At 32.8% G+C, this 68753-nt stretch overlaps 3 protein-coding genes across 6 annotated transcripts; 1 reads left to right on the forward strand and 2 right to left on the reverse strand.

Annotated features, from left to right (window-relative positions):
- Positions 1 to 1334: 1334 nt before the first annotated feature.
- LOC100806255 (uncharacterized) lies at positions 1335 to 3709 on the forward strand. 4 transcript variants are annotated; one of them, XR_001386330.3, is made up of 5 exons: positions 1459 to 2046; positions 2124 to 2168; positions 2266 to 2363; positions 3287 to 3403; positions 3503 to 3709. XR_001386330.3 is itself a non-coding variant. In XM_014771243.3 (4 exons), the coding sequence occupies exons 1-4, from the start codon at positions 1669 to 1671 to the stop codon at positions 3300 to 3302; spliced, it is 537 nt and encodes a 178-aa protein (XP_014626729.1). In that variant the 5' UTR covers positions 1460 to 1668; the 3' UTR covers positions 3303 to 3709. The 4 variants fall into 4 exon arrangements, 1 of the variants encoding a protein (XP_014626729.1); XR_001386331.3 differs by having other exon boundaries at positions 2129 to 2168; XR_001386329.3 differs by having other exon boundaries at positions 1335 to 2046; positions 2124 to 2363.
- Positions 3710 to 23555: 19846 nt separating this feature from the next.
- On the reverse strand, positions 23556 to 28908 carry LOC100804648 (protein argonaute 18). The gene is made up of 8 exons (XM_006602475.4): positions 28620 to 28908; positions 25741 to 25821; positions 25386 to 25474; positions 25224 to 25298; positions 24957 to 25054; positions 24699 to 24839; positions 24531 to 24593; positions 23556 to 24140 (listed from the first exon to the last, which is right to left on the reverse strand). Exons 1-8 carry the CDS (start codon positions 28740 to 28742, stop codon positions 23845 to 23847), a joined length of 966 nt encoding a protein of 321 aa, XP_006602538.1. The 5' UTR covers positions 28743 to 28908; the 3' UTR covers positions 23556 to 23844.
- Positions 28909 to 39999: 11091 nt separating this feature from the next.
- On the reverse strand, positions 40000 to 44885 carry LOC100806785 (F-box/kelch-repeat protein At3g24760). The gene is made up of 2 exons (XM_003552100.4): positions 43561 to 44885; positions 40000 to 40312 (listed from the first exon to the last, which is right to left on the reverse strand). Exon 1 carries the CDS (start codon positions 44728 to 44730, stop codon positions 43561 to 43563), a length of 1170 nt encoding a protein of 389 aa, XP_003552148.1. The 5' UTR covers positions 44731 to 44885; the 3' UTR covers positions 40000 to 40312.
- Positions 44886 to 68753: the final 23868 nt, after the last annotated feature.

A 68753-nucleotide genomic window follows, 5' to 3' on the forward strand; every position in this document is an offset into this window, starting at 1 on the left:
AAATACATATCAAATATGGGAAACTAAGTTTCCCAACCTATGATTCTCGGAAAATAAAAAAAAAATCTCCTACCAAATGCCCCCTAATCTAAACCTAATTTTCGTCCTTTACAAAATCAAAAATCTAAACCTAATCAAGTGGACTTTTTGTTAATTAATGTGATTTATATTAATTCTGTACTTTATCTATAAAAAAAATTGTACTAAGTAATTAACTTCTTTTTTTCTTTGGACATATACTAACCTTAGGTGGTAACTGATTGCTGAGATGATTCATAGGGCTGATAACACTTGAGTGATAAAATTATTTACCCAAAAGTCATACTAGAATCGCAAACATTTAATGAGTCTAATAAAAATTATTTATATAAATTTGCAAGTGATTATTGCAGTGTTAGAATTAATTTATGTGGCTGTAAAAAAAAAAAAAGAATTAATTGATGTGAACGTCTTCTTCATACTACACTTACCTAACTTCAATCAAGCACCTCTAAAAGAAAACTTCAATCAAGCAATTCAAATGTCTAATATAATATGATACTTGAATACTCAAAATTTGGAAAAAAATATATTTAAATTAGTCTGTCACAATTTTATTTTTCTAGTTAATTAACTAAATGTAAGTTCAATGAGAGATGCGCCTGTTAGGAAATAAAACTTTTTAAACCCAACAATATTTCTTAATCCTTTCAACTTCGATCAATAATGTTTTCAAAAAGAATTCGATCAATAAATTATTAGCCTCGATAACTTTTAAAATAAAAACAAAAAACACACTTATCACATTGGCTTTGGTTTAAATTTGACTATGTTGTTCGGTATAAGTCGTATCGCATGTGATATTATAAGAAAAATAAAATTTACTAATGAAACAAATTCAATGTTAAACTAATATAAATTTCATCATCAAAATATTTAGAGATGAAATATAATTAGTGATAAAATTGACAATGATAAATTTTAATCAAATTATTTTTTCCTTTCACAAATCATTCTAAAAGTTAAATTTTTATGCAGGTTAGTGTAAAAACCTCACATAGTAGATTAATTAAAAATCATTTTTGATATAATTAATTGTTATAAAAGTTAATAAACTTTGTATTTCTTTGACTTAGTTTTTTTAGCTTAAAAGCTACTTATAAGTAAAAGTTGGGCCAAACAATTATTAATAAAAATTCATTAAAAAAATAGCTTTTTGTGAACAAATTATTAAAATAAGCTATTTGTGGACTATTTGAAGTTGACTCATTAAATGTCTAATCAAGTTTAATTTTTTAATTAAATAAAAAAGATCCAAGTTTTATAAGCTCAATATTGATAGCTCTATAGAATGTAGAAAAGCACAATAAGAAGGTTGCACTACTACAAAAATAAGATTTAGCATCGTTTACTTAACATCGGTGTCAAAACCGATGTTAAAAAATATGCAGTGGTATTTTTATAAATAAAATGCCCGCACACAAAACCCCTACTCCACTCCTTTAGAACCAACATACCTCCCAGTCCTTTCATTTCCTCAAACCCTAGAGTCATCACTCTCCTCGACGACATCTCCTTTCCCATCCTCTTCGACAATTCCTTTCATGCCTTCCACCTCCTTCACTGGCGGCTATCGTGCGTTCGTATGGAGCGGTGAAGGCGCTGGTGGCAGCACTAGAGAAACAGACAATGATGGCAAAGGAGAACACGGTGTGCGCATTGGTTCGGTTATCGAAAAACAAGGAGGAAGATAAGGTGATGATAGGGAGGGTGGGAGCGATTCTGCATCTACTGAAGCTTCTAGAAGGAGGGGGATTGCACGGGAAGAAGAACTCGGTGACTGTGCGGTACGCGCTATGTTCGACGACGAAGGAGAATAAGGTGAAGGCGGTGAGCACGGGGGTTATGAGGGCACTGGTGGAGCTGATGGTGGACTTGGGGTTGAGTATGGAGGACCTGGGGTTGAGTATGGTGTACTTGGTGAGCGTGGTGGTGGCGGTGGCGGAGGCGAAAGGGATTTATGATTTCCAACTACAAGCCCTTGTTGCCGAAGTTCGTGATCTTAGGGTAACAATCTTCGTCTCCAATACCAACCGCTAATTCTCCAAAATCATTTCCTCTTCCACTAACCTTCACACTTTCAGGACAGAGAGCACTCTGCCACCGAGCAACACCACCTTCTAGTCCAGGTTTTCGACTCCCTTCAATTAGGTCAAGTTTCTTCGTCGCGTAGCGTAGTGCTTTTTGTATTTTCTTGTTGGTTTAGTTTGCCACGTTTGAGAGTAGAAGCTGAAGCGGAACGATGAAGAGTGCGGCAAAAGGATACAAGAATTGCAGGACGAGTTGGCTTCTGCAAAAGAGGACACCAGAAACTGGAGAGAAAGGTTTGGGGGAATTTAATGTTTGTGCAATTGTTGAAGGGTTTTTTTCTGCATAAAAAGATGGAAAATTTAATTGAATTGTGTTTGTAAATTGTAATACGAGTGATTTATCTTGAGAATGATAATGTGCTGCTTGAGAACAAGCAGAAAGAGTTGAAGGGAACGCTGAATAATTTACTTCAATCTAGGCAAAACTTTGTGAATGCTTATGAGGTTATTGTGTGTGATTGGCACTTTTATTATCTGATATTTATGTTACTACATAAACCATGGTAACTTTCAAGTTAAGGAGTACTAGTGAGTAATGCAATATCTTCCCACAACATTTTGCTACTAATGCATAAAATTTCATGCAAACATTTTCCTACTGATGACAGCTTGATGCCCCTTGTGTTTTGAATTTTTATGATGGAGGGATTTATGATTTGCTGTTATATTGTTGTCTGTTGCACCGATTCCTTAGTTTGCTTGTAAATTGTAATATACAATGATGTGTTTCGAAAACTTCCTCATTGATATTTACCGCATGTTTGGATTCCAAGCTTTACGTGTGTCCAAGCAGAAGCTACTCACAATAGTTTCTGCGTTTTTATCAGAATATGACTCAGTTTTATTCATGTACACATGTTTCAACCATGCTATTTGCATGTAGCTTCTCTCGTTGAGTTGTTATTTTGTTTTAATTTACATGTCTTTACTTTTACCCTTGGCACACACTTGCAAATGCCCAAATTTGGCATGCAAAACATACTGGTTTGAATTTATTTTGTTAGTCAGAAAAGAAGAATGGAAAAGTGGTATAAGGTGTATTCTATTGATGAGCTGTTAGAAGAATGTTAATGATGTCATTCTTTAGTAGTTTTCTTTTGTTACTTCCTCTCTTCCTATTGCTAATGTAGATTTTGATATTATATGTGCACTTGTAGGTTGTGCTGGACTTAGATGAAACACTGGTATGTGCATTTGAGACATCAAGTTTGCCAGCTGCTCTATGGACTCAAGCAATCGAAGGTGGTTTGAATTGTTTACAGCTGGTCTTAAAGGTTTGTCCCAAAATACTAAGCAGCTGCACTTGTGCATATTCATCTTTTGGGAATTATGTTCAACATTTCTGAATGACATATGCCTGTAAATTCTCACAGGCTATGCTAGATCCCTTGCTAACAGAATAGATGTGGAAAATCGAATCATTCTACGACTTTATCGACCCTCAACAATTAGCACCTAAGTGAATCTACCTTGTTTCAAATCCAGTATTCTATTTTATGTAATTAATCTTTTTTGTTTACATCATGGCTAGTAGCCAGCCAACTATATGTGAATTAATATTATAGTTCATTTTATTTTAATTATGGTTCTTTATTCCTTGTTTTTCTGGTACCAGCCTATGTTTTCATAGTCTATGCCTATCTTTTCTATAAGTTGGAGGGTCGATCATTGAATCTTTAGAAAACTGATAAACCACCCACAAAAATTGATATTTGGTGCAAATTTGTTGCATTCATATAATAATGATGGACACTTTTGGACCGAATGAGCTTATGAGCATCTACTAAATTTGACTGCAATGTGTTGCATAGCTAAATGGATGAAAGTTTTGTGCTGTTATAGAAGAACTGTGCAGCACTTATTCTCTTTAATTGTTTCTAAATTTTTTTCTTTTTTTTCTTTTCCAACTATATATCTATGTTTATGATATTATTCTATCATTTATACTAGATAGTTGGTAAATAGCTGAATTTATTGTCAACCTTTTTTTGAGAAATAATTTTAGTCAATTTTTGATCAAATTAAGCTTTGGGAATTATTTTTAAAAGAAGAAGTTTCTACATGTACCTTGTATCAATTAAACCATTCAACTGAAATAATGATGCACACAAAAGGAAGAGATGTGATGCATATATAATAATACAAATATATAATTTTTTTTTTGTTTATTTCTCTCATGCGATAAATGATATGCAAATAAGATATAAATTAAACATATTATAATAAACTCATTTATATCAAACTTAAATTTACAATATTATTTTAATTCAAATTTACATTTGTAAATTTTAATCTAAACATGTACTAACTGAAATATTTCCCTCTTAAATTTAAGGCATGTTTGAATGTTCAAGTGCCTTCATAATTATGTTTGCAAATGAATTAGGACTATTATTTCTGCCTTTATCGGTTGGATTTGTCTCATAACAAACGCTGCAATACCTCTAACTGCTATTCAAACATGCGTTTAATCTTGGATCTTGCATCCACGTTGCCATGTGCACATATTCTCTCTACGTGTATAATAAAACTTTACCATGTCCACAATTGTATTAATTCATACCTAATAGAATACAAAAAATTTTGTATTAAATTGTTCAATTTGAAGATTATTATTATTATTATTATGTTTTGGGATTTTTTTTTCTTTTCAATTGGATACAAGTTCAAGGATCCAATTGAAACAAAAAAAGTTTAGAGCTTGCAAAAGTGAGAATACCGGCCTATAGAGTTGAGAATATCGGCCTACAAAGGTTGGTGATTTTTAATTAGGTCCTTGAATTTTTTTTCATTTTTAAATAAGGCTCTGAACTATTTTATTTTTTTCTAACTATGTCCCTGAACTTATATTTATTTTTTAATTAGGTCCAACATAGACCTAATTAAAAAATACATACAAGTTTAGGGGACTTAATAAAAAAATTTGGTAAATCTTTAAGTATCTGTAGAGTAATTAAATCTTTTATTTTCCTTTTTATAGATTGTTGTCATTTTCTCATTATGCATATGTAAACACTAGATTTTCCCTATCATTCCATTTAAAACCAAATTCATGTATCTTTGGACATGTTGATTTAAGACAAGGTGAGAGAACAATCACTTGCTCATATAGTTAATTAGTAAGATATGCTTTAGTTTTCAACTATATATTAACTATTCAATTTGGAACCTGCAGGCTTATTTTAATGCACCCAGGGGAAAGGAACCACTGGCTTTGGACATGGTAAGTATGGGTAAGGGCCAAACCGGTAAACTAGTAGAAAATAATTATAAAATCTAGTTTTTACTTATTTTGTGATAAGATATATATGTGAGTAAGTTGAAAATGAGTAATATTTATATTTTATAGTTTGATAACTATCATTTAAATTTGTTTCTAGATTAATATTATGAGATTGTAAGTAACGTGATATTGTAATGAAAATAATATTTTAAATAATTTTAATTTAAAATTAATATATTTTCTATAAATTGGTTTTGGTTGGTTCACAATGTAAAAACAGATAAAATATTAATTTTTTTACAAAAAACAACATCGGTTGGTCTAAAATCGATGTAAAAAGTTTCCTTACAACATCGATTTTGACAAAATAAATGTTGTTAAAGCACTTTCTACATCGGTTTTGTCCAAAACTGAAGTCGTCAACACATTCAACATCGGTTCTACCAAAAATCGATGTTGCAGAAATACTTTTTATATCGATTTTTTCAAAACCGATGTAGAAAGTGCTTCAAAATACACAATTCAACATCGAATTTTTTTAGAACCGATGTTGTTATGCACCTTACAACATCGGTTTTGACTAAAACCGATATTTTTTTTACAATTTTTATGTTTTTTTTATATTTCTTACTAAAAATCGATATCGTGTAGTATATGTTAACATCGGTTTTTTGAAAACCGATGTTAACATTGATAATGTTAACGTCGGTGGCTTCAACATCGGTTAAAAATTGATGTTGAAAGTAAAAAACAATTGATGTTAAAAGTTTATTTTTAGTAGTGTTGAATTGTGTTTTTTAAAACTTTAGTTAAAATGTGTATCGTCTTATAAAACAAGTTTAACAGATGCAAGGATATAACATATTGAAGGAACAAAAACTTTGTTTTATCAAAACCTTTTTGAAAACCAATGTGTTAAGTCAAAAGGCATATATGTCTTAAGATGAATTAAGACCCTTAATTATTTTTATTAGAGCAAATGATACAAAAGTTAAAAGTTGTATCTTATGTGATATCAAACTATGTCTCATACATTTGTGTTAGTGTTATCAAACGATAGAAGTGTCATGGCATGATCTGATACAACATTAAATCGATGACATCTAAGAATTCATTTATTCCTCTACGTCTGAGACTCATTTTGCATAGACATTCTCCTAGGATCTGTTGAATCCTATGAAGAATAAATGAAGTTCAAGATCTAGAAGTTGCCAAACATCATCAAAAGACATGCATTGTTGGTGACAGACCTACTTTGGCTTAAAGCAAGTGGTTTTCTACTAAAGTGATCAATATGAAAGCTAACAAGAGTGGTTTTCCTGCTGATGTGTCATTATTTTCTCCTATTTCTTAACCCTTTTTGTCACCATTTTAATTACTGATTAGCCTTAATTGTCAAATTAATTATGCAGTTTTATCATTTGGGCCTACTTGACTAATTTTGTGTTTTTAATTTAATTTCAGGAGAATTATAAGCAATTGGGCTTGGATCCGAAATTGGGCTGACCGGCTTGGACTTGAAGAGAGCAGACAGTTTTATTTTATTTCGTCCAGTTTTATTTTATTTCGTTTTTGGGCTTGGACTTAAAACAGATTTGTAAGCTTTGGGGTTGAGGACCTATATAATAGCACCATGGTTTTAGTAGAAGGGGACGGTGAACATAGGAGAGAAAATTTTAGGGTTTTGCATTTTTTCAGTTTTGTGTTACTGTTCACGCGCACTGTTCACATAGCAATCAAAATTCATTTTCTGCTTCAAATTGCAATTTCGTTTTCTGCTTCTGCCCTTGAATTCGTTTTCGTTGTTGTTGATTAATGGAAGGCTGAGTCTCCAGTGTTGTTTTCTCTTGAGGATCAAGCACAGCTCTCTTTGAGGTTTTGTTATTACTATTGAATTCTGATCAGTTTTTCCCTTTCACCAATTGCTCTGTATTTGTTGGTATTAATCCATGCATGCTTAATGGTTGATTAATTGTCTCTGTGCTTAATTTACGTTCATGCTTAATGATCAGTTTCGTTCATGCTTAATGAACATGTGGGAGGGATTAATTGGTGTATGTGTTGCTTAATCACATAATGACAGCCTTATGTTAATTTTCGCTTAGTCAATTAATTTTGGGTTGGATTAAGTGATTGAACTGATTAGGGATAAATTCTCATAACCTAGGATAAGAGACTTGTTGTTGAATCAAGGGGAAACAACATGTTTTAATTTTGTTACTTTCTTATTCAAGTTTGCTTGCTATTTAAATTACAAAAACAAACAACCCCCCCCCCCCGCCTTCGTTACTGTTTGATTAACATATGTTATGAATGTTTGGTTGATCATTGCTCACTGAGAGACGACCTAGGATCACTTCCTAGATACTTCATTTTTAATGTTTGTTTGATTCGAGTACGGCCTCGATCACCTGCATGAAGGAGTATGTTGTTAGGACTTTTGGCAAGTGCATCAATTGTTGTTGTAGGTTTCACATTTATAAAATAGTTCGTCTCTATAGGAACTTGAGTTTACTTAATTCATTCGGGTTAAGGTAATCTCAGTTTAATAGTTATGTACAAATTTAATCGAATGTCATTGGTTTTAGTTTGATTAACTAAAGACAACTTAAAGTAAAAGAAAAGTAAAAATAACGGATTTACAGAAATAACGGAAATACAAAAAATACAAAAATAACAGAATTTAGTGCGTTGAAAATACATAAATTATGGAAATAATAATAACGACTTTAAATTAATTCAAGAAAACAAAGGATTGGATTTCATCGTCCATACCCTTAGTATCCTAATAACATTAACATGTATAAATCGTTTTTTAACATTACTGATGCACACATAGTTATCCTAAGTTGATTCCTCGCACTTGAAACCTAAGAATATTTACTAAATATCGATCCCTCGCATATGCAATAAATATCCCATCATTACAATTATAGTCTGGTGCTTTTTGCAATCAAAACATTATGCTATATTCCTAGCAACATAACGTCAAGAGTAAAATCATTCGGTTCAAACTCTAAGATTACTTTCTAGTCTCACTTAAAATCCAATTTCATGACACTAGTGATCAAATAGAATCAAGCATTATGAGTAGAATGAAATTACCAATATATAATATCAAAAGGGATACATAAGGGTACAAAGATTATATTCAATCCTTTAGAAAAACTAACCGATCATTGTGCAGAGCACAAAACTAATAAGTGAAATGACAAAGGAAGTGATCCAAAGTCACAACTCTTCAGTGCCTCAGCTCCACTTTTTCTCTTCTTCTTCTTCTTCTACGTTTTTCTCTCAGCTTTTAGGTTGTTGGATCTGGTTTTCCTCTTCCCCTGCATTGTTATTTATAGAAAAAGCCATTTAGTGCAGGGGAAACTCGCCCAGGCGAGCTGCTTGCTTAAGGCTGAAGTTTTCTCTTAGCCTAAGTGATCTAGATGATAGCCTGGGTGAATTTAGGATCAAAAATCTTCGTGAAATGACCATTTTACCCTTCCTTTTAGCTTTGTTTCTAGATCTAACAAACAACCATCAAAACCTACAAAATTATGGATGAATCTTTCATATTTAAGCAATAATATTAGTAAATGTACAATATATAGTTACAACTAGTTTTAAGGGTAGTTTATAAGAAAACTATTACAATTAAAGGATAAGTGCTAACAATTTAATCCCAAAAATAACTTAAATTTGGCACTTATCATATGTGCATTGAATGCAAACATTAAATGTTCCAACGATCACAATCTTCAAACGCGAGCTCAAGTGAAGAAATCTATCCATTTAAAGACAATAAACACTTGTTGAAGAAGGCCTATATATACCAGAAGCTTTGAAGACATGGATACAAACTTACAGGCTCTCATTCAAATTCTTTCTGTAAAAAGATTTTTTTATATTTCTATATGGTTCTAAAAAGCTCTCAAAACACCTTGAACACCTTAAGAGAAAAAACTAAAGTGTTGAGATTGTATATTCGTCTGTAAGACAATTAAGAGTTAGTCATAGTGTAAACTATCAATAAATTTGTTTGATATGTATAGAGGCAACATATTGTGACAACACTAGTGCAACCAATTTATCTAAAAATTCCACACAACATTCAAAGGTAAAACATATTGAGATAAGATGTCGTTTCATTCATGATTATGTGCAAAAAAAGTGTTTTTGACATAAAGTTTGTAGACACAAATCACCAATGGGTTGATATCTTCACTAAGCCTTTGTCTGGAGATCCCTTCGTCTGTATTAGGGAACATTTAAATATAGTTGGTCCATCAAATTAATTATACAACTTTATTATTCTCATACCATTGTATCGTCTTATATATTTTCATTAACCTATTTGGACTATTAGACGCTCAGGTGTATAGACAGAATGGGAAATGTGTTCTCAAAGATTGTAGCTGAAAGGTTTTTCTTAAAAGACGTGTTTCGCCCTTTTTGCCATGATTGAAAAATTTTTCTAAAAATTTACTAATGGGATTTGAATTGTTACTGTTCATTTCTATCTTTGTGTTTCCAAAAAAAATAAAAGGCAAAGGCGGGCACTCAAGAGACTCTTTCCAAACTTTGAACTCTCAAAACTCTATATTTATGCTTGTGTCTGAGATATCAAATTTCAAAAATCTCATATTTTCATTCAAAAAGTTGCAATCTTTGTGAACAATGGCACCCAAGAGGAATGAAGTTTTTGTGATTCCAGGAATTAACAACGTAGAGGATGTTAAATGCACTTTCCCATAAGAGTTCTTCATCCCTGGACAATGGGTGAACTTTCAAAGCCTAGAAGAAAAGGGGTTTCCAATCAGAGGGCCCTTTGATCGTTTTGGATGGACACCATTCCTTGAAAAGTTCAGCTCTTGGCATGATGGCATGTATGCTTTGTTATGGGGAATTGCATGACAAGATGGAGCCACCATCAGAGGCATCATTCAAAGAAAGGAGGTTATCATCTTTCTTGCCACCATAGTTGTTGCGTTTGGGTGTGCAAAATAAGGCATGGTGTTTGAAAAGGACTAGGAGAAAGAGACTACTTAGAAAACTATAAATATTATGCTTTATGGTGGTCCATGCTCAATAACAAATGATAAACCTACATTGATCAGATTTTTTAGGACAACAAACCTAACCTATATGTGCAAGCTTACTCATAACCTTCTGTTCAACATAGTGATGCACAGACTTGGGTCACGAGGCTATGTCAGTGGCAAGGATAGATTATGCATGTATAAGGTTATGGTGGGAGAGAAGGTGAATCTGCCTGAAGTCATCTTCTATTACTGGGTGCAAGAATTCAAAGACAAATTCAACCCTAAAGTGAAGAAGAACCTTATTCTTTTTGGGATCTTATTCACTCAGATAATGAGGAACATTGGAGTGGATGTGTCAACTATGGAACCATCTACTGGAACCTCATAGCTTAAAGGGGTAACCTTCATGAAGATGGAAATTGCTAATAATTTCTATGATATGCTCAAAAGCATATTAAGAAGAAAGTCAAGAAGGAGCCCAAGGACGAACCACAATTTATGGTTGATCAGACAATGAGCACTCAGGATCAACATGTTGACCTTGAGTTTGGATCTACATCTTAACAAATGCAAGGGGATCAAGCCCAACCTAAATCCAAACCCAAACTACCCACAAAAATAAAGACCCCTCACCATCTAAACCCAAACCAATAGACCAACCCAAAAAGCCAAAGAAATAACTGCCTTTAGACCCTAAACCATCAGACCCTATAGCAACCCTAAATATGAGCTCTAGACTCTAAGTTTGAACCTGAATCTCGACCTACAACCAAATGGCCAACCATTAAAATCAAACATCCCCAACCCCAACCTACATCTTTCTAACCACCCAAATCACAAGAATCTATATCTTAGATTCCTATATCCCCCAAACCTCTACCAACCTCACCCCTAAAGGACCAAGAATCTGATGTTGTGATACTTGAGACCCATACACCTCAAACTTCACCTTCTCTAGCACTTCCACCTCAATCACCACCTCCTTCACCCCTCATACCCAACCTAAATTCGCTCTCTCTACCATCAATGGAAAGGAAGTTGCAACATTTGCTAAGGCTAAAAATAAGTCTCTGGTCAAAGCACATAAGAGGGCTAAGTTGGATTAGACTCTAGAAAGGAAAAAGGCTTTAGAGTTGGAAGAAGGTGTTCTTACATCTGTTAAAGCTCTATCAGCTGAAGAGCACAAGAAGTTGGATGAAGATGTATTTGAAAGGGAGCCAAAGTTAGCAGAAAACATCATCTCAGGGGAACTTTATGATGAATCGGATTTTAATCACCTTTTTATAAATATTTCTAGACCTATTGCATGAATTTATGATATATTTGTTGGCAAAACTCACAGTTTACTGTTAGTTATATTAGATAGGTGACCAAGGAGTGTTTTAAGGAAAAAAAGACTCAAAACAGGCAAAAGATGAAAAACCACAACTATGATGAATTTTGTATGCATGGTAATTTTGTAAGCACTTAATATTGAGAGTTATCTTTAGGGAAAGAGTGCAAGGATAAGATCGTTTGTCAAAGATAATTGATAAAAACTAATTAAGGAAAGATTACAATTATAAGATCACCTTCCATAATTAAACCTAATATAGAATATTATAAATAGGGATTGAGGGTCTTACTTTCTTTAGTCTTTTTTTCTTTTTGCATTTTGAGAGTTTCGAAGAGCAAGAGCGATCACCATTGGAAAGGTTACTCGCCTGGATTCCAACCCTCTTGGTATGTTTACATTTCTTTATAAGATTTCTAGTTTATTCATGGTTGTGACTGGCTAGTCTCCCTAGTCTTACCTCGAACCCTTTTTTTGATTTTAATAAGATTCTTGATGTATTCCAGTTAATTGATTCTCTTCTTTACTTTTAATTTCTATTTGGAAATGGTCGTTCTAATACTTAATTGATTGCATAGTACTGATCATCTGCATGTAATTGGTAAATCTAGCAAGAGACTATTTTATATCAAATTACATGGCCAAACTAGTTGGATAATCTCCGGTAGGTTGATTAGCAAACTGATTAATCACCCTTGTCATCATTCTTTATCCTTTAGTTTAAATTAATATGTCAATCATCAATTGATTATTAAGGCAAAGAACATTATTAGACCACCATCAATGGCTAATAATTGACTTTGGGAAACCGACAATTAACAATCGTAAGAATCTTGTTAGAATTAGGATGGGGGATTGATATGCGCAAAATCATAATCCCTAGATATTCACTATATCTTATCTTTACACTTATCTTGCTTCTTTTTATTTCTTTCCTGCAATAGATAATTGAAAAATCAATCATATGCTTACAAGCATTGATTATTCCCCTACATGTAATTTAGTCCCTAATGGAAGTTGTTGTTCTTAGATAACTGCTCATAGCAATTGTTCATGCCCCCGACAGAATTAACTTCATATAGCTCTGGCCAACTCACCACTAATTGTGCAATCACTTGGAGCATGTACATAGCCACGTTTGTCACAAGAAGGATATGGAGGTGAGGTAATAAAGACATGAGATTTTGCCTTCATGAATGTCTCTATCTTCCCAGAGAGTGCCTAAATTTGTTGCCCCAGTTCAAAATGAGACTCGGCTGAGTCCACTTGGTTGATTAACCTCTTCATGATTCTCCTTTCCCCAGAATTGTTGTAGGGATTGAAGCACATGTCTTCAATGATCTTTATGGTATCAGCGAGGGGTTTAAGCGTAAGATTTCCCCCCACAAGCAATGTCAAGGCTAGTCCTATTGTGAGAGGATAATCCCCAATAGAATATATGCACTATCCTCTGTTGGCTAAATCCATGATGTGGGCAACTCATGTAATCTTTCCCAAGCTTCTAACAAGTTCTCTTGCTTATTTTGAATGAAGTTTCCAATGTCCCTTCGAAGCTTATTAGTCTTCATCACAGAGAAGTACCTCCAAAGGAAGGCACTGGAACATTAGGTCTAATTGGTGATAGTGTTCTCAGGAAATGCTCCAAGCCACTCCCATGCTTTCCCATTTAGAAAAAAGGGAAAAACAACCATCCTAATGTACTCCTTGTTGACTTGGAGTTTTTTGATAGTGTCGCACAACCTCAAGAACCTCTTTAAGTGCATTATGAGGTCCTCATTGAAAGCTTTGTTGAACTAGTTGCTTTCAATCATTTGGAGGAACCCATGTTTGAAGTCAAATATCACCTCCTTAGGTAGAGTTAGCAGTTGAATATTGTTGTTTTTATCCAATTGAGGAGTGAGATAATCCATGAGAGTTTGCACTAGAGCATTCCTTACACGTTCTTCTCCTGACATTACTATCAAACACAAGAAAAAAAATCAAAACACAATTGTCAAAGAAAAGTAAATAAGCCAAAAAAATGTAGTAAAAAGAAAAGAAAGAAAATAAATATAAACACTATGAAAAATTACTTTGTTAAACAAAACTAATTACTTGGGAAGTCCACAAGTCCCCGACAACAATGCCAGAAACTTGATGCATAAAATATGTATGCACAAGGGCAAGTGTACCTATGCAGTAATACTGATGACTAAAAGTCCAAATATTGAACTCATAGGACCAGTTGTGTTCCCAAATAAATATTTTTGCTAACGAATTAATTGAGGAAAGAATTAAAATTGTGATTGAATTGTCAATTATCTATTGTGAGAAAGAAACCAAACAAGCAAGATAAGTGTAAAGATAAGATAAAGTGAATATCCAGGGATTATGATTTCACAAGTATCGATCTCCCCAATCCTAATTCTTACAAAATTCTTATGATTATCAATTTACAAGATTCTTACAATTATTAATTGTTGGTTTCTCAAAGCCAAATATTAGTTATTGACGGTGGTCTAGTAATGCATTTTGCCTTAAACAATACTCAATTGATGGTTGACATATTAATTTAAACCAAAGGATGAAGATTGATGACAAGGGTGGTTAATCAGTTTCCTAATCAGCCTATTGAAGATTATCCAACCATTTTAGCCATGCAGTTTCGCATAAAACATTTTCTTCCTAGAATTATCAATTACATGTAGATGATCACTACTATTCAATCGATTAAGTATTAGAATGATCGTTTCCAAATAAAAATTAAAGTAAAGAATATAATTAATTAGTTGGAATAAATTGAGAATCTTATTAAAATCAGAAAAGGAGTTCGAGGTAGGTCACGCCATAATCCCCAAGCTAGGGAGGGAGACTAGCCACTAATAGCCATGAATAAACTAGAAATGCCATAAAGAATCGTAAGCATACCAAGAGGGTTGGAATCCGAGCAAGGAACCTTCTCAATGGTGATCTTCATGCTTCATTGGGGCTAAGGACTCGTTCTTGCTCTTCAAAACTCTCAAAACGCAAAAAGAATAAAAGACTAAAGAAAGAGAGACCCTCAATCCATATGTATAATATTTTTAAGTAGGTTTAATTCTGGCGGGTGATCTTATCCTTGTAATTTTTTCTTAATTAGTATTTATCAATTATCTTTGATAAGCAATCTTATCCTTGTATTAATTCCCTAAAGATAACTTTCAAGCTTAAGTGCAAAAAAAAAAAAAAAATCCACGTGCATACAAAATAATCACGCATATAAAATTCATCATAGTTGTGATTCTTTAGCTTTTGCCTATTTTAAGTCTGTTTTTCCTTAAAACACTCCCTGATCACCTGTTAAACATAACTAACAATAAATTGTGAGTTCTGCTAACAAAATATATCACAAATGAATGTAATAGGCCTAGAACTACACATAAAAAGGTGATCAAAATTTGGTTCATCACTTATGCTTATATGTCTTCATTATTTTTGTCGTGATACATTTTATTTTGTATACAAAATACATCCTCTTGATGTGAATATTATTTATGAATAAAATGAGAAGTTTTCAATATTTATGAAAAGACTTTATCTTAAAGTCTTATGATTCATGTGTTATATCTGTCATATTTTTTACTCTTTACTCTGCATCTAATAGGACTGATTGACTCTTATTGATATATCTTATAAGTTTGTCTTCAACTTTTAAATTTGCATTTGTTTGGCATCATAAAAAAAAAGGGAGATTGTTAAGTCTAAGTTCATTTATGTCTTAAGACGAATTAGAACCCTTAATTATTTTGATTAGATGCAAATAAATATAAAGGTTAAAAGTTATACCTTATGCAATATCAGACCATGCCTCATACATTTGCATCTGTGTTATCAGACGATAAAGAAGTCATGTCATGATCTAATACAGCATTAAATCAATGGCATCTAAGAATTCATTTATTCCTCTGTGTCTGAGATTTGTTTTGCAAATACATTCTCCTAGGATCTATCGAATTTTATGGAGAATAAATGAAGTTCAAGATCTAGAAGTTGTCAAACATCATCAAAAGACGCACGCTGCTGGTGACAGACCTGCTCTGACTTAAAGCAAGTGGTTTTCTGTTGTAGTGATCAACACGAAAGTTCACTAGAGTATGTGCATTTAATGCAAGCATTAAATGCTCCAATGACCACAATCTTTAGACACGAGCTCAAGTGAAGAAATTTATTCATTTATAAACAACAGACACTTGTTGAAGAAAGCCTATATATACTAGAATCTTTGAAGACATGGATACGAACTTACACGCTCTCATTCAAATTCTTTATGCAAAAAGCTTTCTATATATTTTTGTATAGTTCTAAAAAGCTCTCAAAACACCTTGAAAGAAAAGACTAAAGTGATAGCGTTGTATATCCTTCTATAAGACAATTAAGAGTTAATCATTGTGCAAGCTGTCAACAAATTTGTTTGATTTGTATAGAGCTAGCAACGACATGATAAGACAAAGATTACTAGGTTGAAACAAGCTTGGTGTATAGCTTGTGTTGTAGAGCCAAAAGTGGTAGTTACTAATACTTGTAACTTGTTGAAGTTAGTGGAATTTGGTGGTTTTTCAAGAATTGAATGTAGTCTCAGTGATAGAGATGTTTTGATGAAAATGTCATTTATCTTACAAAGTTTTTCTTTAGACAATAACTTTGATTTCTTAGAAAAAAGCTTAAAAATTTCTAAAATCACAATTCAACCCTCATTCGTGTGATATTTTTCTTTACACAACTTATAAAAAAGAAACAATTCATGATTAGATAAAACACTAAAGCAGAAGACACAGGGGATTTTTATACTAATTTGTCTCCATTGCTGAGATTTCGTCCAGTTCTTGGCTAACCTATCAAGTTTCACTATAATTGATACAAGTTTTAAATATTATTTTTCAAGCCACTTATGGTTCAAACCCCAAGTAGTTTTCTAATTGTCTCTTTAAGCAAACTCCAAATACTATTTGAAACGAAGCCTTTTAAGGCTTCCACAAATCTCACAAATTTGATATAGGTAAGAGCTCATTGACTATATCGTCTTACAAACAGATTGCAAACATTAAGGCTAAGTCTTATGCTCCAGGATATACAGATGATTTGAGAGTCGGGTTTCTAACTTTGAGAAAATTACAAAAACATTTTAATACAATAGCATCTATTTCGCATGTGTGACTTCTATAACTTGTAAATTTTAAATCTTCGGGTATTTATAGGTAGTTTCAAAGGATGATCGCTGTGACTAGTGAAGTTTTTGTCTACCTCTATTGTTGAAAATGGTCGTTGAAGCATTTAATGCAACATTTAATACAAGTCATCAACTTGACACGTTGATGTGATAGAAAAACTTTTTGCTTATCTTGCCAAAATCACACTACATATCTTGTGCCATTCAACATTTATGCTTTTGAGTACTTGAGTATTCTGCTAATTTGTTGTTTGCTTTTGGCATGCCTTTTGATGGAGTTGGTAGCCTTTTTGTTGACTCTTTTTACTTTCATACTTTTTGAAAGATTCTATGAAAAATATAACATTTATTATCTATAAAGAGGATCAAAACATTTGAGTATTAAGTATTTACAAATACATAGACTCAACGTCCAAGGGTTATCATATGTTAAGACAGACAAAAACAAACAAATGCTTTTGTCTAAAAGCATAAAGGTGTTGTTGTAAAAACTTAATATTTTGTTTGCATAAATCAAAACAATATAGGTTTTGATGCATCTTATGACTTAACAAACTTGTTCACACACACATAAAAATAGCATTGCATATTCATTAAATTTATAAAGGTATTCCAAATCAAATAAATGTTTTGCTTGCAATATATTTTTAGGTTAAACTATAATTTTGGTCCTCCTGATTTATAATTGTAACATTTGGTCTCCCTAGTTTTGTAAATTAACGATTTTGGTTTATTTGTTAGATTATTAACTAATAATTGTGATTAGTAGAGTTATTAAGTAAATTATAAATTGGGTTTTTAACAATTAATGATTTTTAATTCATTTATAATTAACTTTGATAAAAAAAATAGATTATAATTAACCTATTAAATTTACTAATCATAATTATTATTAATTAAAAAATTAACAAATGAATAAAAATCCCCAATTTGTAAAACTATGGGAATCAAATTAATGTTATAATTAAAAATCAAAGGAACCAAAATTATGAATTTGAAAAATTAGGGAGACAAAAATTACAACTTAGTCTATATTTTAAATTGATTATGATAAAAGAAACTTACCTGGTTGATTGAACTTGAGTGTTTAATAACCAAGATGAATTTTACAAGTTTTTCTTTTCACAAAAATGTTATCAAGCGTTTTTAACTTCTTGTCTCTTTCAATATATTCTTTTATCCTTGTTTTTAAATTGAATTCTATATTTTTTTTAAAAAAATATCGATAATTAAAAATAATATTATGTCACACAAATGAAAAATTAAATATATATAAATTTTCTAATGTAATTAAGCTAATTTTTGGGTGTATTTTAAGAATATCTAGGTCATAACTTGTTAAAATACTCTTTATAAAAAACAGTTATATGTTAGTAAATTATATATATATATATATATATATATATATATATATATATATATATATATATATATATATACTCATTAAAGAAATTTTATATATATGAATATTTTAACATTTTTAAATTAAAACAGTTCAATTTAAACACAATAATATAGATTATTCATTATAGATTCCTACACATGAATGGAATATTGTGAAGTTTTTCTTTATAGAAAAAGAAAACATAACATAGAACTACGATATTCTTGTTACAGTTAGTGACAACAACGATAGTCCTTCGTTCTTTGTCTAGAACGTTGTGGCGAACCGAAGCCATCAATCAAAATATATATCATTCTGCGTAAACATTCGCAATTGAAAACCTAAAAATCTTAAACAAAAGATCAGATAAGGGAAGAGTGAGTTGGCATATTCTTGATGTCACAGTATTTGTAAAGTATATGCAAGCGAATCTAGACAGGAATCCAACTAGATTCAGTTAGATGAAATGTCAGCAGCTGCAACTATGCAGAAGAGTTGTGCCGAAACAGATTTGGTATGAATATAGTGTTTACGTTTCATAAATTCAAATCATTGGATGCAGGGAAGAAAAAATCGACCTGGATTCTCGGGTATATGGAAGTGGAAAAGATAATTATTCACTTATTAAAAATTACGAATGAGGAGGGATATTTATCCGTAGTTTTTTTTTTTTTTGGATAAGTGTAGATATTATAATATTATCTCGTACATATATGTTATATATTTAATATATTAATATAACTAAAATATGTTATTTAAGTAAATAATTTATATTATACATATTCTCTTTTATAAAAAAATTTTATTTTTTTAATTTTATGACTAATAATAAATATCTAGAGAATAATGAATTCTAATTCAACATCTATTATATTAAATTTATTTTACATTTTATTTAAGAATATTAGATTTGTATCTGCTTAATGAATTTTGTAATGTTGAATGATTATATTTTTAATGTTATTTATTTATGACTTAAGTTTGAATAAATTATTATTATATTTGTTTATTTTTAATTACCTTCTTTCATTTATATAAGAAATAAACTACAATATTTTTTTGTCTTAATTATAAGAAACATAAAATTATTTTATTACTCAATTTTTTTCACCCTTAATTAATTATGAGGTTTATTAATGATATGCACTCATTTTTCCATGAAAGTGCATGCATTTATTGAGATATCAACAAAACAATGAATATTCTTTAGTTCAAAAATTATCTTTGAAAAATAACCACCTCTTAAACCATTTAATGCCATGGGTTGTCTAGGAATAAAATTAAAATTTATGACAAATTAACTAATTTAATCACTTATATTGATTTTGATGAATTAAATCATTTTGTGTGTGGATGCTCTTAATATATTACAATTGAGATATTAAGTGTTAATTTTCAATTTACTAATAGTAATTTTTTAATTAATATATTTTTATTAATTTATTAACTTAGTACATAAGTAAAGTGCGGATCGTAATGCGAATATTCATATATAGATACCAATAGTAATAAAGATTAAAGTTATTACCCGTGCGGATATTTAAATGTGGGTATGGAAATGGATACTATAGGACCATTCCCATTATCATACCTAATTGGATGAAAGTTTGAGTGTGTTGTGTTGTTAATCTAATTTTGTTATAATAAAGAGTTAGACCATTCAAATTGTGTGGAATAACCATTGTAATTTGTTTAATGTGGATAAGGATGGTAACTTGTGTGACCTTATTTCTTTTTTAGACTATAAATATTTTTTATTATAGACAATTTTGTTTGAGTGAGATAGAATTATTATCAGTGACAAAGTTTCACTCTGAATATTTAACACAATTGTATACTTAAAACAAATCTTATAAAACTTGTAACTAGTAAGAGAAACTAGAGGTAAAATATCACGATTCATAAGTTATATGACACCACCTAAAGTCATTTTTTCTTCAAACATGGAAGAAAACAAAAACAGAACCCTCAGTGACAGAAACACGTAGAGAGAAGGACCAAACACACACAATGAATAAGCAAAAAGAGAAGGACCAAATCAAACACAAATCCAAAACGCAGACAAAAGGACCAAACCCAAATCCAAACAGCACAACACTAAGCCAAACATGAATCCAAACAGAGATAAGGGCATCACAGGCAGCACTTACCAGTTACGAGCACCGCCACAACAAGCAGAGAGAAGGCCGTTCGCGATAACCACGACGGTTGAGTGGGCAGACGACAAAGGCGCACCGTTGAGGGGTCTTGCAGATCGAGGTCTTTGCTGATCTTTTTGTATTTCAAACCCTAGAAGAGGGTGTTTTGTTTAACTTTCGAACTGGGTCATACCCGACCGGAAAAGCCCAACGTCAACGAAACAAATTGGATTTTCTTTTTCTCTGTATCAAATTGAGACAAAAAACCTGTGCCCCCCCACCATCGGGATCGGAACAATGTTCCACCGTGTTTGCACGAAAACATGCGTTCCATGTGCGATCTGGAAGCAGCTCCGTTCTTTTTCCCATGCTAGCACGATTGAGCGTCCAAAATTCATAACACTTATGAGTAAGCAAGTTATCTCGTGTTTCACAACATTGCCTAGGACCGTATGAATGCGTAATAATTGATAATTGAATACTTCAGGATAGACATGGCAAGAAAACCCGTACCCGTGGGTACCCGCCCGAATCCTTCCCGACTTTGATGGGTAATACCCGAGTTGACCGGGTATGGGTTCGGGTTCGGGTTTTCCCGATAACCAAAAGTCGGGTACGGGTACGGGTATGAGATTATTAGACTCGTCCCGACTCCGAACCCGAACCCGCCCCGTCACTTAAAATCTTTAGAATTTTTGCATAATTTAATCAAAAGACATAATTTTTATTACTAGTTAATTTTATTTTAGAATTTTTACATAATTTAATATTATTTTCTTAACTATTTATATAGACACACACGCTATAATAAATTTATTGATATATAAGTAGTTAAAAATAAATGTTTAACAATCAATTTATTTTTTCTAAAATCAAATTTTTAATATTTTTTTTACAAAAAAAAAATATTTTTCTAAATGGTGTGTGGAACGGGGTTGGGGATACCCGATACCCGACGGGTATAAGGATGGGACAATAAACTCAAACCCGTCGAATATCGGGTACGGGTATGGGAATATGTTGAGGAGTCAAGATAAGGAATTGGGAAGACAATACCCGTACCCGACCCGCCCCATTGTCATATCTACTTCAGGAGTTCAAAAATCGAATCCCATATTGTTGCGTTCCAATTGTTGTCATTTTCGCGAGTTGATGTTGGCGTAGAATGCAAGATACAATGTTTTAGGATTTTGATTGTAAAATTGTTACACTTTTGCTTGGAATTATTTTAAAAAATTACTTTAGAGTATTTTATTTTAATTTCAAAAAAAAATCTTAGACTTAAATGTATTTTTAGTTTTTAGAATTTATTTCATTCTTTTTAGTTTAGTTCTTTTAGTTTAAGGGAAAATAGTTTAGTTTTTATTTTAAAAAACTCTCTAGAAAAAAGTGTTGAAATGACTAATGAGTGTCACCAAACGATGAAATAAATTGCTATCAAGTGTTGAAAATTGCTATCATGTACAATGTCATCAAACGAAAATGAGTGTACTTGTATTTGTCTTATAGAGAACGCAACGCAAAAGTAACTGATATTTTGTTATTTTTACATTGGAATGCATATTTTTTTCCGTTCAACGTGATTTTAATATGTTCCAAAACACACTTAATATCATCAAGTATCTAAGTCTTAAAAAAATTCAGACATCAAAAGTGTCATGTCATTATTATATTTATTAATTATTTTCTTAAATTGAAATAAAGTATTAAAAGAACTCTAAAAATATTACAAAGACTAAAAAAAATTAAAAATTAATTTACAAGAATTAAATTAAAGTGAAAATTTGCATAAACAAAAAAAAAAAGATATTAGTAAGAATATAAATGAGTTGAACCAGATGAATCAAGCTTGTTTTATTTATTTAAATAAACTTCAAAAGTTCAAACTCAACTTGTTTTGAAAATCTAAAGCTTGAATTTGACTTATTTAGTTTATTTATAATTTTTTTAAAAATTTTGAATGTGAATAACCAATTTTATTCCGAAGAGTATTTTATTCTTTTTAAAATATTAAATAAATATAAAAAATAAGATATGATTACAAGAAAAGATCAATCTTAACAAATATCTTGGATTATAAAAAGAAGATTTTTAAAAGATAATGAGAAGATTGAGTTAAAAGAAATAAGTTAACTGACTAACTCACAGTTCATTGCAAAATAAAAAGAGGTTCTAATTTTCTATCTTTTGATTAATTCATATTATTTGTAACATTTACAATATTAAATAAAAAAATAATATTTTTTTAACTTCATGCAATGATTTGATAATATTAATTAATAACAATTCTACCTTTAATGTTTTCAAAACATTAGACTTTATCGAATACTCATTTGTTATCATAAATTTTTGGACTAGAATAAATTTAAAAAATCAAAAATTTCAAAAATAATATTTTATTAAAATAAACAATAACTTATGTTAATTAAATAATTATTCTATCTTTAAAGTTATAAATTTTGAGAATTATCTTTATGCTAAAATTTTAATAGAGCATAAAAAAAGAAGCTTTTTTATAATAAGATTCAAGAATATGCTTTTGGGTTAAAGTAAATATTATAAAATTAATAATATTGTGCAATTAATTAGAGGTATCATTTTTTATGGACATTATAGATTATTAGTACCTTCTCTAGGTATAATAGAGAACTTATTTCTGATTCCAAAGATTTTTTTTAAGGATTTTGCAGATGTGACACTAAAATTTCCTTAAGTTATTTTTAATTTTATCAATTTAGTATAAAAATAACAGAATCTTGCTAATCAATGCCTGAGACACTGATTAAGAAACTAAAACAAATACTTACTATGTAAATCATAGAACATAAAAGAAAAAAGTTCTTTAACTAATGCACAAGGCACCAATTAACATTTACCTTATTATTATTCCACATTCTAATACATTGATTATTTGCATTAATAACAAATTACCTTGAGGCTGGCCAGCACTGAATCTTAAGCCCTATTTGCATTAATAACAAATTACCTTGAGGCTGGCCAGCACTGAATCTTAAGCCCATCATAAAGATGAGGTTCACAATTTACAATTTCCAGTATATATGAAGCTATCTATGTTAAAAATACGTGTCTGCTATTGATTTAAACCCCGCAAGTTTATCAAAGGAAAAGCAACTTTTGATTAAAAGAAAAAACATATATAAACCAGATACAGATAAAAATATGGTGTTGGCAACCATAAAAAGTTGAAATGAATTACAGCAATCATAAAACCAAGATGCTTTGCAACTAAATCTAAAGATGAACAAAACCTGACCCATTTCAATTTCATGACAAAAACATAAAATACTGCTTAATAATGCTGGATCATGAGCCACATCACACTATCAACACAGTATTCTAAAAACATTAACCCCACTGTCAAGGCAAGCATTTAGCAAGAATGACAATAGCACCCTTTGCAATCATGCCTGGTTGCCGCCGCCGCCACCCCTTGTACGTCCACCCATTCGGCCCCTACCACGCCCATAACCCCTTCCTCCACCCCTGCCTCTTTCATAACCACCACCTCTTCCGCCTTCATATCCACCACCTCTTCCACCTTCATATCCACCACCCCTGCCACCTTCATAACCACCACCCCTGCCGCCTTCATATCCACCACCCCTGCCACCTTCATAACCACCACCCCTGCCGCCTTCATAACCACCACCCCTGCCACCTTCATAACCACCACCCCTGCCGCCTTCATAACCAGTACCTGTTGCAAAATATGACAGTTAAAATCAGATTGAACAAAGACAACTGGACAAGCATCTTCTAGACATAAATCCTTCATAAATATATTAAGTTTTTATTTCCATCAGTGTTATCAATGGCAGATGGCGGAAGGCCGAAATTACGTCATATAAACACCTCATTTCGCCTTTATGGTGCAACCATGGCAGGCTTCCCATCAAAATTGCCTATAGTGATTATGCAAAAAATCCACCATGCCATAGCAGCACCATGACCGCTATTTAACAACACCAATTTCCAAAAACAAAAGAGAATAAACTCAAGACATTAATTTTTTATACCATAGACAGAAAATCTCTTCACATACATCATCACAAAAAGATGGGGAGAATAAGCAGTTGAATAAACTTACCACGATACCCCCAACCTCTACCTCGCCCACCACCTCGTCCACGATTTGAATACCCACCATTATCTGCAAGGACCCAAGCACAATTAAAAAGACTAACCAAAAAGAAAATTATATAAATTCAAAAATAATATGAAACCCTAAAGTACTACAAGTGATCAGAATGCATACCTTGATAATTTCCATACCCCCCCTGGTAATACCCGTATCCTTGATAATTTCCATAACCACCTTGATAGCCATAACCACCCCTTCCCCAATTCCTTCCTCTACCTCTCCCCCGACCCCGACCTCGACCTCTTCCATACAAGTCTAAAAATAAGATATCAGACGTGATGAAAGTTAGAAATTATTGTATTTAACATTCTGAAGATTATTTCAACAACAAAAACATTCTGATGATATTGTAGTAGTTATATGCAGGGTCACCTTCATTTACAGCATTATGAACCTGTGCTGGTTTTATAGATTGCTGCTGGTAATTGGAGTGTGGCTTTGGTTGTTCCACATTACTTGGAGCCTGATACCTATAAACAAAGTCATATAGACAACATCCCGGATTCGATAAATCAAACAGTCCAGAAAAGGATTCCAAATATAGGCTAAGAAAATTATATCAGCAGGTCATTATAACAGGCAATACTTCAACTGAGTAAAATGATTGGATATAAGATTATAATTTTGTTCAAAACTCACCCAGGAGAATTTTTGTTTAATTCTCTAGTTGATAAGGTGATTGAGATCATAGAGACATGTCGAGTCATTTCCACACTGCATTAAATGTTGATGTTCAACAACTTGGCCACCAAAATACTCAAAGATGCATGCATGCAGGTTAAAACTTCATATAAGACTTACGGTACAAGACCCTCTTCAATGGGTTCCCACGTATCTACAATGCTAACTGAGCTGATGCCAGTATCTTGGTGCAGCTTGGGAATTCTCTTCTGTTTAAGGAGATAGAAAGCCAATTAACAAAAAACCAATCCGAATTTTCTAGATTTTATATATTTTTTTAACTTGTCAGCAACCATTTTATTCTAGATTAATTGGCCTGGAAACTTACCAATTTTTACTGCCAAATATTTTAGGGTTATTTGCAATTTCTTTGTATGTTCAACTCTTGATGGAAACATATGCTAGACATCCATTTGCATAAATTTTAAAGAAGATACAGGAGGCACGAGGGGAGAATCTTGCAAAGAAATTTAACCTTTAAAATCTCTGCAATGGCAACTGTCTTGCTGATTGCTTGTCCCATTGCCTTCAAAACAATCTCTCTTGCATGCTTTTCCTGGACAAATTACAACAAAAAACAATAAGACAACATAAGCAAACATATCATGACTAATTTCTTGATGATGTGACAATCATGAATATCATTAAAACATGCACGGACAGGCACATATGCGGGTGTAAATAAGTTGAGCTATTCATGGTTCATAATAGAGTTAAAAGAACTCCAGGAACAGATTTATTGAAGGAACCATACTCAATTTTGATCTAACCAAGCTAATATGAAGCTTCATATTTTTGGCAAGTCAAGCACAAACTTTACATATGGTCATTTAAATAACTGAGTGAAGCTTGAATATCAACTTATTTTCACAAACCAAACTTAAGCTTAAAGTGCTCAGCGTGACTCAACCTGGTTACATCCCTAATAAGTACAAAGAAAAAAATTGCATGACATTAACTGACTAAAAATGTTGTTTCATTAATGGAAATTTGTGAATTGTCTCAGAGGACATTAACTTAAAATCATATGTATTAGTATCAACATGAAAAGTGAACACAAGATATTAATTCACAATAGCAAACAACAACACATTACACTGGACCACATATATAAAAAGACAAGTTTGGCTTAAGTCAAATTCAAATATTCATAAACCATAAAATAAATCAATATTCATGAATCTTAAGCAAGTTTTGCATAATGTTAATTATGCACCAAAATTAAACAATACAAAACTTACATAACAGAGTTGGACAGTCAAGAAATACTCTCAATTTGAAGAATGGAGAAAGAGCACAGCACAATTTCAAATGACTGTAAGTGTCCAATGGCAAAAAAGCATCAACAAACTAAAATCATGTTTTTTCCAGTTTGGTGTATTGGATCAAATGGTAAAATTTAGCCAACACAATATGCACAGAACCATCATGATAATAGGCTTTTCATTCAAACTTTGGATTGAAATTTCTGCACATATTTATTGGACTGAATCGGACAATTTGAATCACAAATTGTAAAATTTCTGTTATAATGGTTCATATTACAACTGTAACAAAGATGAAAATGTTGAGTGGGGTGAGTAAAATAAGGATGACAAAAATTTGGGAAAGAATTCAATCAGAAGAATGTTGAAGTAGCTCCAATTGATTAGAAGATTATATCAACTCATAAAAGACAGCTTGGTAAGGTGAGAAAATGCACATAGGCCACATTGCAAAAAAAAGTAGGACAAATGGAAGATAGTGCAATTGAAATTGTTTAGAAAGACCAAAAAAACCTTAGGAGAAACCATTGGAAGAAGACCTTACAAATTTGATCTTTTTGAATTTGGTCTCTGATAAAGTTCAAGTGGGGTAATGTCTGATCTATGTAGCCAACCCCATCAAGTGGGGTACTGTTTAGCATAATGATTTCCTAATTCTTTCAAGCCCTGCTACATCCATAAGATAACTTCTAAATCATAATCACTTCAACTTCCTATTATATGAATCCAACATTATTAGTTTATACTATACTCATGTAAATTCTCAACACACACACACACACACACACACACACACACACACAAGTCATTGACAATTAACAAGGTGGAACGATTGGTGGGGGGTTGAGTAGCTGGACAGGGTAAAATAAAAAGAATAAAATTTGCAAGCAGCAACAGAGGTCTGAACAGAGGGTAATCAGTGGACTGAGTTGAGTTATTGGTTGACTTTGAGTAGCAGTAGCAGCAGCCGTTAGTAATCAGTAGGGTTGCAAAACCAAGAAAATGCAGGGAATGTCCAGAAATAGCACCAGTGATCACTGATCGGTGGTGAGCTTGAGCTCTTGAGGATGCATGAGATGACCAGCAGCTTGCTTCAAATGCGAATGAGGGTGGAAAATAGGGCTTTACCCTCCACAAACAAAAGCAGTGCAAAATGCCAAGAAAGGATGTGATTTGCGCATTGGGCAAGGCCTCAAAACTCATGCCACAAAGCACTTCAATGGTGCCATTGCATGTGATTGATAACCATGTTTTTGTGTGTTTCAATTGGTTCAAAACCTAACAACGCTTAATTGTAATCTACAAAACTAGAACATATCCACAACAAAGTTTTTAGTGCGCCTCCCCAAAAGTTTCAAAATGAAGCCGCAAATTAGGATTTTAAAGGCCTCCGGATTGCATCGCAACAAAAATTGTGATAGCATAATATGCATATTTTCCCACAAATTTGGTAATTGCCAAACAACGACAACTTAAAACTTCGACATTTCCAATTGCTTTAATTTTATTTTATTTTCAATAAAGAATTGTTTGTAACTTCGGAAAAAGAGAATCGGGTTGATTTTCTTACATAGAATCCTCATACATGTGTGAATAACACATACATTTTTTCTATAGATACATTTGAATTACCAAATCAGAAAATGCACATTAAATTATTCTTGTAACAAACACACAGAATGCAGACACCATGCACCACACCCATTCCATATTTACAAAAGTAAGCACCATCTTTGTTATCATCATAATAAACCAACACATTGAAAAAAACATAAACCCCAAACAATCAATCACAAAGACCCACCAAGAAAACACAGAAAATACATTTTCATCGCAAATAAAGGGTTTCATTTCCCACCCAATGACAAACATAAACATAGAACGTCAACAATCACACACAAAACCCCGTCAATCGAAAGCCCCTTAAACCAGCATTCAGCAAACAAACAAATTAAACAAAAACCGAATCCCAAAAACCGAAAATGCAACCTCAAAACTAATAACAAAAACCCCAAATCGGCAAAAAAAGAAAGGGTTTGTCATTTTTCCAGAACCATCGGTATCGGAAAAAGAAAAAAAAAGGGGGGACCTGAAGAAGCGAAGTGGCATAGGTGATGTAGTTGCGAATAGCGCCCTGCGTCGTGATTCGGATCTCGTTCTCATTGATGGGAGACTCAGGCTTAGGCCTCTCCACTTTCTGGTACCTATCCATGGCAAAGCTATGCCGGAAGAGAGAGAGAGAGAGAGAGAGTGAGTGAAACAACACTGAAACCCTAAGGTTAAAACCCTAGAGAAAGAAGAGAAGAAGAGAAAGGGGAATAGAATAGAATAAAAAGAGTAAAGTGTTTGTTTTCTTAAACCTCAGGCTCCGAATTATGCTTCGGCTATTGTGCGGGTGCCGCTCTTCGTGTTTTGTTGTGCTCCTTACGCATCATCACGCGTGTGGTACACGTACGGCTCTGATTGATTCCCCCGGTTGCCGGTTTTTACGTTTTTTGGATAGAGGGGCTTTCCGCTTTCGTTTCCTTTCTGCGAAAACGGGTAACGGGGTAGGTTGTTTCGCAAGCATGGCACATGTGCTTTTCTTGATAAGATTAAGCACATAAATATGTTATTTCTTCTTTTTTTTTAAGATTATTTAATTATTCGTGTAATGTGTGTATCAAGAAAGTCAACTTAATTGATTCAACACGATACGATACGTGATCTGAGTTGTTTTATTTTTTATTGTTACTTATCTTCAATTTCTACGGTTTAATAAATTGCATAATGTGTATTTGCTTTTAAATATTTAGGCATACAAACATGTAGATTAGTTCTCTATATAAGATTAAGCCCGTTTTCTAATTACAAAACTTAGATAAAATTGGTTAAATGACCTTAGAATTCTTTTGTGATTAAAATTAGAGTTTTACTTCCACAATTTACACATAATAATTCCCATTGAAGATTAACGTAAATTATTGAGATAAACTCTAATTTTAAATGAAAATCAACATTAAACATTATATAGTTCGATTTGACTCAATATAAATGTATTACCAAATCTAAACTAAATCAAACTTAACTTGATCTTTGGTAGTTTCGGTTTGATAGTTTGTTAATTTTTAATTTCCTTTTGCATAACTGTGAAAACTATTGGTTTAATTATTTTGCAAATCTTTGAAATTTTACATCTTTTTTTTAATTTGGTCCTTAAATTTTTTTTATTGTATCAATTGCATCCTTAAATTTATATTTTTTTTAATTAAGTGTTTAAACTTGTATTTATTTTATTTTTTAGTTAGGTCTATACACAAGGGATCTAATTAAAAAAATAAATACAAGTTTAGAGACGTAAATAAAAAAATTAAGAACCCAATTAAAAATTGTGAATAGTTCAAGAAACTGCAAAATTAACCTAACCAAATTATTTTTAATTTGACATTTAATGAAAAAATAAAACATTGTAGAAACTATTAACTAATTAATTCAAGATAAACGCTTCAAAATGATATTTACATAATTAAAAAAATGAAACAACAAAAATATATGATAACAATTAACCTACAAACCTCTGGAAAAAAGTACACTTACAAATCATTTATAGTTTTTCTTTTGAAAAATACAAATAATTCATATTTAATTAGTGATGCACTATCAATTTTTTTTAAAAAAAAGTGGGTTTCTTTTGTCAATTTATAATTTGATTGGCTTTTTTGGTTTTTTTTATTTGACGGTTCAAAACGGTTTGGATTCAATTTAAATACCCCTAATTCCAACAAACTTTATAATACATTCTCTTCAATTTTATTGAAAATCATACACTTCTGTAAATTTCACTCCTTTATACTCATAATTTTATAGTTTCAACTTTCAACAAATTTTAACTAACCACGCAAGATAATTGTATATAAAAAAAGTGCATTACTCAAACTTCTCTAAGATTAATTTAGGCAAAATTATATTTTTGGTCCCCTTAGTTGTTTTTAATTTCAATTTTAGTTTCCCTTTAAATTTATTCACGAATTTAATTCCCTAATTATGTCAAATCCGGTCTATTGGTCCCAAGTTCAGATTTTGATTGGATAAAAAAGTGCGCCCAAGAGCTAACTCTAACATTTTTTTTGTTCATTGGCCAATCAAAACATGACACGTAGCCGTCAATGTTTCTTCATGATAGTCAACATTCAAATCTAGACTTGGGGACAACATTTATAGGATGGACATAATTGGAGGATGAATAAATTTAAAGAGAGACTCACATTAAAATTAAAAACAACAAGGGAAACCAAAAATACAATTTTACCACTAATTTAAGTAATAAAATTAAAGAGATTTAAATAATAAAAAAATAGTAAAATGTTGTAATAATACACTTTTTAACATGGTCTTTTCCATATATTATTATTGATAAAATTTTATTGAGAATCACATAATAATTATGCAAGTCTTATTTTTACTTAATATTTATTATTTAATGAGTCTCACTCATAATTTTATAAATTTTAAATATTAATATACATAATATATTGGAAGAAATGTATTGTTAAAATGTGTTGTTGCTAAAGCTCCTCGTAAAAAGATACAAAATAATATTGAAATTAAAAAGGAATTAAATGTAAAATGTAAAACTTAATTAAAATTGAGATTTGATAATTTAAATTCTTAACATAAAATAAATTTTCTATATAAAAATAAATTCAAAATAACAAATAATTTGAGAATTAGAATAAGGAATAAAATCTCTTATTATGATATAGTAATAACTATTATTATAAATCACTAAAAATAACTATAAAATTATTGTCATAAATATTATATATACAGAAAACATTGATAAATTATTTTTAAAAAAATTGTATATTTAATACTAAGTTCTTATATTTATAATAACATGTTTAAAAATTATCTACATTATTTTTTATAGTTATTTTGTTATATTATAAAAATTAATAATTTATTATTGCTTGATAGACTTATAATATTATTTTATATTTATTTCTGATCTATTATAATGACAATTCAATTTTAAAAAAAAAATCCTTTTTTAGGCCACAACTGTTGTATATGGTAGATAATTTTGCTTGAACTAAGATATGACTAGTTTTAATTATTTTAATATTACTTTATCGTTATATTCAAATATTTTTTCTCGTTTTTTCATTTTTGATTGTATTTTTTAGTATTTATCATTTCATAAAATTATATTATAATTTACTACTTTTTGAAAAATTATTTAATTTTAAATTTTGGTTTTCATAACTTTTTTGTTATTATTATTTTCTTTCTTTTTATATTTTCCATCGTATTATCTTTTTATAACTATGAAATAGTATTATGTAAATAACATCAATATCAATTAGTGCTATGCTCTAACTTCCACATGGCATAGTCTAGGCTCAGAGGAGAAGAATGGGAAATTTAGTCACTTTGTCAAGGTCGTTTATAGGGTAGCATCCATATGTAGAAGACACACAAGATAGTAAATGAGCATAGTAATGACTACTTGACTAGTACAGTATTTGTCTATTTGAGGACCGAACATACTTGGAGAAAAAGGATCCGAAGTCTATGTAAACGTCAAAAAGCTACTATTATTAAGTAGTCGGCCCTCTAGACCCTTTCACAATTAAAAAAAATAAAAAATAAAATCGGCTCAAACCAATAGATTCAATGGATTGTCAAGTGACCCTTCTAAAGACTTTAAAAACTTGGAAGATTTTAGAATGGGTAAGAACCAGTCAAGAATCGATCAAACTGGTATAAAACCAAAGTAGGAGCAATTACATCAAGAGAATGATTTGGTCCTTCATATTGGTCTTTTCATCAAGTAGCAGCTGGGCATTAGAAGTTTGGGAGTTGCTAGGTGCATCCAGTGTTATTGCTGGTGCACCCAACAACTTAAAAAAATTCCCAAAATGCCCCTTTTGCTCTTTCTCTCCATCTGTCTCGTCGGTGAACAGTGTCACCGTGAACAGTGTCACCTGCGTTTAAAAATGGCACAATGCTTGCATTTACGCATTCTCTCGTTCCGTTGTGTCTCCGGTGCGCAGTGCTTTTCTTGTTTTGTTCGTTTCGGTGAAGGTGAAGGTGGAGGTAGCGACAGTGTTCGGTGTTGCAGTGGTCGCCGACGGCGACATACGAGGTACGCAGTGTTGGGTGTGTTCTGGTGTACTGCATTTCGCGTGGATCAAGTTGATCCGTAAGATATTTATGGATCAACTTGATCCGCATGTACAATTCATTGCCGCGAATCAAGTATGAACTTACGGATCAAGTTGATCCGTAGAGAACATACGGATCAACTTGATCCGTACAGAACATACGGATCAACTTGATCCATAAGTTCATCCGAAAGTGTTCCGCGGATCAAGTTGATCCGTAAGTCACTTACAGATCAACTTGATCCGTAGCAGACTCTTTTTATTTTAAAGTTTTATTTTTTTATTTATTATTTTGTTTGTATTGTCATTTTTTATTTGAATTGTTTATACGTGTAGAATGAAATGGGGTTTTGGCTTTTTGGTAATGATGAGTTATTATGTATGATTTTGTATGTTATGTGTTGTGTGTTTGTGTTAAATTTTTTATTTATTGTTAAGATGGACGAAGATCAGTGGATGTATGAAGGTATAATGCCTGAAGAAGTAGATATGGATGATGAAAATGAAGAAGAATGTGGTGTGAATGAATCACATGTTGATTGTTCGGATGCATTCAATACTTCTCAGATAATAAGTTCATGATTTTTAGTGATTTAATAAAATAAATATGTTGTAGGAAACTGAAATTATCGGGATTGGTTTGTAGGTGTTTGACAGCCGAGAGGATGTTTTGCGGTGGGCTCGACCTGTTGCTTATGAAAATGGATTTGTGGCGGTGATTGTAAGGTCTGACACAAACACAAGTAGTAGAGGAATGACTTCGTTTGTGTTAATTGGCTGTGAAAGGAGAGGCGAGTATAGGTGTAGGAAGAAAGAATTTGTTAGAAGAGACACTAGGACTAGGAAATGTGGGTGTCCCTTCAAGCTTCATGGCAAGCCTGTGATTGGAGGACAAGGGTGGATGGTAAAGTTGATTTGTGTGATTCATAATCATGAATTGGCCAAGTCATTAGTTGGACATCCATATGTCGGGCGATTGAGTAAAGCTAAAAAGACACTTATTGTTGATATGACGAAGTCAATGGTCAAACCAAGAAACATTCTGTTGACTCTGAAGGAGCACAATGCGAATAGTTGTACGACCATCAAACAAATATATAATGCAAGAAGTGCATACTGTTCTTCCATAAGAGGAAGTGATACTAAAATGCAACATCTAATGAAGCTTCTTGAACGAGATCAGTATATTCATTGGCACAGATTAAAGGATGAAGACGTGGTTCGTGATATCTTTTGGCGTCACCCTGATGCAGTGAAGTTAGCCAACGCATGTAATTTGATGTTTTTGATAGGCAGTACCTACAAAACAAACAGGTACAGACTCTCACTGCTTCGATTTTATTGGGGTGACACCAATTGAGATGACATTCTCTGCCGGTTTTGCATATCTGGAGGGTGAACGTCTTAATAATGTGGTTTGGGCTTTAGAACGCTTCCGAGGTATATTTTTAAGACGTGATGTCCTCCTTGGAGTTATTGTCACTGACAGAGACCTAACATTGATGAATGCAGTGAAAACTGTATTTCCTGAGTGTACAAATTTGTTGTGTACCTTTCACATAAACAAGAATGTGAAGGACAAATGTAAATCGTTAATCGGTCAAAGAAATGCTTGGGAATATGTCATGAATGCCTGGGGAACTCTTGTTGATTGTCCTTCGGAGCAGCAGTTTGATGAGTACCTGAAGAGGTTTGAAATGGTTTGTTCACCTTGGCCAATGTTTGTTGATTATGTGAAGGATACATGGATAATCCCACACAAGGAAAAATTTGTTACCGTAGGGACGAATAAGGTGATGCACTTAGGGAACACAACAACAAACAGGTATGAAATTGTTCACTTATTTCGATTAACATTGATGAATTGATGGGTTTTTATTGTTGTATATGTTTATTGTTATTTGTGTATTTGAAATGTAGGGTTCAATCTGCTCACTGAGCTTTAAAAAAAGTGTTACAAAATAGCCTTGGAGACTTATGCAGTGTCTGGGATGCCATGAACAACATGATGACGCTACAGCACACGAAAATTAGAGCATCATTTGAAACAAGTACACATGTCGTTGGACATATCTTCAAAAAAACCTTATACAAGAGTCTTCTTGGAATGGTTTCAAGGTATGCTTTAAATTAGATTGCTGCTAAATTTGAGCGTGTTCACTATGCTGGCAACAATCCTTCCAGTTATGGTTGTGTGATGAGAACGACGCACGGTCTTCCTTGTGCTTGTGAGCTATCCAAATATGTTGTTGGTTGCATCCCATTGGATTCAATCCATATGTTCTGGAGGAGACTCAGTTTTTTAGATCAAGGGATATCTAAGCCTGAGGTGAGCATCAAGGAAGAAATCGAAACAATATCCAAAAGATTTGATGAACTTGATGTTTGTGGTAAGTTTACTCTGAAGACAAAGCTTCGGGGAATTGCGTACCCTGATCAAAATTCGATGTGTTCTCCTCCAGCAAAGGTTAACACAAAAGGTGCACCGAAGAAACTGATGAAAAGAAACCCAAGGTCAACAAAGCGTGATCCATCTTACTGGGAGTATGTAGATGCTTTTCATTCTCAGCAAAATAGCAATTCGTCAGTGAGGCATAATTCATCATCTTCTGACCAACCCAATCCAAGAAGGATGATGTCTATGTTGGATCAATTTCAACCATTTATCCACGACTTCATTGATAATATTGTTGATGTCAAAGTTGATGGAAATTATGGATATCGGGCGGTTGCCGATTTATTAGGTATTGGTGAAGACTCTTAGTCGTTGGTCCGCACCCATCTGCTTATAGAACTTGCCAAATTCGCAGAAGACTATATCATGCTCTTTGGTGGTACAAACAGATTTGAGGATTTAAGGATGTCACTACATGTTGATGGGTTAACCACGGTATTTAATTTGTGTTTTTGATTTTTAAGACTTAACTTTAAAATAAACTTTGACGTCTATATTTGTTTCATCCAGGTCACTATGGATAAGTGGATGGATATAACCGACATGGATATGTGATTGCATCAAGGTATAATGTAATCCTTGTATCCTTGTCTCACCAACAAAGCATGGCGTTCTTTCCTCTTAGAAGTCAACCACCGGGAGATCCTTCGGTGCATCGCATAATTTGTATCGGTCACGTCTATGACAATCGTTTTGTTCAGGTACATTGTAGATATAAATTTTTTTATATTTATGCAATCAGTTGTATACGATTGAGTTAATACTTATTTATTTTTGCATGTACAACAATTTTATTTGAAAGATTGTTGTCCTTTACCGCCGATAGCATTGTTATGGTCTACCAATTGTCATACTCAGGCGAAGCAATGACCAACTCCATATATTAGTAGAATGCAACATTATAGAAGCTTGACGTTGTACAAAAGAGACTATGTTGACTTAAATGATGATTGAAAATGTACCTTTGTTTATTTGTTATGTTAACATAAAAATTTGTTGCTTATTTGAAAAAATAAAATAATTGCTGCAACTAAAATAAAGTACGCATGTATGATAAATCGTTGTCTAAGTTGACAATACATTGGGAAATGAAAGTGTGTTAACATAAAGCATGACAAGACACTGTAAGACTTGACTACACATTGGGAAATGCAAGTGTGTTAACATAAAGCGTGTTACCATGTCACGTCATTGGTGTGGTTGACAACACAGACAGAAACCATGTGCACCCATATATATTTATTCTAAATAATTGAATCAATAATACTGAAACTCATCTATATATATCACACAGCCGAACACGATAAAAAATCAAACATTCATTCCTAACTCAACTCTTTGAACAAAGTATGACATTTTTGGGAGAAACAAACAGTCAGACAATTGTGAACTCCATATTAGGTTTTATTTTTCCAAATGGTTCCATTGTTTACAATGACAGTGGTGTTTATTTTCAAACCTCCACTCCAATACCTTTTTGAGTACCTAACGTTTGTGATTTTCAAATGTTAAAAACCAGAATACACAATACCCTTTAGCTAACCGACGAACAATATTTGGATGAAATTTACTACCGGCAGCCATTCACAGATACAGGTAACCATCTTCATGTTCAATGTATGCAACTGAAAAATGATGATGATGTTAACACAATGTTAATGTGTAATCATCAATTTTCAAGTGTTGGTCTGATTGAGTTATTATGCACCATTGGTAGAACACCAGATGGTATATTAAACATACTTCAAGCCACTATGACCCCTACTCATGATGCCCTGCTGTATTACAATGGGAGGTGGAACATGCCACGCCAAAATGAGTTTGTTGGTTACTCGTTCACAGGAAAAAATCCCAAAAAGTTTGGCATTCCTTCCGGATGTACCATGGATGAACTGAAAGATTTGATCAAGCAAGTTGCGCCTCATGGAATTCCCCCTTATGGTATTCATGAAATACAAATGGTAAGGTGATTGTTTTTTCGACAACCAAGTCACTATGAGTATTCACATGAAATTATCAAATTCGAAATTATTGAACTGAAATCCAACGATGACGTCTTAAAGGTGTTAGTGCATTCTAACTACTGGAAAAAATTCGAGCCAATAGAAATTTTAGTTGTTTTTAGTAAGCATGTAATCGAAATGGAAGATAATATGTCTATGTCCTTGTTGCAAAATTAGCATGGCTTAATTGTCGTATTTGATGCAAATTTTATTTCTTTCCACTCTCTTTAAGTTAATGTAATGTTTGAAGCTAATGTAATGTTATTTTATGTTTGAAATGATTTTACGTTTCAATTCGTGCAAATTTTATATTATTCGTATTAAAAAATAAAATAAAATCTTCATCTAAAATAAAAAACAAAGACACAACCTGCTTGTGGATCAAGTTGATCCGCAGGCTACTCGCGGATCAAGTTGATCCGCAAGCTACTCGCGGATCATCTATGTCACCTACGGATCAAATTTTTCTTCTGCGGATCAACCAAAACCAATGGGCGGATCAACCTCAATGACCTGGTACACAAATTTTTTTAAAAAAATTCATGGGGATACTTTTGTCTTTTCACAGGGGGTGCTGGGTGCACCTAGCAACACCCTAGAAGTTTCGGGGTGAAATTAGTTGTGCAGGTGTAAAATGCCATATTTATTAGCATTCAACAAATGCAATTCACAAATCAAAGGCACTAGATAGTTGCTGACTAGTGTATTTGGATGAGACAATTTTAGTAATTTTAATTGCTTCAATTGAAATTCTTTCATTTTTAAAATTTTGTGTTTAGATAAAGAAATTAAATTTCTTCATTTTTAAAATTTTATGTTTGGATAAATCACAACTTATGCTCCTTGACCCCTAGGTAACTACTCGCAGGAATCGGTCCAGGTCCTCGATCACCACCACCGACTTCGACATTGTTTGCAGGAAGAACAATTTCAGATCCGAATCGCTGGAGATTTTGCAGAGGTCGATGTCGTAGAGGTTGTAGGAGAGGAAATTGGCTGAGGTGGAGGGACCGTAGAGAAGGAAGCACTGTTTCTATACGTGGCCAAGGCAATGGTAATATTGCTTTGCTCCGAAGAATGATTCAAGATCGGATTTGATTTTGCTTTTGAGATTTGGTTCCATGACGATGGTGTCGAATGTGGAAGGATGCGTGAACGAAACAGATCTCCAGTGTCGGAAGTAGTCAATGGTGTTCATGAAGAGGCACAAGTCACGCTTTCCTTGCAGGTCGATTTCGTCAGTGTTGGTGTGAATATGCTGAAGAAGAGAATTTCAATTTCTTGTTTTAAAAGAAAATTAAAATTTTAAATTTTTAGTTATTTAAAATTCTAAAAATTTAAATTCTTCATAAAAAAATTCAAACAATGAATTTTAGATTAAAGAATTTTAAATTCTCTGATAAATTATTTTCCTCAATTAAAATTTTCTATCCAAATGCACTAAAAGTGTTAAAAGTGAGGAATATGATCAATGCTTTTTTATTTGTGGGAGGGACAATCTTTTGGAAGAACTTGATATGATCTCTGCACAGGTTTGAAACTTGTTGGGTACTTGGGTTTACTATCTTCATGGTCCCTTATAACAAGACTCAATCTAGTGTTTATGTTTTTCTTTAAGGCTGCATCAAAATTAGACTTGAAAATTCCTTCCACATAAAATTGTGTTTAAAAAAGATTGTGATAATTTTTAGCCATCAATCAATTTAAAATTTAAATATCTAATGATGTTAATGGCGGAAGGATCAAAATAGGATCATTCAAAAACATAAATGACCAAAATAAAACTTATAAAACTTAATGTATTAAATTGAAAAAACACTAAAACATAAAAACAACAAAAGTGACATTTAGCCTAAGTATAAATGGCAAAAGTATACTTTAGGTTTCTTATTTTTCCATTAAAAATGACATTAGTCCCTATATACTTTAAAAACTGATTCAAGTCTTCATATTTTTAATTGGTGAATTTTATCTTTCACCCTAATGTCCTAAGTTCCATAAAGAGGGTCAAAATTCACCCATTATAAAAAATACAAGGGACCAAAACCATTGCTTTCAAAATATAGATACTAAGACCAATTTTAACCAATTGAAAAACTTAAGAATACATTTTAATGGGTATCATTTTTATTTGAGCCACTGGTGCCCTCCAAAATAATGGGTACTAGAGAAATCACCTAATTTCAATACATTGGACCATAAGCCTTAAATAAACAGGGAACCATAGCCTATGCTATGTGATTTGAGGGAGGGTACAATAAGCATGAATTGGGTTGGATAGGAAAAATAAAGCACAGATAAAAAAACAAGGGGAAAAAAAGAGAGAAAATGATAGCAAATTTCAATATCTTCAAATTAAGAGGAACATTATTGTTGACAAAGTATGATCAAGAGGAACATTATTGTTGACAAAGTATGATCAAGAGGAACCAGAACCAGTCTTGATGAAAATGTGAACATCTAAGATTGATCATTGGACTGTCATGGAGTTCCATCTATGCGAACAAGAGTACAAGCAGGCGATTGAGCAATAATTTTTGTCTTGAAAAACAACATTAACTCGTTAAGTCATTAACCAAGTGAGGCAGCATAAGAGAAATGACAAAAGAACAGTTATGAAGTGGTAAGAATTCACATCTTGATGAAATGAATCCAAATGACAGAAAGAGAGCTTGCATGCTTAGTGATATAAGAAAAAGGATCACTCTTGTAACTTTAATAACAAGAAGCTTCTAGAAAACTAGTGTTTTCTGAATTATATGAAGCCAGTATACAAACATCTAATCCTTGTATACCACTTTCACTACTTTTAGTAACATATTAAATGATTAATACCTTACAGTTGAGGATATTAGTACTTAGAAATGCAACATGAAACTAAATCATTCACATAATTATTACTTAAATTTACAGAAAAGAAAAAAAAAAACTAATACCACATACAGTTTGCCAATGTCGCTGGGAAAAATTGTCAATTTCCAAGCTTTAGGACAGCTAAACTAGACATACAACACATAGGATTATTATCTATTACATACTTTATGCCAGCTTCTGCTTTTGCCTGATGTGAATGATGCACAAACTTTTGGTACAGCAGCATCTAGATACTACTGTCTGCAGCAAATGATTCTTCTAACTGAACTTTCTTCTTTTAGCGATTGAGTATTCCCTTCGTTTTCTGTTGAATTGTAAAATCACAGGGTTACTTGGATAGAGATAAAAAAAACAGTCCATATTGTTGAATGTTGAACAATTGAAAGTAGATTTGCCAAGTCATCATAAGTGAGATAGAGAAGTAGAAAATGGAAGGTAATGGAAAAAATCAATAATGGCAATCAACTTATAGACAAAAATAAGTTGCTGACACCCCCAATCAATCAAGAAAACTTCAATTAAAATAAACTTTGAATAAATAAAGACTTACTTTAAATTCAACAGTTCAATATATATAGAAAATAAACCACAAAGCAACCGAGTTTCCATCTGGGCAGACTTCACAAAGTGTGGGACTAATCCACCTAGGGAGAGATTAGTCCCATCAAGATTGTTTTACTTAAATATAATCTTGATCATTTATCTTGATTGTATGCCATTCATTTAATAATAAATCTTAACTGTAGAATTGAAAAGATTGGTTTAGTCAATTTTAATCTGGATGATCCATATGAAATTACATGTCAAAATTAATTGTTAGTTAAGATATTTTGTATGAGGAGAAAAGCTTGAGTGTTCTCTCTAGAACACACTCAGCTGAATATTTGTTTAAATATATGAAAGGGTAATACAAAGTTAAAGAACAAAGGACAAAATATAAAGTATATATAGGCTGTCTCTCTGTGTCAGGCAGCTACAGCAGAGAGAAGAATAAAAAAACAACCTTCTAAAGGTATTCACTAATATATAAAACTACATATATAAATCAAACAGTTCTGATGATAACGAGAACAATTCTCACTTGATATGCTCACATTATGTGCAATTGTGTGTTTTTATCTAACTATGGTCTGAGGATCCATTTGACCTTGGCAGTTTACTCACTCAAAAGATACCAATACTAAGGCTTGATACTTGTCTTAATAACAAAGCTCACACACAATCAGAGCAATTCCTCATAACTTTCTGCAATAAATAAAATTGTGAAGATGTTCATTTAACTGGTAACAACTGGATGTTTATAAAAACGAATTCATACATCAACAACTTTGGAAAATTCGAGTAATGTTTTTTGCATGTATAGCATGCTCATTTCCTCAAACATGCACTAGTTTGTACATTTATATATCTAGAGCCTTCAATAAAAAAGCAAGAAATTAGAAAGAACAAAAATCAAAGATGGGAATATTCTGAAATGGTTACCCAAGTCAATGATTTTAATGCATAAATACACTGATATTATACCATGATGGACAAAATTATCATTAGAAGAAATTTCTATGGTGTATCATTTGGCACTAGTAATTTATCTAATTATGAAGCCAAACATTCCACACTACTAATTTGATAGGGACTTGGGTATTATCAAGTGCCTAAGTCCCACATCTTGTAGTACTGAATGCTCGGTGAAGCACTTAAGTGGCTTGGTTCTTCTCCCTTGATAACTAACCTTTAGGGGAGTGTTCCCCAAGTGCCTGAGTGCTTACAATTAGGTGTATCAGAGCTCTGATTATCAATGTCTCTGATTGTCCTACGAAGGGAAGCGATTGACCAGAAAGACTGAGTGAAACATTGTAGAATGCAACCATTGGAACATTGGTTCTTAGGGGCAATGTTATGATAGGAGCTTGGGTATTATAGGATGCCTAAGTCCCACATCGAGTAGTATGGGATGGCGGAGTACTTAAGTGCCTTGGTTCCCCCTTTGACAGCTATATTTTAAGGGAGGATTCCCCAAGTGGTTAGGTGTTTATCATAATTGATATAATTATGCAGCTAAACTGCTACATTTCATTTGAGCTAGCATGTTTGTTAGATTCGTAACAAGTTGTGTCGAAGTCCCACATTATGGTGGGTGGCCGTGAGCTAAAAGAGAGGCATGTTAAAGTCCCACATTGGCTAGAGATAGTGCTGAGATAGAGTAACATACATCAAGCATAACTTTCTGCATAAATTAAGTTTTAAAGATGTTTATTTAACTGGAAGTTCTATAACATGAATAAAAGGATGTTTATAAAAATATGAACTCATCCATCAACAACTTTGAAAATTGAAGTGATTCTATTTTTTGCATGTACAGAATGCTTGTTTCCTTAAACAACAACAAAAGTCTAATCCTATTAACTATATGGATCGCATCATGTCATTGGGCACACTTAAAAGACCAAATTCTCAAATATATTCATAATGAGATTCCTTTTAACAATTACCTCCAATATCTTCAAACATGTGCTAATTTTTACATTTATCTATGCAGTATTCATTATGCAGATATTAGGATTTGGATACTCCTCCTATTCTTGAATAACAAGAAATGGTTCTGTTGGAGAGAGAGAATTTTTTTTTTTATCAGGCAAGGACCTGCCAATTTGGACGTAGGATCCACTAGTTATATTAAAAACACATTGTATCTTTCTCCCTCCAGCATGACCATATTCTGTAAAAGAAAGGATCCATGCCCTGATTAATCTTTATTCATAATGATTATTTAGTTAATTAATTTGCATGAGTCCACACCCAGAACTAACTTGACAATCTGAATCTTCAACTTGACATATATCTTGGAATTAAATAAATAGAATTTATGAAGACCATGAGTGGTGGGCACTCCTTGCTTACAAATCATCAAAGCTCTAAATTCTATTCTGTCACGTAAAACTAAAAATCCATAGTTCTCAAACTAGGTTGTGTCAAGGTACAACTAGGAAGCTTAGTGCATCTAGCAAATGGTTCTCTCATGATTTCACCAAACTGCAGTACAACAACGACACCAAGAACAAATGTTGCAGCAGCATAGAGAAAACACTACTGATTTTTATGAAAAGCCACCCATAAAGAAGCAAGAAATGAGAAAAGATGTGAATATTTTCAACTAATTTTATGGGGGCGAATTAACTATATACACAGTCAGTACATTTAATTCTAATTACATCAAGCAATCATGACACTGTCACTAAATTGTGACAAGGGCATAAAGCTCAAACAGTTACGACATATTTGGTGTGCAATTCAATACTTGTGTCACCCAATATGAAACTTATCTATAATTGACCCAACCCAAGTGCCAATCAACCAAAGAGATGATAAGACAATTGGGACTATAAACACTTTCTTGATCAAAATGCGGTTCCAAAAACAGAACACAAAACAAACAAGACCAAAAGAACAAGCATTTAACTTACTTTCAGATCATTCATAAAACAGATCATAACAGAAAACAAAACCAAATTAACAGGTTAAATTAAATACTTAATGTCAGGAAACAATGGATACCTAGTACTGAAGACCACAAGGTTGACGTTCACCGAGAATACTATGCAGTGAAACAGTTGAACAGAAGCTAACAACTTTGTGAAACCTGTTCATCAGTGATGGCAACTGGGGCACTCTCCTCCACACACACCTCCCACTCTCCCCATCAATCTCACACACACAAGCAGGGTACATCCTGTGGTAATCCTCATTGAAAACATATATCAAATCCCCCAACCCAACACACTTCAAGCTAGCAAATTTATCATCCTCATCCCCATCAAAAAGGCTACAGAGCAAATCATGTGGCATCACAGCAATCTGGCTAAACCCCATGGTCCTCTCATCAACCTTCCACAGCACAAAGGAAGAAGATCCATGAGGGAAATTGCACACCCCAGCAAGCACAAGCATCTCCTTACAAGCCACCAAGAAGGAGAACACAATCCCATGATGAGGCCTAAGGGTGTGGACCTCACTCCAAACCCTTTTATGCAAGTCAAAGGACGAAACAAAGCAAGAGTATATCCCAAAGACATAGAATTTCTCTCGGAAGAGAGCAGAGGAGAGGGAAGAGGAAGAGTTTCCTGATCTGAAATCAGGAGGGAGAGGAGGGCCAAGGTCCCAAGACCCCAGAAGAGGGTCATAGATTTCAACATCCAAACGGTCCTCTATGTCAACAAGGTTCCCAATGAACTTGACCCCACCAACAACAATGAACTTGGGGTGGCTAAAGGTGTGATCTTTAGCATCATGGAAGACACCCAGAAGAGGGTTGATTCTTGGGAAGTGGAGGGGAGGGGTGGGGTGCCATGAGGGGTGAAGAATTGGGGTGTAGAGGAAGTTGGGGGCAGTGATGAAGAAGAAGGAGTTGGTGCCAATGAAGGAGGTGTTGGATTGGTATTGGTGCTGGTGCTGGTGCTGGTGTTGGGGGGTTGGGAGGAGGAACCAGGTGTTGGAGGCAGGGTCAAAGGCAAAGGATTGGTTGTTCTTTGAGGAGATGTTGTGGATGCCATGGAGGAAGAACCATGGTTGGTTGAGGTGGTTGGAGAGGGTGGAGAAGGAAGATGAGGAGATTATGGAGTGCCATAGCTTGCACACTGTGGAGGCTCTGATTAGGATGGGGATTGGGAGGAGGGACAGGATCAGCTCTATGAGGTCTGTGCTTAGGTTTGTGATCTCTGTCATCATCTCATGTTGCAACTGAAAAAGAGAGAAGAAGAGAAAAGAGAAAAGAGAAGACTGTTTCTAGAGAAAGAGAGAACGAGAGACTCATGGAGTGAGTGGTTGGAGAGTTGAAGAGTTGATCGGTGCCGTGCGTTGAATTGTAGTGACAAACTTTATCATCAACGCAATATTTAGTTTAAATATATTTTCAATTCTTATAATAGTATTTTTTTTACTTTTTATTCTTATAAAATTATTTTTTTAGTTCTTTTGTAAAATATATGTTTGTTTTATTTTTAATCTTTAAAATAATTTAGGTAGCACATTAAATACTGAAAAAAATATTTTCTAAAGTATTATAAAAACAAAAAACAAAATAAACATAATTTATAAGACAAAAAAAATACTAAATTACAAGGACTCACAAGATATTTAAGTGTAATATTTATGACGATTTAAACAAAATGTTTTTCTTTATTGGGACAAATAGTACATGTGAGGTGTATGATTATGATGCGTCTTTAAATAAATCTCTTAAATTATTATGTTATGTCAGTGTATGGATGATTTGTCGTAAAATGTTTTTCTTTTATCATGTTATTGGTACAAAATTTTAATGGGTTTTATTGATTATCATTTTTTTCAGAGAATTTAACTAATCACATTTAGGAAGCATTTGATGGAGGAAAAAAATTTTCATGTCCTGGAATCATGATTCTGGTCATAAGTCTTGAGGATCATGTTTCCTATGAAGAAAATTTGTTTGGTTAATCATTGGGAATCTTTAAACAAGTTTTTTAAGAATCAAAGAGTTATTCGACATTTTTAATTAGCATGATGTTTTTACTATAGTAAAATAAAAATTAAACTTGAAAAAAATATGATTATGAGTTTCTCAACCCTTTCATGGGAATGTTTTTGTAGGAATGTAAATTAAAAATGATTTCTAGGAATCATAATTTCCCAAGAACATGTTTCTTAAAAATGTGTACAAAACAAGGTAAACTAAGTTTTTCAAGTTATGATTAATGGAAAAGTGAAAATTTCCCTTGTCTAATGTCCCTTTAATAGAGTTGTCCTCTCTTAATCATATTTTTTCCATTCTTTCAACCTCAAAAATAAGAAAAAATAATAATGCATATTAATTAAGAAAATGAGATAATATTTTTCAATTTTATTAATTTAATATAAAAAATAAATTTATTTTTAAATTTATTTTTTATTAAAATTTGATATTAAAAATAAAAAAGAATCATGGAAATTTTAGTTTCAATTAAATGAAAGTATTTTAGAAATATTTTAAAAAAATAAAATAGATTTAATTAAGATTTACTTATACTTTAAACCAATGTATATTAATTTTTGCTCCTTAAGTTTGAGAACAAAATGAGTGAAACTAGGAATTATAAAAAAAATATACTCGTGTATACCTGCTTATTAAAGAGGAACATGATGCGTAAAAAGATATATGTATTGTAAAGGAAAATATCACAATAAGAGAGTTAAATTGTGATTTTTAAAAATTTTAAAATATTTTTATAAAACAACAATGCTATCATCTAATGGTGAATATGAAAGATAGCATATATCAAATTTTCACAAAATGATTCTAAAGATGGTTTCAGATCTTGTAAAACAAACAGATTTTCAAATAAAAAAAATCAAATTTGAACCCTTAATCAATTTAAAGCACAAAAGAGAAAATAAATAAGATAGGACACATAAAATTATATTGGTTTGTCTTACTTACCAAGACTAGATTCAGTTTTTGACAAACCACCAAATTTTACTAATTTCAACAAGTTATAAGTATTTTATCATCGCCACTTTTGGCTCCTTAACTCAAGCTCTACATTAAGCTTGTTACAATTAGTGTTTTTTTGTCCTACCAAGCCACTATTAGCTCCAACACTAGGCATGGAAATGAGGGTAGGCATGGAAATGAGGGCAGGCAAGGGTGGTTTTTCCTTACCCTACCTCCGCCCCCAAATCTCATAACCACCCCTGCCCTCGACGGGGCCAGAAATTATACCCCAGCCCCCGCCCCCGACGGGGGTTGATTTTCCCCGCCCAGCCTTGCCCTCAAAAGATATAATTATCAATAACAAACAATTTATATATAAACAACAATCATAACAAAATACAATTTTGGACAACAATGGAATAAATCAAAGTGATAATTGTGGATACCAATCACAACATAAAAGATATAATTATCAATAATAAACAATTAACATAAGTTTTAAACATTCTAAACAAGTTTCAAACATTCCACACAAGATTCAAACAAGTCTCAAATGCATGTAACTAGAATAAAATTCCAACATTAGATGTAGTGTTCATTCCTCCAAAATAAAACTAGCTACACTCTTAATTCCTCAATCATTGAAAGTACATGTAGTATTCATTCCTCCAAGTGGGTAGTAAGGCCACTTCCCATCATATCACTTGCATTTTCACCTGTATAAACCATAAACCAAAATTTTAATATAAAGAAGAAATTAATCATTTAAAAATTTACATTCTTATATGGCATGTACCTTCATCATCTGAAGCTATCTCATTAACCAAAGTACTACTTTGTGCAAGAATTTTAGATTTCAAAATACTTGTATCGAATATAACATAATGTAAATAATTAGTTATTAAATTAGAAATAAATAGTAATTTAATAGGATAACTAAATTAAGTACTCAAGACATTACCATCAATTTTAGGACTCAATAACCAACTTCTAGTGCACATCAATGCCTCTAAAGTAGTCTAATGAAGTCGACTACGATGAGGACTTAAAATCTAGCCACCAATACTAAAAGCAGATTCAAAAGCTACTATTTGTTGGATCAAGTGGCCTCGGAATAATTAAGAAGGGGGGTTGCATTAATTATTAATGAACCTTTACTAATTAAAAATCTAACCTTAATGTTACTAGATTTAATTAGGCTTTTACTACAAAGTTAAGAAAGTAAAGAACAATAATTGAAACTTAACCAAAAGTAAAAGCAATAATTAAAGTGCACAGCAGAAATTAAAAAGTGTAGGGAAGAAGAAGACAAACACAAGAGTTTTATATTGGTTCGACAACAACCCGTGCCTACATCCAGTCCCCAAGAGACCTGTGGTTCTTGAGATTTCTTTTCAACCTTGTAAAATCCTTTACAAGCAAAGATCCATAAGGGATGTACCCTCCCTTGTTCTCTTTGAACAACCTAGTGGATGTACCCTCCACTAGAACTGATCCACAAGAGATGTACCCTCTCTTGTTCTCAGTCACAACAACCCAAGTAGATGTACCCTCTACTTGTACCACAAAGGATGTACCCTCCAATGTGTTAAGACAAAGTTCTCAAGCGGTTAGTCCTTTGAAACTTTGTGAAGGGGAAACAAAAGATATCTCAGGCGGTTAGTTCTTTGAAATCTTTTGTTTATGGGAAAGGGAAGAATTAAAAGAATTCTCAGACTGTGTCATTTTGAATTCTTTGATAAGGGAGAAGGGAGACACAAAAGAATTTAGGCTGTTAGTCCTTTGTTCTTTTGGAAAAGGGAGAAGAGAGACACAAAAAGAATTCAGACGGTTAGTCCTTGTCGAATTCTTTTTGGGAAAGGGAGAAGAGAGACACAAAAGAATTCAAGTGATTAGTCCTTCGTTCTTTTGGAAAAGGAAGAAGAGAGACACAAAAAGAATTTAGGCGGTTAGTCCTTGTCGAATTCTTTTTGGCAAAGGGAGAATAGAATGAAAAGATATAGCACACTTTTGTTTTCTGTGAAAGAATAAGGTTTTGAAACCAGAAAACTTAGAAAGCTTTTGGCAAAGGAAGAAGAAGAAGAAGTTCAAAAAGATGTTCAAAAAGATTGTAAGAATTGTTGAAATGCAAGTCAAGGTCTTGCTTTTATAGACTCTTCATGTTTGGTCAAGAAAACCATTGGAAGAGTTATAACCTTGAGAAAATCTTGAGAAAACCATTGGAAGAGTTACATCTCTTGATTTTTATTCAAAACTTGTCACTGATAATCGATTACCAAAACCATGTAATCGATTACACAAAGCATTTTATGAAAAGATGTGACTCTTCACAATTGAATTTGAATTTCAATGTTCAGATACATTGGTAATCGATTACCAATATATTGTAATCGATTACACCATTTGAAAAACAATTGGAATGTTGCAAATTCAGTTAAAAGCTTTTGAAATCAAACTTTGCCACTGGTAATCGATTACAGGAAACTGGTAATCGATTACCAGAGAGTAAAAACTCTGGGAACTTAGAAAATTTTGAGAAAAACTCTTTTGAAAAACAAAACTGTGCTATGTTTGTTTTTTGAAAAATCTTTTCAATACTTCCCTTGTGAAGTCTTCTTGATTTCTTCTCTTGAATCTTGAATCTTCTTGATTTCTTCTCATGAAACTTGAAATTAATCTTGATCTTGAACTTGTTAACTCAATCTTGAAATCATTCTTTGGGTTTTTTGTCATCATCTTTGTCATCATCAAAACTACTTGAATCAACTTGATTCATCATCATGAAGCTTGCTTCTACAATCTCCCATTTTTTGATGATGACAAACCTGAAATCAAGAAACACATACACATTCTTTTTCCTAGTTTATCACTCACTTAATTCTTCATATTCTCTCCCTTTGTTTTTGAATTTATGCTTAATTTTAAGTCTTGAAAAATATAACATCTTGATTTCTTAAAATACCCATTTTTCTCTCCCCCTTTGGCAACATCAAAAAGGCCAAAGTGTGTAAAACCATACATAATTTAAAACATACACAAAGCATTCTTTGTAAAATAAACATAAAAGATTCTAAACCAATCATGAAACAAAACATGAATAAACCAAATTAAAATGCAAACCACATAGGCATATATCATTAAAGTAATTAAGTTTAAAACACATAACCATAAACAACCAAGAGCAAGTCATATAATCATCATGTTCAATCATACTAAGCAACTATTAAAAGAAATACTAAGTATTCAAATGTCATAAAAACATAGCCAAATACAAGGCTTAAAAACAAAATATAATTATAATCTAAATCTATTATCAGAGAATCAAAACTTAATTCTAAGTAACAAAAATTAGTTATGAACACATACATGGTAACTCATTACTTATCTCAATTATTTTAGCATATCAATATAATTTTGACAAAAATCCAATCTTGTCAAATCATACATAAATGGATAAACATACAATAAATGTATTCATACAAGAGAGAGAAACTTATAAAAATCAAATAAGATAATAAATCATCCACAAATCATAATAAAAACTTGTGTATCAAATAAGTCATAAGTCATCAAAAGTAACCAAGTAGAACCATAACACACAAAGCAACTAACAAGTTTTAAACTTTTAGAAAATAAAGTACTAATAAAGTTTCAAAACATAATTCACTAAGTACCAAATAAGTAAACAAGATAATCAAATTTAAACACATAACAGAAAGACATTAAAACAAACTATTTTGCACCCATAAAAAATACATATTCACTATCTTAATCAACATAACCTTTAAATATAAAAAAAATCATAATAACTCTCAAACACAATCAATCATCAAACATTTCAAATTAAATTAATTAAATTATCAATCAACTAACTATGCACAATAATTTTTATTCCAAAAAAATATAAATATTTTTTTTTAATTTCAATTTCAAATTTTAAATTTTAAATTTCAAATTCCAACTTCCAATAACTTCCACTTCCAACTTTCAACTTTCATTTTCAACTTTCAACTTCTAGTAACTTCCATTTTCAACTTTCAACTTCCAATAACTTCCAAATTTTAATCTTCAAACTTCCAATAACTTCCAAATTTTAATTTTCAAACTTTCAACTAGTTGGACACAATTACCAAAGACAAAAAATCAATCATGTATATTGAAATTATTTAAACTAAATATAGTTAATTAATTATAATAAATTTTAACATAATCAAATAATTTTGGACTTATCTTCAATTTATAAAATTAAGTCTATTTTACTGAAATTGATTAATTAAACACTAAATTTTAAGTATCAAATAACAATCATCAACACATATCATGGTAATTATTTACTTAATTCAATTATTTTAACATGTCAAAACATTTTTTTTTTATTTTTTAACAGAATCTAATCATCTTAGAAACAAAACATAAGCAATTCAAGCATTAATCAATTCAAACAAAATTCAATTAATCATACATATTCAAAATTAGAACTAAATATAATTAATTAAACATTGTCAACACAATCAAACAATTTCAACAATTATTTTCTATTAGCCACAAAAATAACTTAACTGAAAATACTAATCATACCTTAATTCATAGTGATAGTTTAGATGTTACTTCTTTTGAGATTTTATTGATATTGTTGTCACTGTATGTAACATGTCCACTTTTTTTTGGGGGAAATGGTTATGAATTTGGATACATCTCCTGTCATATGCTTGGAGCATCCACTGTCGATGTACCACTTCTTCCTTACATATTCTTCTTTGTTGTTTTCATGAGATTTTGTCATGATACACAAGTTGACTTGGTCTTCATCATGATCTTGAAATGATTTCAGATTTGACCTATTCCTGAAAATACTTTTGAAAAACAAAGAATTTAAAGAGGCGACGAATCTTGAAGTTGTTAAACTTTCTACAAGATACCTGCTCTGATACCACTTGTTGGATCAAGTGGCCTCAGAATAATTAAGAAGGGGGGGTTGAATTAAATATTAATGAACCTTTACTAATTAAAAATCTAACCTTCTTAATGTTACTAGATTCAATTAGGCTTTTACTACAAAGTTAAGAAAGTAAAGAACAATAATTGAAACTTAACCAAAAGTAAAAGCGATAATTAAAGTGCATAACGGAAATTAAAAAGTGTAGGGAAGAAGAAGACAAACACAAGAGTTTTATACTGGTTCGGCAACAACCCGTGCCTACATCCAGTCCCCAAGCGACCTGCGGTCCTTGAGATTTCTTTTCAACCTTGTAAAATCCTTTACAAGCAAAGATCCATAAGGGATGTACCCTCCCTTGTTCTCTTTGAACAACCTAGTGGATGTACCCTCCACTAGAAATGATCCACAAGAGATATACCCTTTCTTGTTCTCAGTCACAACAACCCAAGTAGATGTACCCTCTACTTGTACCACAAAGGATGTACCCTCCAATGTGTTAAGACAAAGTTCTCAGGCGGTTAGTCCTTTGAAACTTTGTGAAGGGGAAACAAAAGATATCTCAGGCGGTTAGTCCTTTGAAATCTTTTGTTTATGGGAAAGGGAAGAATCAAAAGAATTCTCAAACTGTGTCATTTTGAATTCTTTGACAAGGGAGAAGAGAGACACAAAAGAATTCAGGCGGTTAGTCCTTCGTTCTTTTGGAAATGGGAGAAGAGAGACACAAAAAGAATTCAGGCGGTTAGTCCTTGTCGAATTCGTTTTGGCAAAGGGAGAAGAGAGACACAAAAGAATTCAGGCGGTTTGTCCTTCGTTCTTTTGGAAAAGGGAGAAGAGAGACACAAAAAGAATTCAGGCGGTTAGTCCTTGTCGAATTCTTTTTGGCAAAGGGAGAAGAGAATGAAAAGATATAGTACACTTTTGTTTTCTGTGAAAGAACAAGGTTTTGAAACCAGAAAACTTAGAAAGCTTTTGGCAAAGGAAGAAGAAGAAGAAGTTCAAAAAGATGTTCAAAAAGATTGTAAGAATTGTTGAAATGCAAGTTAAGGTCTTGCTTTTATAGACTCTTCATGTTTGGTCAAGAAAACCATTGGAAGAGTTATAACCTTAAGAAAATCTTGAGAAAACCATTGGAAGAGTTACATCTCTTGATTTTTATTCAAAACTTGTCACTGATAATCGATTACCAAAACCATGTAATCGATTACACAAAGCATTTTATGAAAAGATGTGACTCTTCACAATTGAATTTGAATTTCAATGTTCAGATACATTGGTAATCAATTACCAATATATTGTAATCGATTACACCATTTAAAAAACAATTGGAACGTTGCAAATTCAGTTAAAAGCTTTTGAAATCAAACTTTGCCACTGGTAATCGATTACAGGAAACTGGTAATCGATTACCAGAGAGTAAAACCTCTGGTAACTTAGAAAATTTTGAGAAAACTCTTTTGAAAAACAAAAATGTGCTATGTTTGTTTTTTTGAAAAATCTTTTCAATACTTCCCTTGTGAAGTCTTCTTGAATCCATCTTCTCTTGAATCCTGAAATCAAACTTCTCTTGAATCTTGAATCTTCTTGATTTCTTCTCATGAAACTTGAAATTAATCTTGATCTTGAACTTGTTGACTCAATCTTGAAATCATTCTTTGGGCTTTTTGTCATCATCTTTGTCATCATCAAAACTACTTGAATCAACTTGATTCATCATCATGAAGCTTGCTTCTACACTATTGATACAAGAATAGCTAAGATATGAAAAAAAGATGATGGAACTCAATAAACCAAGAGGGGGGGTGAATTGGTTTTCAAAACAAAATGTACCTTTTTAAAAAAACAGAGTTACAAAAAACTTTTGTGTGAATCGTATCACAAACACATATGTGAATCAAACATAATCAATCATTTCTTAAACATGATCCTTCATTAACATCCTTTCCTTCACACTTATAAATTTTGCAACTTTATGAAAAACTTGATTAATACTTGAATGACAGAAAAATATAAGATAAAGATACGAAATACACAATCTTTTTATACTAGTTCACTCTCTATTACTATAGAAACTAATCCAGTTATCTAATCCAAAACCAAAATTAAATTTTCACTATGCATCAAGAATCTTTACAAGCATCACAACCAATCTACAATTCCCATCCCGAAAAAAGAGACTAAGGCACCCAACACTAGGGTCCTTTGTAAATATAAGCCTAAGAGAACCCTACTCTTAGCCCAAACTAGAAAACCCTATTCTAGCATGCTTTAAGCAATTCATGCATAACCAAAAAGACCATGTAAAACCATCACAAAAAAAATGAGTAAGAGAGATACAACCTGACCAATCTTTCCACAAAAACCTTGTTGGATTGAGGAGGTGATCTTTGTTCTTTCTGGTTGGCAAGTGTACCGATTCACACTAGTAGTATATAAAATGGTAAGACCGAGTATCATATCCACAAGGAATTTGTTTCACCTAGACCATGTATATTCAGTATGTAAATACTTATAAGGTTTGAAATAAAGCAATTGTTGAGTTTTATACTATTAAACTATTTTGAATAAAAACAGAATATTTAAAGCTATAACAAAAATGACAACTATCAAGTTAAAAGCATTGGGGAGTGTCCTACTGAATTTCTCTTATTTAAAGCTATAACAAAAATGACAACTATCAGAGCTTGGGCTTCATTTATTCTTCATAGGATTCGACAGATCTTTGGAGAATATTTTTGCATAAAAAAATCTTGGATACAAAGTATTAAATGAAGTCTTTAAATTCCATCTTTAATGTCCTTATCATATCATGATCTTAGCTTGCTATCGTTTGGAAAATCAGACGCAGACTCGCGAAACATATTCTAGAGGCACATAAGATGCAACTTTTAACCTTTGTATTTTTACATCTAACCAACATAATTAAGGATCATGATTTGTCTTAAGAAATAATTGTCTTTTGACTTAACAATCTCTCCTTTTTTTATGATGTCAAACAAACACAAATTTAAAAATTGAAGGTTGACTTATAAGATAACACATTAAAGAGTCAGTCAGTCTTATCATATGCAAAGAATATATATCATGAGTAGATCATAATGCACCATAAGACTTTGAGATAAAGTCTGAATAGATAACAAAAAACATCCCATTTTATTCATATAAGAGTTTTCACATCAAGAAGATGTGTTTTGAGTACATAATAAAAGGTTTAAGGGAAGAAATTTAAAACTTGAAACATAAAATTTCTAATGTTTCTTCAGAATTTAGGCTCCTCCTCAGATGATTCAGTCGGCTTCAACTTTTACTTTTTCTCCCCCATTTGTTTGGCAACTTCTTCATCAAGCTTTCGCAAAAACTCATCACCAAAATCACTAGAATCAAATGAGAGATTAATAAGACTGCCTGGAGGTATAGGAGGTTGAGGAGTTTCCATCCAGTGATCTTCTTATAAAATAAATCCCCAATCATAAACCACTTGTGATCCTCTTTTTTAGCATTAGCATGATCTGTCAATGCTTAAGCAAGTGTTTCCCTTTTCTTGAAAAGCTCAGCCTCGATCATACGAACATAGGCTTTGGAGGGCGAAGGATCATATACTTGAACATCCATGGCATCAAAAGCAACTTTAGATTCAACATCAGACTTTATTTTTTTCAATGATAGGATCCACATGATAAGTGAAGATGAATATGGAGTAAGGCAGGAACACCATAAATGAAAAACATAGCATAAAACTCCTTTGTCCATGAACAAAGCATGATGAAAGGAATTTCTTGAGTGAAGTAGGTATAGTTCAAGGTTTAATAACAATACCTTACTGCATGGTGAACTGCTTTTGCATGCGGCTTTTCATTAGGTTCCGTACCAGATCAACATTCATTGAGTTTGTATAAACTCTTCATGGCATACCAATCCAAATTAGCGAGCTTAGTCTTCAGCTTCAAGCTCATGTATGAACAATCGACCAAGACGAGCCTTGACATATCTGGTTGGTGGGGCTTCATCATTATCCTCAATCAAAACCTTTTTCCCTTTGTAGCAGTTAACCTTTTGATGAAACACATACTTATCTACTTCTATTTGAAAATGAGTTTTCAAGGTGGTTACATAAGAAAATTGAGTTCTAAGCATAAATGGTAAGTGTGTAGAAAACCTCCTCAATCTCTTTAAAGAAGACTGTCTTCCACGAATCTCTTCTCTATGAGTTGACAACTTCATCCTCAGTTCGGGTCCATAGTCATTTTTATCCTATTCTGAAAACCTTGGACTATATTCAGGATCCTTCAAAGTGATATATTTTGGCTAAAAAGTTTCTTCAACATTGGTTTTGTCCTAAGGAAGAACTACATTCATCACGTACATTAGACTGAGAAGTTGTTAGACTCCATTTGAGAGGATAAGGGCATTTCAAAAGGTTCTTCTTTCCTACTTCTCCAGATGGTGGCACCAGGGGGATAAACCTTTCTTGCAATTGGCCTATGCTCAAAGATAAAGCTGTTTGGATTTGGAACAACAGTGTGTCTGATGGGAAAGTCTTTGAAAATACAAGACCCAATATCACCTTTCTCCTTCCAAACTCTATTGCAGGTCTGCCATTCCAGAACTCTGTATCCTTTGAACCCATGATACAGTTTGGTGTGAAGATTGTGATGCATAAGGATGTCTGGCTGCTTCTGAATAGATGGTCTTGAAGGTAAGATCCATGCTCTTGCTTACTGTTTAGCTAGCTTCATTAGTCTTTTGCAAGGGATTCAAAGATGAGCCCTACTGCCAACATTTTGCTAAGTGGAATCATATTCCACTCAGCCGATTAAAATTTTTCAAATTTTTCCTTAGGAGAGAAAATTTTAGCGAAGTGAAATTCTATTTTGCTCAGCTGTTTGGAGACAGAAATTTGGTAAAATTGAGGTTCAGAATAGGGCAGAATTCGCTCGACAGAATTGATTTTGTTAAGCAGATTATGTAGGAAATCTAAAAAAAAAAAATTATGCAGCAAAATTTCGCTCAGCAGAATAAATTTAGCTGAGCGCAAATTTGACAAAAAAAGGGTGACAGCACTAGAGCCATTTCGCTCAGCGAATCGTGAACTGAAAAGTTAAAAACCCTAACTTAATAACTTTGCACATTCTTCCCTTATTTAAGAAATGGTGACTCCCATGTCCATAATCACTTCCACTTCCATTCTCTGATTTTAATTTCTCCTCTAGCTTCCTTGGTCTTCTTCATCTTCCCATTTCTCTCATCTACCCACTACATTATCCTGAGTAAGGTAAGTGTCTTCTTCTCTTTCCTTTCTCGTTCTATTATGAGTAGATAATAGGTATAGGATTTAGAGGCATTTTTTAATTATGATGACTTAATCGCATATCTTTGGATGCTTGAACCCTAGACAGGAGATTTTATTTGAGAATGATATTCACCTAAATGAGTTTGTGTTGAAATAGATTCTGCATTTTTGCTTTGTGAATCTGAATGGGTTTCTGGTTTCTAGAAAATCCCATTTTGCTGAGCGAAACATGTCCAGGGTATCCCATTTTGAAAAATCCCATTTCACTGAGCGAAATTGCCCATGGCTAAGTGAAAATGAAATAGTATGTTATAAATTCTAGATGATTTTGCTAAACCAATTGTGCCTTGAAATTTAAATGAATAGATGCTTCATTAAGGCACATGATTTTGTTCTTGTGGTGTACTCTAATCATTGAAACCTCTATTTGCTTATTACTTTTCAGATGACACCGCCAATGAAACCCCACACACCATTCTTTCAAGCAAGAAAAAGAAGGGGTAAACTTCCACTCACCAGGAACCAAAACCCATGCAGGAGGATGAAGAACATGGTATTCCCTAAGAAGTTCTGGAGCCTTTGGATTGGAGATGCTTCATGTACAAATCCAAACAACAAAGATATGTAGAAATAGAGTCCAGAAGCCTAATCCGTGAGCAAAAAGTAGACCTTAAGACATGGCAATATGAAGAGTTTCAGGCTAGCATCACAAAGAAAAGATGGAAAATTCTGGCAGAGCTTGAAACAAAATTCAATGAAGAAATAGTTAAAGAATTTTATGCAAATTCCTGGCCAACAAAGCAACATGAGATCACTAAGGTTTCTTAGGTGAGAAGAGTTCAAGTGAAATATGACAGAGATACCATCAACAAGTATTTAGGAGAGCCCACTACTCTCCCAGAAGATGGTAGGGACACCTACTAGAGAATGACTAGGCAACATGAATTCAATAATGACGATGTGGCCAACCTTCTCTGCATTCCAGATTATACGTATGAAGTGGGAACATTAGGAAAAGCTTTGAGGATTCTCAGACCCAACATAAGGACTCTTACTCAAATCTGGACCAATTTCTCGTTGGATAATGTTATTCCCAAGACCCATCTGTCATATATCAACATGGGCAGGGCCTATTTGATTTGGTGCATTATTTAGGGACTCCAGGTGGACGCTGTTGCAATTATATCAGATGAGATGCAGAAGGTCATCACTTCAGCATTCTCATTTACCGGTAGTGCCTCTAGACTTTCGGGATTTCCTGCACTCATCATTGGATTGTGCAAATTTCATGGTGTACATATCCCAACTCATCCAGTGAAGAGCATCCAACCTCCAATCAACAAGGTCTACATTGTGACACACTGCACAAACCCCTTGGAGGAGGTACAGGGTCTTGTTCCTAGGCACCAACCACCCTCCAAGGCACCTATCACTGAGCTCATGACTATGCATTTCACCTATTTAGAGCAACAACAAGTGACGAACCAACAACCCTACACTTCCTTAAATGATTATTTTTACATGTTGACCATACACCAACATCAACATCCCATAGAACTATTTCCATGGTTGTCTCCAACACAATTTTCTCAGCATGTAGCTTAGCTTGGGGACAACCCAATTTTCCCAGGGGGGATGGAAGCTGTTGGTGCTGATGCTGATGCAAGGCAGGATGTTGATGATGCTAATGAAGGAAGAGATGGGCTAGCATGGGAGAGACATAAAAATAAATAGCATGGTGATAAAGTAGAGGAAGAGTTTTTTGACAATGTGTTTCATCGAGGAAATGACTGATGTTCTCCTAAGAATAGTGTAATTTTTACATTTCTACCATTTATTTTTTTGTAATTCTATGTCTGGTATCAAGCGAGAGAGAATAGTAGAATACTGATCCGCTACATATGAAGCAAAGCTGGCCTTGCCTGTTGAACTTATCTCATCCTGGGATTAAGATAGGTAATTTCCAATAATTTACTTTCATTACATTATAGTTATACAATTTGACTTTTTTTTAGAGTAACTTGGTTTACAGTGGTTCACTTTGGTCACTTTTAGTTACCTTACATTTTGTGAATTGATGGATCATTTTGAATGGTAAACTCATTCTGTTGAGTGAGATCAGTTTCATTCTTTGTTATTGATGCATGTTGAAAGCCCTTGTGGGATGAAAGTTCTAAGGTTTATGGACTTTAGAATTGAAACATTTGTTGAACTTGTTGGCTAGTATAACTTGGATACTTCTATGAAATTCACAGCGTTCAATAAGTGTGGCATGATGTTGTTTTTGCAAGAGAATACTTGAGACCTTAAAATGAGATGAATGTGTTTATTGGATTGCATTGATAAATGAGTGAGCGCCACCATTGGAGTCATAATAGTGAGTTTTGGTTGATTTTGTATTTTGTTGTGTTGCATATATGATTGAGAAGGATCAGGCATGTTGTTGTTTATAAGCCACTAAGCCAAATGGCCAACCATTCTTAATTTTATCCCTTGCAACCTTTGTTGTGCCTAAATGTGAAAAGTAATTTTCTTCTTGAACCCTTTGAGCCAAAATGAAAAAGAATGCTCACCTCTAGGTAGGAGAGCAATTATGCATGAAAAGGGTTCCATTTAAGTTTAGGGGAAAACTTGTGTTTAAGGGTTGATTTGAATTAGCAAAGAATTTTTCAGCTTAAAAAGATTGCACCAATTTTAATCTATCTTCTTTTCACATGTGAAATAAATACCTGTTGTTCATTTTATTTAGTCCCTATTAAAAAAATGATATGAATAAGAAGAGAGGAAGAAAAAAAAATCAAGGAATCATGGTGACAAATGCTTTAATTGGAAAAAGCTTATTGAGTTGGGCATGGTTTTCATTAGGGAAAGAGGAGAGTGAGATATTTTATGTAATTCAGGTGACAATTGCTCTCTTAAAAACCTTGATTTCTTTAGAAGTCCAACCACTTTACAAGCTTTGAAAGTCCTTAGTGATCCAAATTGTATGTGCTTGAATTGTGCTGAATGTGAGAAGTATAGCAAAACTTATTTGTATGCAAACAATGTGTGAAGGAGAGATAAATACTTAAGTGCAACTGAAAGTAAGTGACATACTTGATTGGTGAGGATTGTATTTTTCTTGCATCAATAATGGATTGCCATGCTTCTTGTTCCCCTAGAATTATGAACTAGTGTATCCTTGTTATGGTTCCCAATGGAGGATATCATTGTGGATAATCAAAATATTGTCTCATTCCTTGTTGATGAGTTTTACTAGAACAAACATGTCTTGGACATATTAGAATGAGAAGGATCTTAACTCATGTTTAGTTTTGAGTTCAACATTAGTAGTTTAATTTAGGTTGTATATTGTAGTTTGCTTACTTTTGCTTGAGGACAAACAAAGTCCTAAGTTGGGGGGAGTTGATAAGTGTCAATTTTACGTGTTAATACTTCTTTCATGACACTTATTTACTTGTGTTTTAAAAGAATATGCTTGTAAAAAATCCCCAAAGATAGGTATTTTTGAGTATTTTTGTATTTGGAAGAATTGACAAACATTTTAATGAGAAATTTCTATTTCAGGATGCAAGAAAGATAGAAATGCTAAGTTTGGATGAAATTTGCTAAGCGAATCATATTTAGCTTAGTGGAACAAAGGCATAAAAGGAAGAAAACAGGAGAAGTCATCGAGCTTGAATCTGCTATGTGGATATAATTTATCTCAGTGGATTGGAGGCAGAATGAGAGGAAGTTGAAGATAAATGAACCGCTGAGCGAAATTTGATTCTGCTTAGCGAAATGAGTTTCCTTCATGATGAAGAATGCTGTTCCGCTGAGCGGATCTCCTCGTTCCTGCACCTCTTTTACTTGATATAAATAGAAAAAGGAGAAAGAAAGAAAAATCAGGAAGGGAGAGCATCATGGAGAAAAACGGAGTCTAAAAAAAATAGAGTTTTATAGGAGAGAGTGCAAGGATTGAGAATTTGGGGACAAATGACCATTTTCCAATCCTTTTTGTCATTCATTGATTGTATAGGACAATCGATCGTTTTCTAAGCTTTCACCACCATGAGTAGCTAATCCTCTTGCTATTGGAATTGGATGAAATCTATCAAACTCTTCTGTAATTTGTTTGACACACACACACACACACACGTATGATTTTCTATTATTTAGTGTTAGTGATTCAAGGCTTGGCATCTTCAACTATTTTCTTTTTGTTCTCCTTCTCATATAGTGTCTTCACATACGCGAGCACTCCTTTTTCCAACTCGAAGGCCTCTTTCTTTTCAAGTGTGGCATCCAACTTGGCCTTTTTACATGCTTCATTCAGAGACTACTTCTTGACCTTAGCAAATGTTGTAGCTTATGTTTTGCTCGAGGGGGGTGAAGCTGGTTTTGGTGAGGTTTGAGGTGGAAGGGCTAGGGATGGTGAGGGTTGAGGTGTAGGGATTTTAAGAATTGCATAATCAAATTCTTAGTTCTTTATAGCTGAGGTTGGTTGATATTTAGGTGGTGAAGGAGGTGTAAGCTAAGGTTAAGGGTGTTTGATTTGTATGGTTGGCAATTTGGTTGTTAGTCAAGATTCAAGTTCAGACATAGAGTCTAGAGCCTTCCTCTTTTGGCTGGTTTAGGGTCTGAGGGTGCTTGTTTCTTTGGCTTTTTGGTTGGGTCTGAAGGGTTAGGTTCATATAAAGGTGGGGGTTCTTTTCTTTGTGTGGGTAGTTTGGTCTAGGTTGAGGTTGGCCTTTCTCCTTCTTTGTCAATTGAGATGTAGCTTTAGACCCAGCCAAAAAGCCAAAAAAATATGGTTTGACCTACCACAAATTATGGTTCTTCCTTAGGTTCCTTCGTGACCTTTTTCTTAATATGCTAATGAGCATATTCTGGGAAATTATCAACAATTTCCATCTTGACAATGGTCACTCCTTTAAGTTGTGAAACTCCAGCAGGCGATTCCATATCAAATACATTCACTCCAACATTCCTCATAATCTGAATGAATAACATTCCAAAAGCACAAATAACTCTTAAGAGTTCAAGATTTCAAAAGAATCTCTTAAATGTTCGCCATAGCCTTTTATATGTTTGAGAAATGAACAGTAACGATTCAAATCACATTTAATATCTTTCAAAAACTATTTTTCAATCATGGTGAAAAGGGTGGCACACATCTTTTTAGGGAAGACAAAAGATTTTTATCTTTATGAACATGTTTCCTCTTTTGTTTGTACACTTGAACACATATTAGTTCCAACAGATTAATAAGAGATTTCAAGATGATGCCATAGTTTGGGACAACATAGCATACATCATTAGTATGATAAGCTAATCATATTTAAATATTCCCTAATATAGACGAATTGATCTTTAGACAAAGGCTTGGTAAAAATATCAGCCCATTGATGATCTGTGTCTACAAATTTTATATCAAAAACACCTTTTTGCATATAATCACAAATAAAATGATATCTTATCTCAATATGCTTAACCTTTGAATGTTGTATGGGAATTTTAAACAGATTGATTGAACTAGTATTGTCACAATATATAGGTATATTTTCTCAAAACTAGAGTAATCTTCTAACTGATACTTTACCCATAATAGTTGTGAGCAACAACTTGTAGCAGACACATACTCAACCTTTATTGTGGATAAAGTGATGGAGTTTTGCTTCTTACTTGCCCATGATATCAAACAGGGTTCAATATAATGGCATCCACCACTTGTGCCTTTTCATTCAATTTGTCTCCTGCATAGTCTGCATCACAAAATTCTACTAACCTAAAATCTTAATTTTTCTTATAGAACAAACTTTGGTTAGTCGTACCCACTAGATAGTGTAAGATTCTCTTAACAACTTTGAGATGTAACTCTCGAGGATCAAACTGAAATCTAGCTCACAGATATATACTATACATAATATCATGTCTACTAGCAGTCAGGTACATAAGTGAGCCAATCATACCTCTGTAGATTGTTTGATCTATTAGTTTACCTTATTCGTATTTGCTCAGAAGATTGGAAGCATGCATAGGTTTTTTCATTGGTTTGGTACCTTCCATCTTGAACTTCTTCATAAGCTCTTTATAATGTATTTCTATTGATGAATATATATACCTTTACTATCTTGTTTGATCTGAAGCCTTAGAAAGAACTTAAGTTCTCCCGTCATGCTCATTTTGAACTCACTCTTCATCATATAAGAGAAATCCTTGCATAAAGATTCATTAGTAGCTCTAAAAATGATACCATCAACATCAATTTGAACTATAATAAAATATTTGCCAACTTCTCATCTGAAAAGAGTAGTATCCACTTTGCCTCACATAAAACCATTTTCTAAAATAAAAGAACTTAGTTTGTCATACCAATCATGTGGTGCATGTTTCAGACCATATATATCCTTTTTGAGTTTGTAAACATGATATGGAAGTGTATGATCTTCAAACCTTGAGGTTGTTTTACATAAACTTCCTCTTCTATAAAGCCATTTAAAAAAGCATTTTTAACATCCATTTAAAATAGCTTTATAATTTTATTAGCAACAAAGGCAAGCATGATTCTTATAGCTTCAAGTCTAGCAACAAAAGCAACGATTTTTATGATGTTTATAGCTTCTTGCTGATTATAGCCTTGAGCTACTAACCTAGCTTTTCTTCTTACCACTTTACCTTTTCATCTAACTTATTTCTAAATACCCATCTTGCTCCAATGATGCTTTTGTTCTCAGGCTTGGGAATAAGTGTCCACACACCGTCTTTGGTGAGTTGGTGAAGTTATTTTTTCATGGAAATGATCCAGTCATCATGAATCAGTGCTTCATCAATCGTCTTAGGTTTTATTCTAGACACAAGAGCCTAAGAGGTAAGATCATTGAATGATGATATGGTTCTAACTCCTTTAGTTTGATCTTCGATGATCTGATCTTAAGGGTGATAGTTAGCGAATTTCTAGTCCTTAGTTTGAGATTGTTGACTTGATGAATCTTCAAATCGAGGAAGGATTTTATCAGACTATTTGACTTTGGGTGTTATAGATGGACTAATTTGCATATATGTGAAATCATCCTTAAGGTATAATAGCTTTCTATTAATTGTTAGACCATCGTTGAACTTAACATGGATGAATTCTTCCACGATTAAAGTTCTTGAGTTAAACATTATGTAAACTTTAAATGTGTCAAAATATCCTAGGAAGATTCCTTTATCCACCTTTGAATCAAACATTGCGAGTTGATCTCTAGTTTTAAGGATAAAACACTCAGATCCAAAATGGATGAAATATTAGGTCTTCTTCCTCTCGATAGTTCATAAGGAGTATTTTTTTATCAACGGTCTTATCAATATTATGTTTTGAAAATAGCAAGTTGTGCTCACTACTTTTGCCCAAAAGTGTTTAGGAAGTGAGTTTCGCAAAACATGGTGATAAGTGTTGATTTTACGTGTTAATGCTTCTTTCATGATATTTATTTACTTGTTTTAAAAATATTCTTGTAAAAATCCCCAAAGATAGGTATTTTTTAGTATTTTTATATTTGGAAGAACTGACAAGTGTTTTAATGAGAAATCTATGTTTTTGAATGCATGAAAGATAGAAATGCTAAGTTTGAATGAAATCCACTGAGCGAATCATATTTAGCTCAACGAAACAAGGCTAGAAAAAGAAAGAAAATAAGGGAAGTCGTCCAACTTGAATCTGCTGAGTGGATATAATTTAGCTCATTGGATTGGAGGTAGAATGGAAGGAAGAGTAAGATAAATGAACTTGCTATGTGAAATGAGTTTCCTTCATGATGAAGAATGTTGTTCCGTTGAGCGGATCTCCTCATTCTTGCACCTCCTTTACTTGATATAAATAGAAAAAAAAGAGAAAGAAAAAAGAGGAAAAGAAAGTAGAGTGGAGAAAAATAGAGCCTAAAAAACAGAGAGCTTCATAGGAGAGAGTGCAAGGATCGAGAATTTAGGGACGAACAATCATTTTCCAAGCCTTTCTCTCATTCATTGATTGTATAGGATCGTTCTCACCACAATGAGTAGCTAATCCTCTTGATATTGGGATTGGATGTAACTTGTCAAACATAGTTTCAGATATTGTAAAACAAACAGAGAATTTCAAATGCAAGAATCAAATTTGAACCCTTAGTCAATTTAAAGCACATAAAAGAAAATAAACAAGATAGGACACAATAAATTATACTGGTTCATCTCAACCATCGAGACTATGTCCAATTCATGGTAAATCACTAAGTTTCACTAACTTTAACAAGTTACAAGTACTTATTACTGTCATTTCTCACTCCTTAACTCAAGCTTGTTACGACCAGTATTCTTTGTCCTACCAAGCCATTGCTGGCTTTAATACAAAAAAGAATATTAGTTTGTTTGATTGCATAATGACTAACACTCAATCGTCTTACAAACGAATAGACAATCTTAGCACATAGTCTTTTCTCTCAAGATAATTAAGGTGTTTTGAGAGCTATTGATGTGCCATCATTTTCTTCTATTTTCTAAACCCTTTTTGCACTATTTTAATTATTGATTGGTCTTAATTGTCAATTAATTAGACAGTTTTATTATTTGGGCCCATTCAGCTAATTTGATGTTTTTAATCTAATTTCAGGAATTAATGAAGCATTGGGCTTGAATCTAGAATTGGGCTTGGCTTGAAGAGGGCAGACTAATTTATTCTATAAAATTAGATCTTATCTTATCTAGATATTATTTAGATTTGATCTCATCTAGATATTATTTCATCTAGATCTTATCTTATCTTATCTTATCTAGATTTGATTTGATTTTACTCATGGGCTTGGATTTAAAACATATTTGTAAGCTTTGGGGCTGAAAAAAACTATATAACAGCACCAAGGTTCTAGTTTAGGAGACTCCCTCTCTCCCTCGCGGGAGACTCTCTCTCTCTCCTCTCTCTCTTCTATTTTTCGTTTTTAGTTTTAGTCTCTCTTCTCTTTCTCTTTTATTTTCGTTTCTTTTACAATTCCAGTTCAGACTTTTAGTTTTATCAATAAAATTTCATTCTCTATTTGATTAATGGAAGGCTAAGTCCGCAGCGTTGTTTTCCCTTGAGGATCAAGCACAGTTCTCTTTGAGGTTCTATTATTACTGTTAAATTCTGTTTAGTTTTTCCTCTTCACTAATTACTTTGAATTTGTTGCTTTTAATTCATGCATGCTTAGTGCTTGATTAATTGTCTCTGCGCTTAATTTACGTTCATGCTTAATGATCGTTTATGAGTAATTGGTGTATGTGATGCTTAATCACATAATGAATGCCTTATGTTGAATTTCGCTTAGTAATTTAATTTAGGGTTGGATTAAGTGGTTAAACTGATAAAGGATAAACTCTCGTAACCTAGGATAAGAGACTTGCTTGTGAATCAAGGGGAAGCAACGTGTTTTAATTCTGATATTTTCTAATTCACATATATTCGCTGTTTAATTTACAAAAGCAAACAACCCCCCCCCCCAATCGTTACTGTTACTGTTACTGCAAGTATATTATGAACATTTGGCTTGTCACTGCTCGTTGGGAAACGACCTAGGATCACTTCCTAGTTACTACATTTTAATGTTTATTTGATTCGGGTACGGCCTCGATCAAATTTGGCGCCGTTGCCGGGGAGCAGTGTCCAAAGGTTCATAATAGCTAGCTATTGTTGTGTGTTTAATCCTTTCGTGTTTTATGTTTAATTGTTAGTATTGTGTTAGTATGTGTGTTAGTGTTGATTAGTTCACTGGTATTGATAACAGACAAATCCAGAATCCATATATCTAGGCTAATTAGACTTATCAGGTTTTAGCGATTTTAATATATAGATTTTAGTCCTTATTTTCATTGTCGGTCTTCCTTAGAAGTAGTTATTCCTTATTTTTTACTGTTGGGTTTTAGGAGTAAGTATTTAGATTTAGTAGATTTAGATCTTATTTATTTGAATTTCTTAGAAGTAGTTATCTTTATCGCAATTTAAATATTTTATCATATCTTATCTTTAAATTTTTTATCTTATCTTATCTATTATCTTTATCTTTTATCTTCGAATTTTATCTTTAAATATCTTATCTTTTCTTTTATCTTCTAATTTTATCTTTAAATATCTTATCTTTTCTTTACCTTATCTTCTATCTTCTATTTTAAATTCTTATCTCTTGCTTTTAAATTGGGTTTGCATTAATCTAAATCCGCCTAGTCCCTGTTTCAGTCTTGGGTGTTTTGCTGTGAAGATTGTGCAGCCAAGGACTCATGAGTGGTAAGTTGAGGTCTAAGTGGATTGGTCCTTTTGTTGTTACTAATGTTTTTCCTTATGGTACAGTTGAGATCAAAAGCGACTCCACAAACAAGAGCTTCAAGGTCAACGGACATCGACTTAAGCCATTCCTCACGAACCCTTCTTTAGTGGACGTAGTGGTGGAAGAGACTTCCTTACTCCACCCTACTCTTCCTCCACCATGACTTAGGGAGTTTTTCTTTTCCTATCTCCTTCTTTGCTTTTATTACACTTGTCCGATTCTCTTTGATGATTTAATTGTTTTTAATCTTTTAATTGTGCTACATTGAGGACAATGTGTTGTTTAAGTATGGGGGGGGGGGGGGGAGTGTTCTTTGGTTTTGCTAGTTTTGTTGGTTTTGTTAATTTGTTAGTTGTGTTAATTTGTTAATGTTGTTAGTTTCGTCGGATTTTCAGTTTAATATTTTGGGTCAATTTTGTGTGCACGTACGACTTTGCATGTTTTTCTTTGAATTATAGGATATGTTCAAGAAATGGGTAATTGTTTTGAAAATAAAAGTTCTTGACATTTTGTGACTTGAAATCCTTGATTCTTCTCTACATGTCATGCTAGTTTTGAAAGCTCAATTTGAAAGTGATGATTTTACCTTTGTGAGAATTTGAGCCATCCATCATTATAATCATTTGGTGTGTTTTGCCCCATTGATTGCTTGCACAATAGCCTTGGCTTGATTCTTGTTGATGCGTCCTAATTCACATGCATATTTGGAAATGATTAAGGCAATTTTGTTCTTATAAGCTTCTAGCCAAATGGACTTACCTTGAATTAATTCCTTTGATAGCCCTTTTGAGCCTTGTTTCCCTTTCCTTGTTTTGAAGCTCACTACAAGCCTTAAGTGAAAAACCATGATATTACCATATCCTTAAGGAATTTTGGAGCTTTGGAATTGTTTTGGGAATAAGTGTGGGGGGTTTTTGTTTCATTGGACAACTTGTTTTGTTGACTATGCTTCAAGATGTATTTTGGGCCATACTTGATGTACATTGTATATTGGTTAAATGTTGGACATGCTGAATGAAATGTTGTTTCTCAAAGGCAAAAAAAAAAAAAAAAAATTTGAAAAAAAAAAAAAAAAAATTTCGAAAAAAAAAAAAGAAAAGCAATAAAGTTGAGTGAATAAGATCTTAAATGGCACAAGAATGATGAAACTCTTGGTTCTACTCTTCATGTTTAATTTTTATCTTTACTTCTTTTTTTTTTTTTTATTAATATGCACTTATTCCCCTTTGCTCCTCTATTCCTTTGGGATTTAGCCACTTATTCCATATTTCTCCATACCTTGTCCTTGGCCCCATTACAACCTTAAAAGACCTTTTGATCCTCATGTGCTTGTGTTTATGGGTTGATTGTCAATTTTAGAATCTTGCCAAGTTTATGTGGTGTTTGCTTTCATGGGTGCTTTGAGGGTAAATAGTAGCCTAGACACTTGAGAGATAGAGTGTATATCTTGTGAGGCTTTATCACTTTTCATTCTTGAGCTGATTAACTATTTTGCCATGATTGGGTTGCTTGGATGATTTTCATGAATGTCTTGACTTTTTGGATCTCCTTATGTTAGATGTTACCCATTCCTTTTATTCCTTGATGTTCATTGAGAAATATGTGAATGTTTTTGTTTGTCTCCCTCTGATATCCTTGGATTTTGTTCTTTGTTTCATTTTGCCCAGGAGTGCAAAAGGCTAAGTATGGGGGGTTTTGATGTGCCATCATTTTCTTCTATTTTCTAAACCCTTTTTGCACCATTTTAATTATTGATTGGTCTTAATTGTCAATTAATTAGGC

The sequence above is a fragment of the Glycine max genome, chromosome 18 (assembly GCF_000004515.6).
Source record: "Glycine max cultivar Williams 82 chromosome 18, Glycine_max_v4.0, whole genome shotgun sequence".
Lineage (NCBI taxonomy): Eukaryota > Viridiplantae > Streptophyta > Magnoliopsida > Fabales > Fabaceae > Glycine > Glycine max.

Coding starts and splice junctions, on each gene's coding strand:
- LOC100806255 (XM_014771243.3), top strand. CDS start 1,669: ATGATGGCAAAGGAGAACACGGTGTGCGCATTGGTTCGGTTATCGAAA. Junction 2,047..2,123: donor CCGAAGTTCGTGATCTTAGG/GTAACAATCTTC, acceptor TCACACTTTCAG/GACAGAGAGCACTCTGCCAC. Junction 2,169..2,265: donor AACACCACCTTCTAGTCCAG/GTTTTCGACTCC, acceptor GTTTGAGAGTAG/AAGCTGAAGCGGAACGATGA.
- LOC100804648 (XM_006602475.4), bottom strand. CDS start 28,742: ATGGATAGGTACCAGAAAGTGGAGAGGCCTAAGCCTGAGTCTCCCATC. Junction 25,475..25,740: donor CCATTGCAGAGATTTTAAAG/GTTAAATTTCTT, acceptor CTCCTTAAACAG/AAGAGAATTCCCAAGCTGCA. Junction 24,840..24,956: donor TCATAATGCTGTAAATGAAG/GTGACCCTGCAT, acceptor TCTTATTTTTAG/ACTTGTATGGAAGAGGTCGA.
- LOC100806785 (XM_003552100.4), bottom strand. CDS start 44,730: ATGATGACAGAGATCACAAACCTAAGCACAGACCTCATAGAGCTGATC.